The sequence below is a fragment of the Lineus longissimus genome, chromosome 12 (genome assembly GCF_910592395.1).
Source record: "Lineus longissimus chromosome 12, tnLinLong1.2, whole genome shotgun sequence".
Taxonomy (NCBI): Eukaryota; Metazoa; Nemertea; class Pilidiophora; order Heteronemertea; family Lineidae; genus Lineus; species Lineus longissimus.
Genome location: NC_088319.1, coordinates 1847104 through 1907598, shown reverse-complemented (window position 1 = coordinate 1907598; position 60495 = coordinate 1847104). Strand labels below are relative to the sequence as shown.

Sequence of the window (60495 nt, the reverse complement as noted above, 5' to 3'; positions counted from 1 at the left end):
TAGTATTGGTCCCAAATTGGTTATTTTCAATCAATTTGACAGCTTTTAATAATCAGGACACCTCTCTATTAGGGACAACAATTGTCAGTCCCGAGGGTGACCTTATTAGAGAGGTTCTACTATATATCACCTGGATGAACACAACAATGTTTTGTTGAAATCTTTTCTATCTTCATTAAAAAAAAAACAATTTCCCACTATTCCAAGATTTCCAAATTACTTTAGACTAGATGACTTCAAAAAATAGCTGTTGGCAAGGAAATTTCCGACTATTCTTGAATTTTCAAGTTGTTTGCCGCAATAGACCTACTCGGTCTACGATCCAGAACTGGAATATGTAATTGATATCAGTTCCCGCATTATCCGATGGCCTCGGTTGGCATATCTGCTGCAGGCAGGACACCCTCAATTTAGCCATAGACTATTTCCGGGATGGAGAGGCATCCGTGATTGACTGGATAGCAATACAAAAGAAACAACCCCAAGCATGTTGTCTGTTGGAATACTAACTAACTACTAGCTCATGCTGACCACATGGGCTCCATCCACCCATTTGTGAAAGATTAAAAATCATAGATATTATAAACCAATGGGGCTATGCTAACTAATCTAAGTGGACATTTGGGATGTATTATCAATTAGGTATATGTACTAATTACTTCAAACTCTACAATGAACTAACTTAACTAATGGTGAAAATGCCCTAGCCATAGCAACCACTACACCAACGCCTAACTGACACATGCATACTCGTGCAGGGTATACAGAATGTACATCAAGGAAGTAGGTCATGTCCTGGATTTTTAACTCTGATTTGCAAAATGAGCACCAACAAAGTAGATTTCAGTTTAAGATGACTATATTTTGATACGTTAGGACAATATGTAACCATGGGTATCATACATCAACTGTCTTGAACTCTAAGCCTCACAGAACATGGCACCCAACATGTGTCTCTCAATATGTTTGACCCCATCTATCATGGCTTGTGGTTTGTACTGGCCGAAAGTAGTTCCAGCAAAATAGTTGCATTTTCATCAGAATTTGCTGTAGCTGGGCCAGGAAATGTGCCAGGATACCAATATTTTGAACAATGATGATAACCTCTTCAGTTTAAGATTATAGCCGTCAAGGACATGACCCATTCCACGACAAGCTAAAAGTCTTTGAATTTCAAGATGGCCACTATTCCAAAATTTCCAAATTACTTTTGACTAGGTGACTTAAAAAAATAGCTGTTGGCAAGGGAATTTCCGAATATTCTCAAGTTGAATTTTAAAGTTGTTCGTCGAGATCTTCCAGTGGCTGCCTCTCCCAAAGTGCCCCGGACAACATGACACATGCCCTATATAACCAAGCCATAAAAAAATCGATATCTTATCAGATGCAACCGATTACATGTCTTGATATGCTTGATATGTCACCAGCCCTATATAAAATAAGGCATAACTGTGAACATTCATCTCGCCAGGTCACCCTGGAGAATGAATTCCCCAGGCACCTGGCCTTCCGACTAAAGCAAGCACACTCCCCCCCCCCCCCCCCCCCCCCCCCACCCCGATTTCATGTCTTGATATGCTTGATATGTCATCAGCCCTATAAATAAGGCGTAACTGTGAACATTCATCTCTCATCTTTTCTTCCTAATAAACGCATGAAATGTCACATACTCTACATGATAAAATATCAAAGTGTTGCTAAATTGTTTTTTTGTGTTTGAATTGGTTATTTGTTTTGCAAAGTTAATTGTTGCAAAGTTAAGTAGCGGCAATGAATGGAAGAGCCATCGTTCACGTGACCAGGACCTTTGCGCGATCAATTTTTAGTATTCATGAGCGAACACGAATGTAGTGCCCAATTAAATCAATTATACCGGGGTATATAGACTTTTCTATGTAATATAATTGATTGTAATATTCTGAACTAATGTATGATGCTTCTCAGCTATGAAACTGTCTGTAATTTTGATGATACCGTAATAAAAACTAAAATAAATTATCGTTTCTGGAAAAATCCTAATGCATGAGCAGACGATGCTAGCGCTATTGCATGTACATGATGACTGATGTAGGCCTATGATGACGTTGCGGAACAGTTTTTGGAACATAGTAAACACAGCCAAATCTACTCCCCATTATGAATTGGGAAGAAAATTTACAATCCCCGACCGGAAGTGTCGCCAAACAGACATTGTCTGTCCTGGAAGAGGAGGGCAAAAAGATACCTTGAATTTCCTTGCAATGGTTGTGGACCTGATCTAGGCCTAAAATTAAAGGAAGGCTAATTCCCAAAAAGCATGTGGAAAGCCAAAAAGCATGTGCAAACCCTTCTTGCAGATTCTTCTAATAAAAACGTTTTATTTTAACTCGCACATTAGCAACATTTTTACAACATTTCCAGTTGCAACAAATGTTGCAAAAATGTTGCGTAGTGTGTACAGAGCAAAACGCGTCTTACAACATGTTGTAAAATTGTTGTAAAAATGTTGCAAATTAAATGCAATGCAATTCTTTGTTGCATGTTGTAAAAATGTTGCAAACTCTTCAGCCAATCAGAAATAGGATTTGCGTCATGTGATCTACCTGAGGTCATGTGACTTGAACAAGAAGCAGTTATAGCAACTCTCAAGTGAGTGTCTTGCTTCGTAGGGTGATGAAACCTTTTCTAGAAGTTTCATCCATTCGCAGGAAGTTTTTGTATGACGGGTTGTCAGTCAGCCGCAACTCCTTTAACAGGCAGTGGTATGCCCCATGATCCACCCTCATTTTGATCCAGGGCCTGGTCCATATTCTCTTTGGTTATTTCGCCGCCTCTTCCGTCTCTCAACAATGACAGCTAAAATTGCTGCAGAAGCACTCAAAACACATCTTCTCTCCTTGGAATCATCTATTTTCCCTCCAAAATACCTATTTCCCTTTGTTCCCACTAAAAAGTTTGCAACAATTTACCAACATGTTGTAAAAATGTTGCTAATTTGTTGCAATTTTGTTGCTAGTGTACACAGGGCCTTGAAGTGCTTGTTGCAAAATTGTTGTAAAAATGTTGGTAAAATGTTGCTAATATTTTACTAGTGTAAGCAGGGTGTACACTAGTAAAATATTAGCAACATTTTACTAGTGTAAGCAGGGTGTACACTAGTAAAATATTAGCAACATTTTACCAACATTTTACCAACATTTTTACAACAATTTTGCAACAAGCACTTCAAGGCCCTGTGTACACTAGCAACAAAATTGCAACAAATTAGCAAGGAAGAGGCGGCGAAATAACCAAAGAGAATATGGACCAGGCCCTGGATCAAAATGAGGGTGGATCATGGGGCATATCACTGCCTGTTAAAGGAGTTGCGGCTGACTGACAAGCCGTCATACAAAAACTTCCTGCGAATGGATGAAACTTCTAGAAAAGGTTTCACCACCCTACGAAGCAAGACACTCACTTGAGAGTTGCTATACCAGCTTCTTGTTCAAGTCACATGACCTCAGGTAGATCACGTGACGCAAATCCTATTTCTGATTGGCTGAAGAGTTTGCAACATTTTTACAACATGTTGTAAGACGCGTTTTGCTCTATACACACTACGCAACATTTTTGCAACATTTGTTGCAACTGGAAATGTTGTACAAATGTTGCTAATATTTTACTAGTGTACACAGGCCTTTATGGTTACGTATACACTGTATGTAAAGTGTAAACAAAATGCATAAATCCATCATGTCCATCGAATCTGAAAAAAATTGTGCAGACCCGCGGAGAAAGGAAATATGTCAAACCATAAACGATGAATACGTGTTGTGATTAAACTCTTTGAAATACACGACTTGTATTAAAGTTTATGGTTTCTGAATATGAACGCGGTGATGATTTATTCAAATTGCTACATGAAGATAATTTAATGTCGGCATAATAGGCTATATATGTACACCATGCTTAGTATGTATGATGTCAAATGTGTCAAGAGAATGAAAAAATGAGATGATCATAATCTAAAATGTTTATCACACGACTATAACAAAACTAGTGTTATCTTAGGATTTGAATTTGCATTCCTATAAAACAACATGTCAAAAGGTCAGACTCTGCATAATAAGTCACATCGAGGTATGTCTATTGAGGCGATGCATGATCGTACAAGTTTGAACCGAAGTAAATGAAAGGGTGTTTTCGCAACTTGACTCGAAACAGGTTTACGCACGTAGGCGTTTGCTCTGTGTTGTTGTTTTTTGCAGACGCAAAGTGTGTGTACACCTCCGGTCAAAAGTAAATGAATACTTGAAATTTCCATATGATATCTCCTAAGATATACACTACCCACAAAAAGTTTGGGAACACCTACGCCACATGTACAGTGCATTTTTTATTTCGTATGAAAGTATGGTTTGGTTGAGTATCACAGTTTGGTATAGGCTTTTACAAACACCACATTAAAGTGTCCATTTCAAGAAAAGTCTTATCAATTAACACGTATGATATTTACCCCTAACAAACACAAATTCCACACCTCTTGAATGACCGTTGCATAATTACTCGTATTATATACCCATTTTTGTGTACTACATTGGCCTACCCGACACAATGAGACATGTTTACAGTGGATTTGAGTATTCTAATATAGCCATCCAAACTACAGCGCCTATTCACTATAAGAGCTCTATGTCAAAGTAGACAATTTAAATTTGATTGGAAAAAATATCTTGATTCGCGAAAATATTTTGCGGCGAAAATTTTCCGTTCTACAGTACTCTATAGACTCACCGTTCTAGTCATACCGTTTTTGAATATGCACGCCACGATATTATGCGCATTGTCGTTTATGCCATTCAAAATTGTTTGAGTGAATCGAAGATGGACATTGGGTTGGCGATACCAGTTTGTCTAATGGTTGTACCATTGGCCTTTGCATCAATATCTGCAAGGGTTTAAGATAGGCCGATACGGGTTTTATTTTAATGCGATTTATTTTTTTGGAGATCGTCAATAGACCTAACAAAACCACACCATAGGCCTAACCACTAATAAGAAGTTAGGTCACAAGTGATCAGTTGATTCGCAATGCCAACCACTGTTCATCAACTTACCACGTCCTCGCTACAGGCAGCGAAAAGTTTTCGCCAATCAGTGTGAAGGGACCTTGGCCTGATCAATGCATATCATACTGGGGGCGGTCATGCCTCAAGTTAATGAACTGTCCAATGTAATCAATGCACGCCAACTGGTTCTTAAAGCCCCCGGTTGCGGAGGGGGGGGACCCTGGTTATTTGCTTTCAGTGTATGTCTATACTAGACCACAGGCGCAAACACCCTACACTTGCAATATCTCATATAGCTATTGAACAGTTTGTCGTTTACTTCGCTTTGCTGGCAACTGTCCAATTTGGCAAACTAGCCAACAATTTACTTAGTATCGTATCTAGATTACCCCGAAATCTCTTTGCGAAGTAACCATTCATCGACTAAGTACCGGTAGATAGAGATTGTTCGTATAGTTGACGTCAATGATTGAATGAACGGGAAAGAAAGGAAACTGAATTCTTTTATGAATTTTTGACAGACGTGAAGCATATTATCTATTGAATACCACTTCGTATGACGCACGTCCCTTTGGTTTTGTCTTGTTAAAATAGGTCTCGATCCCATCAGTGTTCGGTTTGTTGTGCGGATATGTATTTACTATGAACTCAATGCATGCCAACTGGTTGCTAACTGGGAATGTCCCTGTTTACGGATGGGGGGAGGGGGGGACTGGTTATGCTTTTAGTGTATGAAGGCCACAAACGAAAACACCCTACGCTTGCAATAGCCTATACATATATGAACAGTTTGTCTTTACTTTGACGACTACCATTAACTTTGATTAGTTAACTTCCTACGTCAAACACTGCAGCAGCAATCTGTTTGAGTCTTAAAGGGACAATATAGGCAGCAGCTAGGCAGGCAAGATAAAGTTACACAAAGTCGCCAATACGGGTCTCTCACATCTCACAGTATGTCGAAGTGATTCATCTTTGCACAAGGAATATATTTAGTGCTGAATCTGACATGACGGCCCTCACTGTGTATATAAGTCACCTGAAGATGGCCAAATTAGCCCCTCTGCTCCTGCCTATAGTCCCCCTTTAATGACAAGATGCATTTAATTCAAGAAACATACACAAATAGATCTATCTATGCTAGCAGGTGGAAAATTCAATCATTATTTCACCACAAAGAGCTGCTTCTGTCAGCAGATATGAGACAGCTACCGGGGCGGGCGGGGACTATTTCTTTGCGGGGCCTTGTGGTTCAGCATCTCCAAGGAATTCTATTTTCAGAGTCCAATGGGGGGGGTTGGGGGGCCTTCCCCCAATGTGCTGGCTGAAACCGGTCACTATCAGAGAACGGGGGAGGGGGTTTGGGGGACTCATCCCTCAATGTACTGGCTAAATATGTCAGAAGGACGGGGGTTTGGGGGAGCTCCCCCATGTCAAACAGTTGTGTGAGTTCACTAGAGCTTGCTCTTAACATATTAGTATATGGAATACAAAACAATCACAAAACCTTTCTTTTGCTTTCATTGAAAAGAAATCATTAGATATTTGCAATTGCGGCCCGTCATGAATATAAGTTTATTTTTTGACGTCAACAACGCATTTCAAATGCATTTCATGATGACGTCATCCTCCACAAAAAGGTGGTTTCTGGAACTACTGGCAAATTGCTAATATGTAAATTCAAGGACTTAGTGAGCCCCCCTTTAGGTCGGGGGAGCACCCCCGAACCCCCCTACGATAGCGTAACGTTTTTACCCAGTACAATGGAGGGGACCCCCCCCCCAACCCCCCATGTTGGGACCATCCATAGTTCCTTCCGACACATTTTTGTTTTGGTAATGTAATACATTGTGATTGTCCTTATTCACGGTAAATGGGTTGTCCTCATGCATTCACTTTCGAAACGCATTTTAAAATAGATGTTACGTCCTGTTAATGGGGCACGTCATCATCGCGTACATTTGGGAAAAACTCCCTAACGAGACCGGAGCAGACGGCTGAAAGTAGTTTAATTATTGGCCGCTACGGTACAGAATGAACGTCGCTCGCCCGAATTTTTCACGCAACTATAGCTAAATAGAGCTAGTTCTAGTTTGTGATTCTATTAGATACTTCAGATTTGGGCAGTAGACCAATATAACTTAGTCGTCAGTGTGGTTTTAAGCTGGAAAAACGTATTTGTTTTTCTTAAAGTGCCTTTTTTGGACGGGTGTGTGCGATTGTTTTGTTTTTATGTCACGTGACCTCGACCATGTCGACACAAAATTGAAATAAACCACCCTTTTCTGTCATTATTTAGGACGGATATTTCTCTTATATAATATTAATATAATTGGCCAATTTCTTAGGCATATGATGTAGCGAATTCCCATGAAGATTTTAATTAATTTAAATTTAATTTAAATTAATTTCAACCAATGGGATAGCAACCACCACCGGAAGATCGCGGAGGAATCGGTAAACTCAACGGAGTTAAGTCAGAAAAATACCAAAAAAAATTGTTTGTAGGATATACAATAGCTCTCTTTATTTCTCATCATTCATTTACATTATGTACTCCCGCACACACGTGTATCTTAAGAGCCCCTCCTAAGAGGGGGGCTTATCAATAAACTCAGCTGGGACGAGATTGGCAGTTGGAAGGGTATAAATCGTGGAAGGAACGCACCCGATTTCACGCGGTACTTGCACAGTGATTCCACGGTTTAGTACTGACTATTCCAAGGTTTATCACTGGTTCCAAGGTTTCACTGATTCCAAGCTATAATATGTGAAGTCAAGGACTTAGTGAGCCCCCCTTTAGGTCGGGGGAGCTCCCCCGAACCCCCCTACGAGCATATGTTAAGTGCAAGCTCTAACAACTACAGCTGTTACAATGGGGGGACACCCCCCCCCAAACCCCCCTCCGTCGACATAGGTTTTTACCAGTGCGTTGGGGGGAAGCTCCCCCCAAACCCCCCCCCCCCCGGTGGACAGTCAACTAGCCCTTCTGTGTCATACTGCTGGAGGGGGGGGGGGGGGTGCGATGGGACCATCCATATAGTAATTATAGTTCCTTCCGACACATTTTTGTTTTGGTAATGTAATACATTGTGATTGTCCTTATTCACGGGAATCGGGCGTTTCCAGTGATATACGACACTTAAATGGATTGTCCTCATGCATTCACTTTGGAAACGCATTTTAAAATAGATGTCTGTTAATGGGGCACGTCATCATCGCGTACATTTGGGAAAAACTCCCTAACGAGACCGGAGCAGAAGGCTGAAAGTAGTTTATTTATTGGCCGCTAGGGTACAGAATGTACGTCGCTCACCCGAAATTTTCACGCAACTATAGCTAAATAGAGCTAGTTCTAGTTTGTGATTCATTTTGATACTTCAGATTTGGGCAGTAGACCAATATAACTTAGTCGTCAGTGTGGTTTTAAGCTGGAAAAACGTATTTATTTTTCTTAAAGTGCCTTTTTTGGACGGGTGTGTGCGATTGTTTTGTTTTTATGTCACGTGACCTCGACCATGTCGACACAAAATTGAAATAAACCACCCTTTTCTGTCATTATTTAGGACGGATATTTCTCTAATAAAAATATTAATATAATTGGCCAATTTCTTAGGCATATGATGTAGCGAATTCCCATGAAGATTTAAATTTAATTTAACTTAATTTCAACCAATGGGATAGCAACCACCACCGGAAGATCGCGGAGAAATCGGTAAACTCAACGGAGTTAATTCAGAAAAATACCAAAAAAAATTGTTTGTTGGATATACAATATTTACTCTCTTTATTTCACTTCATTTACATTATATACCTACTCCCGCACACACGTGTATCTTAAGAGCCCCTCCTAAAGGGGGTCTTATCAACTACCAAATCACAGACTAAAACTCTCCAAGGCAAAAATCCCATCGCATGTTTAAACTGGGGAATCCCCACGGAGGTAAATTCATGCTTTCGATATCTGCCCTAGTTTACTGTAGACTACCAGTACCAAGGCTAATACACAGTCCCAATGTCCACTGTGGTAATGAAACGGGCAGGGGCCATGTGCTCACCATATAGATATTTGCTGGTTAGGAATTCATCCCGGTTAAGAAACATGCTACATATTTAGTATATAGGTCAAACCAAAGTCGGTATGACATGTGATGTATCGTTGCTTGGAGTACCTACCATAAAAATATCATCAAAAACAAGTCACTGATAAGCGAGATATTGCACCTTTTACCTTTTAGCTGGGCCAGGAAATGTGCCAGGATACCAATATTTTGAACAATTATGAGAACCTCTTAAGTTTAAGATTATAGCTGTCAAGGACATGACCCATTCCACGACAAGCTAAAAGTCTTTGAATTTCAAGATGGCCACTATTCCAAAATTTCCAAATTATCTACTTACTTTAGACTAGGTGACTTCAAAAAATAGCTGTTGGCAAGGAAATTTCCGTCTATTCTTGAATTTTCAAGTTGTTCGCCGCAATAGACCTACTGATTGTAATTGGGAATATCGTCGAGATCTTCCAGTGGCTGCCTCTCCCAAATCGCCCCTGACAACATGACACATGCCCTATATAGCCAGGCCATAAAAAAACGATATTTTATGAGATTCAACGGAGTTCGTGTTTGGATATGCTTGATATATGTCATCAGCCCTATAAATAAGGCATAACTGTGAACATTCATCTATCCAGGTCACCCTGGAGAATAAAATCCCCAGGCACCCAGCCTTCCGACTAAGCAAGCACACTGCACCCCCCCCCCCCCCACCCCGATTTCATGTCTTGATATGCTTGATATGTCATCAGCCCTATAAATAAGGCATAACTGTGAACATTCATCTATCCAGGTCACCCTGGAGAATAAAATCCCCAGGCACCCAGCCTTCCGACTAAGCAAGCACACTGCACCCCCCCCCCCCCCCCCCACCCCGATTTCATGTCTTGATATGCTAGATATGTCATCAGCCCTATAAATAAGGCATAACTGTGAACATTCATCTATCCAAGTCACCCTGGAGAATAAAATCCCCAGGCACCCAGCCTTCCGACTAAGCAAGCACACTGCACCCCCCCCCCCCCCCCCCCCACCCCGATTTCATGTCTTGATATGCTAGATATGTCATCAGCCCTATAAATAAGGCGTAACTGTGAACATTCATCTATCCAGGTCACCCTGGAGAATAAAATCCCCAGGCACCCAGCCTTTCGACTAAAGCAAGCACACTGCCCCCCCCCCCCCCCCCCCGATCGTGCTCGTTGAGGCCTGGGAGAACAGCTGCCTCACAAGAAAAACATCCAAAATGTGCGCTCGTTGGTAAATTTTCTAAAATAACTTGTGCCCATCTAGTAACATGGACAATATGCACTAAATTTTGAGGTAAATTAACCGGCAGATTAATCTGTGGTGCACGCATCAAATATTAGCGGACACCTCTCTATTAAGGACACTAGTATTGGTCCCAAATTGGTTATTTTCATTCAATTTGACAGCTTTAATCAGGACACCTCTCTATTAAGGACAACAATTGTCAATCCCGAGGCTGTCATTATTAGAGAGGTTCTACTGTATATCACAAAAAAAAATTCCTAGGAGAAGCAAGCTCGGCAAACTGGAAGGCCTGAAAAGATGCTTGGCAATTTGGGGAATTGATTCTCCAGGGTGCAGGTGTATGAAAGTTTTTCAATTTCATTACTTTCAAGAGCCTTCAGGCTCCCCTGAACCCCTGGTCACACAATCTTTTCAGAAGGTTGTTTCCCTCTCTAGATGGCATTGAATTTTCTTGAAAACAAGGTATCAGAGAACAATCTTTTTAAGCTTTACAAAAGTTTAATCTGGTGAGCACAATGGCCCATGGCCATTTTATCTGTTCATAGTTTGTTTTGTGTTGCAGGTTTGGTGCAGCATTGCAACCAAGGAGACCTACCATTTACAGTTAGTCAGTGATGCACACACGCCAGCTCAGTATAGGTAAGTCAGGCCCAGTTATTCTCTCAGGCAAAGTTAGTCAGTCCAGCACTGTTAATGGTAAGTTATGCACAGTTGGCAAGCAGCCACAGTTAGTCAGTCAGGCTTTATAGTGAATCAGCCAAGTTTTCTTTTGTGCCATTGAGCCGAGAAGAATAATATTATTCAATAGATTCAAAACTGGTGAAACTGGCCTGAAACTGTTCCCCCCAAATCCACTGCAAATGACATGCATAACATTACTCGAGGTGAGCACATGGTCCCTGGACCATTTCATTTGTTTTTGGCAATGTGTCTGCTGGCATATGATAAGTAATGGTTGAAAACCTAATCCGACAACACCTTTTCCTTGGAAAAAATCTAACATACTTTCGTTTTTTTTCAGGGTGATTGGTTCGCTCTCCAATTCTAAAGAATTCGCACAACACTATAGCTGTCCGTCAGGAACCCCCATGAATCCTGTGAAAAAATGTGAGGTGTGGTGAGGTGGCGAGATACACTTGTATTCTACTTATGGTAAAGATGTAAAAAGGGGAAAGTGGAAAGAGGGAAGAGGGAAGTGGAAAATGGAAAAATATTGATATCTGAGGAAAGGCCAGGTGGTGATTTTCAGCAACGGGTAGCAGATGATCAATGATCGATTTTAAAACAAGCCTGACAAGTCAGCCTCTTGTAGCTACTTTTACTGCCAGTACCTTGGGTACAAAGCTTGAGCCTGCATAGTAGGCATTAGGGTTTTAAGAGTCGAGGGGGATCAATGAAGGTTTATCTACCTGGGGGGGGGCAAGGACTCTTGTGGTTTGGCTCCCGCTGTTCAATGTTTCTTGGTTGTCATTGGGACGACGTAATGCCATGTATTCCGCCATACATAATGACGTCATTAGAAATTTGGGTCCGTAGTACATGCCTCATGACACTTAGGATTGAAATATTGGTTCATTGTTGTGAAGTTAAAACTTCATCTCCTTTGCGGAGCAGGAGGAGGTGCTTTGCGGCAGACGTCATCAGCCCTTGGTGGTCAAATAGAAAAGTCAGAATTTGAGGACAGGTAGCCTGACAACTCGGCAAGAAAAATCTCAAGCTGAGTACTGCACTTAGGGTGTAAGGTGTTAGAAATGAGTATACCAAGGGATGGGGTCAGTGAAGGCCTATAAATCTTCACTACATATGGGGGAGGGGATAGCTAGTGGCAGCATGGTCATGTCAGCTGCTCATTACATTGGATGACTTGACTCAAATATGGTATGGGTGTGCAAGGTATAAGTGGTTTTAACAGCTCATGTTTTATTTGAACCCAGCTAGTAATTTTGTGCTAGGTTTCAGGGGTTTGGTCTTCAAAAACAAACAAATTCAAATTCACTATTGCAATGAAACTGTATGTCAATACCTGCAGCCTTTATCAAACCAAGGGATTATGAGTTTTACCCGCAGATGAGCTATTCTTTTATTGCTCATCGCAGCGATAATTGTCAGGTCAGAGTGACATAATTTGCACAGTGCTTTATAGAACCTGTGTGTATTCTAATTTGTCGGTATGATTCTGCATGTTGTCTGTTTGATGATTGTTAATGCCATTGGTGTACAATGTATTTACTAGTGGCACAGGAAATAAGAAATAAACAGTGCCGCTGAACAGTAACCAGACGTACAGAAAGATAAAAAATTTACCTGTCAAAGATATTTATTACAGTGTACACAACATCACAGTCGAAATTTTGTCCTCAATTCAATGCGTACTTTCATAACTGAAAAAGCCCAATTTTTGCCTGCATATTATTTCAGGGGATTTTGAGATTAAACTCGATTTGTGAGAAAAAAATGGCAAATATTTATTTTTTATTCGAAAAATAGAAAACCAAAATAGGAACAGTCCGAATTTTTTTTAACATTTTGAAGTTTACAGTATTGATGTACACTCACATGAATGACTAAAAAAGAGAAAGTACATGTACTTGGTATCAGGAAAAAGATATTCAGGTTACTGTTTTGATTCAGAAGGTCTGTGCAGGTCGATGGGGGTAGATCGCTGTGGTTTTGCCATAAAGTAGTCCACGTTAATTTTGAAGAGTTAATATGAGTTGAAATAAATCTGCCAGGAAGGAACTTTGTCCTTTGTATAATTGGTCAAACCAATTTTGTTAATTGGATAGCGGATGAGGATGAAGTTTTATCTTTGTCAGTGGAAGGAAAAAATGAAAGTAAACCTCACATGACTATATTACAAGAGGTCCATGTATTGTGAATTAACCGTGTCAGCACACTTGATTCCATCCGGATTTCTTCGTTTCTCTGTTTCTCTGTTTATTAATACCCCTTGTCTCGGACAATATTAGGCCATTTCCCTGGATGCATACTTACTTCCTCAATTGGGAAACATGCCTTAGGAGAAGTCGTGTTGTAGAGGATGACATGATTCTTGTCGACAGTGAAAAATTTCCAATTATGGTATCTAGGTCATTCTACAGACGATATATTGATACTTATTCTTATAACTCGAAAAAGACTAGTGTTTTTATGCAAATTTCATTTTTATTTGTGTCGACATGTGACTTTTGGTGCTAGTCAGTGGGTGTATCAAAAAAAAGTATTTTCAACTTTGGGGAAAAAGGTTTGTAGGTGAGCCCGCTATCCAAGTTACTAAATTTGTGTTGCCTTATATTAGATATATGAAATGTACATACAATTGTAGAAGTGGTTTGTACATATAGTGGAGTTATGAGAGTCACTGCTTGAACAGCACTAATGATGAATGCAAAGTTCTTGTGAAGAGGGAACTACAAATATGTACAGTAGCACCTCTCTATTAAGGACACCCTCGGGACTGACAAGTGCAGTCCTTAATAGAGAGGTGTCCTGATTAAAGTCAAACAGAATGGAAACACAAAATTTGGGACCAAAACTAGTGTCCTTAATAGAGAGGGTGTCCTTAATAGAGAGGTTCCACTGTACATCCAAATATGTGTTCAAAATGTTGGTAGAATGATTGTGCTCATTTTGTGATGCACACAACAACTGCCCTCTCACAGGAACTCTGTAAGCTACATAAGTGGCGATCGACATTATTGCACGCTTCTCCTCCTGTCAGAGTTATGAAGTATGGTTTCAAGAGTAAATATATAGATATATATAAATCTCATTTGAAATCAACTGCAGTCAAGAATGCTTTAGTGACAACCTGGTTTGTATCTCGTCAACATTAATGTCTGAGGTGGGGTATAGAGGTCAGTAGTGACACCAGTAGGGCAGCCACTTTGGATGTTGGCCCCTTCTGACATCGCCCAAGAAGTGCGCCACCTATAAAGAATGTCTCCGCTGATGCTGCCACTTTTCGATACCTCCATTTTGGCTCCAATGACGAGGCATGCCGGGCGCATGACATCAATTTGACGTCCTGAATGGCATATATTCCTGTGGTGACGTCATCAGCATGCCATCACTAGAACTGTAGCTGTATATTCATTCAATGTGTGGTCACAATATATTTCATGTACATCATTGATAGCGTTGATTATACTCAAGATTTTAGAAAGTTATTGTTTCTTGAATGTTCTATATTTTGATATGTGTATATTACTCAAGTTTCATATTCTTGAAAATCTCTCAACTTTTGTTCCTGACCGTAGTTAATGTTCAAGTTTTTAGCGATTAAGATTCGAGGGATAGTTCCTTCGAGTTAGGGCGGTATTAGAATTCTAATGATTGATTGATTGATTGATTTTAATCATCAAAGTTGCAGTATATCTCGTGTTCATTATTGGCCCAATTTTTTCACCTAAAACTTGACAGTTAGAAGTGGAGTGCAAACTAGATTTGACCATTGTTATATTTGCATTCAAGATAGTCCAAAAGCTCGTGGTGAAAAGCCAGAAATTTAGAAATATGTATCAACAAAGAAAACGGTTTTTGAGACCAAGACGCTATAGGACATCATCTATAGAGGGCAGCTCTGTGTTGCATCAGAAACTGTACACAAACATTACACCAACTGTCAGTGTACACTTTTGGAAGTATCACCTGTAGCACTGCCTATACAGGAACTATGTGACAAATGCCTTTAATAGTGATGGCCAAGAATGATTTGTGGGTAATCATCCAAGAAATTTATGACTCAAACCATACGTGTAGCGTGAAATTACTCTAGTTTCGCACGCCCAACGTCCACTGTGGTAAGCCAGTGTATGTGTACATTTTGGGGGCCCACGACGGGAGTGAGTTTCATTAGGCCTATACACTTGATTGACTAGCAGCAATATGAGCGTGAAAATAAGGCCTATAAATTACCCCATTACGGGCCTAGAAATGTGCACTATGTAAAGAGCTGGCCGGACGTTAGAAGTGAACAATTAGAGTAATTTGAAGGAAAAAAAATTCTTTTTAGAATTTCTGTGAAATATCTAGCTTTTACCCTTAACTTTGTTAACTAGTTAAATAGTTTGTGATGATAAACTGGACGTTACTCAGCTGTTGCCATGGAAACGGCCTGTATCTCAGAATATGTATTTTTCATACAGAATCTTAGTGAAATGTGATAAGACTTGTAAATATAAATGATTGTTGTAATAAAATGGATGTATTTACATATAAAAGGCACCTTTTCATTATTTTTACATGTGCAGATTGTCTCATGTTAAATGCTATTGTCCATCTGTCGGTTCCTGCCTTGGGTTTTACAGCTACAAGGTGTTACGAAAAACTTTGTCTACTTTTACATTTTGATACATTTGTTGAGAAATAATTTTCAAAATTTTCTCAATCACTTTTCAAAAATGTTTGTTCTGGATGAATATGAAAGAAGCAAAACAATTGTCACCCTCTCATAAACTACATTCTTAAACACCTGGGTTACAATGTGGTAGTGTTTATATGCACTGGGCCTCTTTGCTGCCGCCTAAAGTGGTGTTACCGCTTGGGTTAGTGCAAAATATGGAAACCATCAAAAAGCAGTTAAAAATCTGATTTCGTCGTTTAGTTATAGGTGTTTTAGAAGAGATATTGATACCTCGCTGTCAGTCTAGGTTGTCTCGCCAAGTACCCTGAGGGTGGATCAGCCACTCCAGCCAAAACCTCTAAGAGACATCTTGATTTTGGCCAACATTTTATCCCCACCATAATTGGTCAGCAAACCAAACCTCCCAGTTGGTATCAATTCTTTAAACTCATAGTGACTTTAGCATATCCTCTCACATCCCCCTCTAGCACATTCTTGGGCACGAATACATGACAGAGATGATGCATCCTCGAGGCAATTTAACTTCATAGTGTGGGTGCCGCTTGTGAAATACTGATCTGTCTACTGCCTTCTCCTAGCACCATTGATTTATCCTGTCCATCCCAGTCAGTATCTTTCTGTCAGTAGCCATCAAGATTAAATTCTAGAGGCCATACTTGGTATCCCGACAGACTACGACTCCGCCCACGTTTATACATCTTGACCCTCGATGCATTGACATTGCTAAGCTTTACAGACAATGCGCGTATTTCTTCAATGGTATAGGCAGAGGTAACAATGGTAACACCACTGGAATTTCAGTATGGATGTAGGTAACGGAGGCAGTACCTCTGGAAGTTCAGTATGGGCGGAGGCAATACCTCTGGAAGTTCAGTATGGGCGGAGGCAGTACCTCTGGAAGTTCAGTATGGGCGGAGGCAATACCTCTGGAAGTTCAGTATGGGCGGAGGCAGTACCTCTGGAAGTTCAGTATGGGCGGAGGCAGTACCTCTGGAAGTTCAGTATGGGCGGAGGCAATACCTCTCGAAGTTCAGTATGGGTGGAGGTAACGGAGACAATACCACTGGAAGTTCAGTATGGGCGGAGGCAAAACCACTGGAAGTTCAGTATATCATTTAAAGGGACAACTTAGGCATGAGATATGTTTCGTAGAAAAATGGCTTCCTGCAGGACCGTGACTCTTTGAAAAGCATAATTGCAACTAGAGTTTTGATATTTGCTTTTAGCAAATTTGAGTCCAGCACCAGGGTGCAGATATTGGGGTTTAGATACTGAGAGGAGAAATAGAGGGTTTTGCAGAAATGCGGCAAATGTTTTGCCACGTAACTGTAGTGAGTTAACCTGGAATCGGGGAAAAACCTGAACATTCTCATTCCTGTAATGAAGGTTTGCGATCTCAATTGACATGCAAGAAGGGTTTGCACATGCTTTGTTTTGGCTTTCCACATGCTTTTTGGGAATTAGCCTTCCTTGAAGTTTAGGCCTAGATCAGGTCCACAACCATTGCAAGAAAATTCAAGGTATCTTTTTGCCCTCCTCTTCTAGGACAGACAATGTCTGTTTGGCGACACTTCCGGTCGGGGATTGTAAATTTTCTTCCCAATTCATAATGGGGAGTAGATTTGGCTGTATTTATTATGTTCCAAAAACTGTTCCGCAACGTCTTTCCCCCTTGTCCGTCATTAAAGGCATTCAAGTGTGTTGGTCAACCATGACTATCTCCTTTGTCCCTCCACCATAAGGCCTAGTTTCCCCTTATGACATCACTATTTCGGACACTCAACGCCCCATTTCTGGAAAGGTGTATAGGATTTTTCCAGAAACGATAATTTCTTTTAGTTTTTATTACGGTATCATCAAAATTACAGACAGTTTCATAGCTGAGAAGCATCATACATTAGTTCAGAATATTTACAATCAATGATATTACATAGCAAATTCTATATACCCCGGTATAATTGATTTAATTGGGCACTACGTTCGTGTTCGCTCATGAATACTAAAAAAATGATCGCGCAAAGATCCTGGTCACGTGAACGATGGCTCTTCCATTCATTGCCGCTACTTAACTTTGCAACAATTAACTTTGCAAAACAAAAAACAATTTAGCAACACTTTGATATTTTATCATGTAGAACATGTGACATTTCATGCGTTTATTAGGAAGAAAATACAAAAAGGGAATGTAATTAATACGGTACCTAAAGGAACATGAGGAAGTGATGACAAAGCTACAACAGCGCTGAATGCCACGTGGCTTTGTTTACAATCAGTACGGGCAAGTTTTGAGATCTAAAATGCAGCAAAAACATCGAAGAGGTTTAGAAATTTTTAATGAATTTACAACTCAGACCTAGATATACCTATGATAGACATGTGAGCGAAGCGAGGAGTCATGGTATTTATTTAGTAGTTAGGCCAATACCGTCAATACAAAAGTCAAAATAGGTCAAACACAACAGCGTCGTCTGACGGTGGCCAGTGGTACCAGGCTATTAGGCCAATCTCGCGTCCCAATTGAAAAATTTGTGAGAATAATGATAATAATCTTTCCTATAGTGAAATCAGTACATCCAGCACCCAAGAAGGGTGCTGGACGTAATAAATACTAGAACAGAATGTAACTTAACATTGACGGGTCGTGTTCAAAACATGCAAAAGTTATTATTAGAGATAAGCCTGAGGATGTTACAGGTGGTGGCACATAGTGGCGAGTGAGCGCACCATCCTCCTGGCCACCTAAATCCGGTGCCCAAGTTGTCCCTTTAAAATGGACTCGTCCCGTCTTCTGGTTGTGACTTTGTCCTCATAAGACTGATTTGAGATGAATCGATAGTCGAACACCATGGGTTTCTCCCAGCTACTCTGCCCGATGTGGAGGAGAAAATGATCGAAGCAAACTATGATGATCTTGGTTTGGATGGTTTTACAGTGCTTTCCAAGATCAAATATCAAATTCATGTTAACTGGGACATATAGCTCTATAAATAATATTGGACGATTTGTAATGATGTGGGAGGTATCCAGATACCTTGGAGGAAATCCACGCTGTCCCCGAGTGTCGCAATCTCTGTTGCTTAAAGATGTGAACCAGCAGGGAGTCTGACCCACGACCTCCGAGGTGACGGGCACTGATGTAACTCACAATCATATTGGCCTTCAGACAACTCTGCCAGTCTGGACGGCGTGTTGAGAACAGGGAAAGCATTGATATGCTTCATGGCGCATTGAATCAGGCTGTGAAATGAAGCAACGTCTCGTCTCTCTCCCACGCCCACAGGGACTGCCCTGGTTTTTGGCAGACATCCAGATCCTTAACCAGAAGTACATGTAGATTGAAATTACACTGCATTTCAGGAGGATTCCGCGGTGACGTCACATCACGTGATCACATCCCATATTACTGACCGCTATGGCCAATCAGATTCAGTCTACTGACAGCACTAGCACTGAACATATTTGCACGTCCCACTGTCTGGTGGGCTCCTGTACAAAAAAACACCAATAGACATGAAATATTGCAATACCTAGTATGAATTCTTCCTGTGTAAAATAAAATTTACAGAGCAGATTAACTTCCACGAATAAAAAAGACTTGGAAGCCCGACCATTATCATGAAATATTCATGTATTCATGAAGTATGAACTCATTTCTGTCCCATACAACACTAAGTACAGTCAATTTCTCCTTAAATCATCACCGAAACCGCGATATCCGCAGGAATATTTCGTTCTAGTGTCCGAAAATGCATGATCTTACAGCACAGGGGCGCTAACTCGACAAATAGAGGGGATCTATGGGGATCTATGCGAGTTTTAGGCTCTACAGGTCTCGAACCTGTAAAATCTGTAACCACGCCTCCAAATCCCATTATGGCATTTATGGTAATGAAGAGATTGCCCCATATTTGGGAGACTGTTTTTGAAACCATCGCTAATTTTGGAAGATCGGTGCCCGGCTATTTGGTTTAAAAAAACCCTATTTTTCCCCATCAAAACAGCACTTTCCATTATTCAAATGATAACTTATTCATAGCAGAAAAGTACTAATAAATCTGATTTGATGCGAAATATCTAACTTTATTTGATGACTTGATTTTCCCTTGGCCGTGGATCGGGTTTGTTTACAATCTGCAGCGCCATCTTGGAAAAACCGTGACGTCACCGCGGAATCCTTGGTGTGCATTGAAGTGCACGGCAAGATAGTTACATTAAATGCCAATAGGGGTCTCTAGCATCTTGCACCACGTCGAAGCCAGTTACGCTTCACAAAGAATATATTTAGGGCTGAATCTAGCATGACCTACTGTCATTACCGTGTATATTAGTCATATGAAGATGGCCAATTTAACCCCCTGCTCCATGATGATAAACAAATTGCTCTGATGACGACTGACGCAAGGGAAAGGCATTGTATTGCTCGGACGGAATTCACTTTAAAGGGGGACTATAGGCAGGAGCAGAGAAGCTAATTTGGCCATCTTCAGGTGACTAATATACACAATAAGGGCCTTGGGTTATGTCAGATATAGCACTTAATATATTCCCCGTACAAGAATGAATCATTTCAACGTACTGTGAGATGTGAGAGACCCCAATTGGCGACTTTGTGTAACTTTATCCTCTCTGCCTAGCTGCTGCCTATATTGTCCCTTTAAGGTCCTGCGGTAAGAAAAGAAAAAAGTCGACAAATATATTTATATTGTTTTTATTACATATATATGTTTCATATAAACACAAGAGCTGGTATAAACTTATCAACCATAAATGCGGTTTGTCATACAAAACATACAAATTGATATGAAATCATGGATCATCTCAGATGATTTTGATAAAAGGGTTTTTAAAATGAACCAAAATAAAGAAAATGCCAATTCTCGAGTGGTTTTACCTTAAGTTTAGAAATTTTTGAGAGAAATTTTAGTTTTTCAATTTATTTTTTTGTCGGGTTATTTGATCTAACCCTCTCACCTGCAAGAACTGGTATTCCCCTTTAATCTTATTGAAGACAAAACCCCAAAAAGTTCCGACCAGCTGCTGAAAAGTGCCAGATTTTCATGCCTCTTAAAACCTTTAGCACTCCAAACATGCGTCGATGCCGGCAGCTTTTCCTTCAAACACCTATGATTTAGTAGTGACATCTGATGTGAACGTGCTGAACCAAAACATCATTCTACTTGAGCCAATGTTCGGAGCCAAACATCTGCTCAGTCATTGAGTTATCCATCACTACAAATTTCATGTTGAAATTGCTCATTTTTTGCTTAGAGTAACCGGACTTAAGTCTTGTTACTCAAAGTTTTTAGGCAATTTTCTGGAGGAACAGATGGAAAAAAAATCAAAACACTAGAGTGCTAACGGGTTAAGGAGAGTTAATATGTCCACACCTTAGTTCGTGTTTCACAATGCAAATCTCATGCCAAAGTTGTCCCTTTAACACCAGTCGCATTATGAAAAAGCATGTTAGTTGTCGGAAAACATCGTTGTCAAATTAAGCCCAGCAGAGTGTCACAGGGTTCACTTTGGTACCTGCACCATACTCCGTCTTTCCCGCACTGATTACTGATGAGAAAATACCTTTTCGAAACCGTTTTCAAGGCAACCATCACCCGGCGAGCCAAACGCGCAAACACACTATATGTCGCCACCTATGGGGACACATGCGCAACCCAGTTTGCCCACCAAATCTGACGCCAAATTGCGTCATCGAAGGGAACGTCTCTCCACGAAGGGCGACGCCACGGGTCAACCCACGGATGACGCAGCGACTTTAGGATAATGCAACTGTTGTATTTGCACAGGTTACAAACGTAATAAGTCCTGAATTTGCCTTCTAACGTCCGGATCCTTTATTCTAACACTGCTTCACAAAATTATACACACCAAAGTCATAATTGATAAAATAGTTCGTCGGGATGACGATTCGTGCACGTGATTATAAAATACTCGGGAGACTGGAATAACTCTCTATCGCTCTCTTCTCTCTCTCTCTCTCTCTCTCTCTCTCTGCCGAGAGCGTGCGGATAGCTGTTTTGTATTCACGCGCAGCTTTGTCTGCACCAATCAGGGGGCAACGTTGATGCGTCTCCATCCAATGAGGAGCCGCATCAATGCTGACGTAATTGATCACGCTGGGGAGAATGGAGGATTAAAAGTAGACCGTGGGAATTTTCACAGGTATCTTATCTGATACCCAATTCCAATAATCTCGCACACTTAATTCCAAGAATTACACATTACAGTGCTACTCATAAGAAAGGTTTTACAATTACTATACAACATCCCGCGGAACTGGTAAAATATTTTACGAAGTTAAAATATTTTTTTTTTTTAAAAACAATTAGAGGAATATGACTTTGGCTTAACACATAGTATTGTTGAATGGGGTACAATCAATGATAATAAGGCTTTAAACGAGGTGTTCATGCAGCGAATGAACTTAAATTACATCATATGGTTCGGGGTTCCCAACAGTGTTCAGCCAGCGGCCGAACTTAGTTACAATATATGTATTTTGTTCCACTTACTAATGAATGACCACTTCATTCATGACAAAGTATGAGCATAAGGTTACAATATAATTATACATTGAATCATTAATCTCATGCTAAACAGCATGTTAAAATATGCAATGATACAATGAAGTGTCAAAACCTCTGCTGGGAATATTGCTAAACTGACTGGACCGGTCGACAAGGCATCTGAAAACTGTGGAAAATAAAGTTTAACTCGAAGAACTTCTGGATGACACGCGTATTTACAAAACCTCAACGAAAAAAAATGTTGTTGTCACAAAAGTATCCAAATTGCTTAAATCATACACTATTGTGTGAGCTGTCTCGAAACAGCAATTGCCACAAGCACTGCTTGGAGACAGAAACCCATCACGAAAATAAATCAGTCCCAAGACTGATGAGAGTTGGCTTTGCTAACATGTAGCCGTACAAACATCCAATAAAATAGAGTATTGATAATAAAATACTCAAACTGGAAAACTGTTCAATAGACAGATTACTGTTGCACAAAGCTTCATTGAAGACAAGTAGAAAAAAATATCACATCTATAGCTAATAGATGTTTCTACAATTATCCAACTAACAACTCACTAGCTTTTATAAAAATAGCAATGAGGGTGAAATAATTATTCTCGTAAAGATTTGTTTTGATAAGCAATATAGCAACGTCTTGTTGTAAACACCAAATGACATCATTACCATAACAACGACAACAAGAAACCACTTGAGATGTTTTAAATACAAACCATATTCTCAATAAATTGTCGTCTAATCACTTTTCTCTTGGCTTTTCGCCAAAATATGTGACTTATCATGAATGGTCTTATCTTTGAACATTTTTAACGGGTTGGGACACCCTGTACATCTTATATCCTTGGCACTTAACACAAACTGGACAATGCTGACAACATGTGGTTCAAATTGAGGTGACCACCAATAGCTAAACTGTTTCTGCCCAAAAGGCACAGAGAGCAAGAGTTCTAGGCATCCATTTTTGAAACGCGCCCGTTTCAAAGTGGTGTAATCAAACTCTGAGGGAGATTGCCAAGTGAGCCGAGACAAATCATCCTGTTGCTTAGTGGACAACACAGAGGGAGCAATCATGCCATGGTTACCCTCGGCATGAGACAAATGAATATTGAAATCACAAAGTTCAGCCTGTGAGGCATAGATGTCGCCTCTATAGGTGGTGGATTCATGAGCGGAACCTGTCTCATCAGTGAAATCCAAAGCATAAGCAGCATGCACAGCTTTCTCATCCTGTGCCTTGTCTGCCTTATGAAGCAAGTTTTGCAACTGCTGGAGATGGGCTACATTTTTCTGACCTGTGGCCCTCAAAAATGCTGGTTTCAACCTTGCAAAATTGAAGATATCAGGAATGATGTTTCCCTTCAAATCTGCTATAATATAGTGTGTCCTATCCAAAACCTGGTGTATAACAAATGGGCCAACCCAAAGAGTCTTAAACTTTCTTGTGTTGGCCGTCATCCCTGTAGTGTTGGGTTTATGTAGATAAACCAACTGACCTTCAGCATAGATGGGAGATTTCTGAAGTTTGTTAGCAATCTTGGCATTTTGAGACAGTTGCTGGTGCTCTTGGAGCTGCAGCATACATTTGGACACATTCTGAAATTTCTGTCGCAGATGTTGGACATACTCAGCATGTGACCGTGAGAGACCTAGACATGGTTTGAAATTCAAAGTGGACAAATCAGCTGGTTCACGCAAGAAGAGCAAATAGAAAGGAGAGTAACCTCCCAAGTGAGCACTTGAAAATGAATTGTATGTGTACACTGCTGTGGACACGAATTGAGTCCAAGAAACACCATACTCAAGGAGATTTGCTTTGATGAGGTCGGCAATGGATTTGATTTGCCGTTCAGCCATAAGACTACCATGGTTTTCTACAGAGACAAGCTTCTGTTGAATGCCAAGTGTCGCACACAGTAATTCAACAAGATGACCGGTGAGAGATGCTGCTGCATCTGACACAATTACAGATGGGACGCCAAACAGAGTAATCACCTTCTGGAGAAGGGCTTCACAAACAGTGGGGGCGTCAATTGTCTTTAGCGGGACGGCCACAACAAACCTGGTCATGGCACATGTCACCACTAGCATATGACGGTAACCTGATGGAGATGTGGGCATGGATTTGAAATCCATACTAATGGTCTGGAATGGTTCAAAACTGGCTGGAATGCGTTCATGAAATGTCCGCATAGTATCAGACTTTCCCTTAAGTTGTTGACACCTATCACATGATTGAATATACGAGACAATGCGTTGGAACATAGATGGAAAATAGAAATTTTTCCTAATGGTGAGATAAGTTCTGGTACATCCTCCGTGTCCCAGAAGCAAACCTGAGCCATGATGTTGGCCTATGATGGTATCTATATACTTTTCCGGAACTGCTAATTGAAAACAGAAATTCTCAGAATTGGTGGGAAAGAAAATCCTGAACAGAATGCCATTGAAAGTCAGATACTGCTCAGATTTGATGCTAACGACCCTAGCAGCTTTCTTATCTGCTGGCAAGATATCATGGACTAAGTAATCATATATGGGTTTAAAATACGGAGATGTCTGTTGTGCGGTACTAAGCTGTTGTGCCTCAATAGGGAGATTGTAATCCCGAATCACCTTGCGTCTGATGATCTTCAATACCTTATTCAGAGATGCCTGATCAGGGACATGCTTGGTATGCATGCTATCAATCCTTGGAACCAATGGTGTGGGTCTAACCAGGAGATCTAAAATATCATCTGAATACTCTTCAACGACAGAAGATGGAGGAAGAGCGGAATCAATGAGCCTAGGTTCATCAGCAACCTTGGTTGATGATTGAGATTTGTCATTCTGTTGGAGAACAAATGGAATCACTGACACTGGTGGTGCCACTGTTGATGTAACAATGGGCACACGTGGAGCTTTTGGAAGTATAGATACTGGTGGCACATTGTTTTGAATGCCATTAACAAGAGGAGTGTGTGTAGGTGCAACAGACACTGTCTGCTGACAAGGAACATGTGTTCGTGGTTTGGGAATTGGTTTTGGCCTATGCAGAAGAGGCACAGGAATGTTCATTTTCTTTGCATATGACCTGGTAACAATCTTTTCAGGAAGTGGCAGTGTATAAAATGCATGCTCCTGAACAGGGGTTGAAAGAGACTCTAATTCATAAATAACAGGTGATTGTGCCTGGAACGCGATTGGCATAATCCTATCTAACTCAGTATCATCATCTAGAGGAGCACGTGACAAGAAATCAGCTAACACAAGCTCTTTGCCTGGCATGTACGACAACTGAAAACTATAGGGAGACAGTCGCTCAAGCAGCTTTTGCAACCTAGTGGTCGGTGGCTGCTTCTTTGACTTTACAATCTGAACCAAAGAAGAATGATCAACAAAAGCCTGGAAAATTTGTTGCAGATGTACAGTATGCTCTTTCTTATCTTTACTGAAGATGAGAATGTCATCATGTACTGCACAGCAAAAGAGATTAGAGTTGGGAATATTAGAAAGGATATCATTGATTTTCTGAGAGAAAATGGACGGAGAAATGGACAAACCCATTGGAAGTCTACGATAGTAAAAAGTTCGACCACCGTTGTAGGCAGATATGCCGGTGTAGGCCTGTGCCCTACGAGACAAAGGTAGACAATGAAAAGCACTTTTCAAATCTATGACACTCAAGACTTTACAATTTGACTGACCGATTCTAGCTAAGATGGTTTTCAAAGGAGTGAAATCTTGATTTGCACAATGAACTCGACTATTTAAAAACCGAAAATCTGTTACAACGCGCTTCTCAGTAGAATCCTTCTTCTTGACAAGCAAAATTGGACTGGAATATGATGTATGTCCTTGATGCAAAATGCCCAACTTGACTAATTTATCAAGTTCCTTATCAATGAGAGGTTTGTTTTCCTCAGCGACCGGATATGGTCGGATATAGAAAGGGGTTTCATCCTTGAGATGGATGTCCACCTCAAAATTGGGACAAGTCCCAACCTCACCTCGAAGACTAAATGCTGGAGCATGGTTTTCCAAAATATCATACACACTGGCCTGTTCTGGCGTAGACAGAATACTATGGTCTAATTTAACATCTCGCCTTAAAATGTCCCTAGCTGACAAATGCGAGTCTTGATCATCAACAGGTGGTTGTGACGGAGCACAGGGTTGATTTTGCTTGAGGCAGCTTGGAGACAAACTTTGAGTTACATGAATAAAATCATCCAAGTTGGTGAAGACAATAGGCTTGTCAGACCGAATATTGACGGGTTTACGAGAATGGTTATAAATACGAATAGGAGCTAAACCGTGTTTTAATTTGACCATCATGGTTGAAGGACAAAACCTAGACAAATGAGACGATGAATTCAATATGAGTGCCGAGTTTTTCATGTGATGGGGCAATTTGCCTTTAACATGAATGACCCTAACCTGACCTGGTCTAATGACAGTATTGACAGTAGGACGTAACCAAGCCTTCTTTGACCTGACCTTGAACGAATTTGTAATGAAATCCAAAGAACCTTTGAGTTCCTTCATGGTAGATGTACCCAAAAGAATATCAGGACCAATGAAATTTTCAGCTATGACACTGTATACATTGAAATGGTTCCCTTGAATAGTAAGTTTAGGCTTAATGGCCTGTTTTGCAAACAAAAATTCTCCATTACCAATACGAAATTTGATTGGTTTAATATCAACCTTGGGCAATTTGGACAAATAGGGGGAGTCCCTTACAGTTTCCAAACCAATCAGAGTCTCAGTGGCTCCTGAATCAAATAAAATGACCAAACCTTGGCCTGTGGGTAAATAACCTTTGGCATAATTCCTAGAAGTGAGCTGAATGTCAGCAGAGGATTCACCAAGATATTCAGAATGTGGATTATACGATGAAGACAAATGATCACTAGAATGTTGATCACCAGAATGCTGAGCAGAAAATAGAGTCGGAGAGGCATCTAAGTGGCAGTTAGTGCTTCTCCTATCTAAAAATTTTGCTGTTGTGGTCCAGAGTACTGATCAAACCTAGACCTGTTATCTGGCTTATAGGATTGGAACGGGTAGGGTTGAGGACATCGAGTGTCCTGACGAAACTGTTGACCATTATCTGATGGCTGATAATGGGACGGAGAAAAGGGTGGCGCTGGAGGCCTTACGGGCATGAAAGTAGGGTTCATCCCACGACTGACCATGTTCTGGTAAGTATAACAGTTTCTCCACACATGATTGGGTTTGTGGCAGAAATAACAGACAATGTTGGAGGTGGCACGACGGGGAGAGTTACCAGAACGAGAAATACCATAGGAACCCTGAGAACGACGACTGTCCCTACATGGGGATCTACTGGATACACGATGACTATAACGATAACGGTCTCTAGCCGGACTACGACTAGGACGTCTAGACTGATGACTCACAGGAGATGGCGAACTTGAACGGTAGTTCGAGCTATATGTACGAGCACCAGTATCAGAGTTGGACTGTGGTTGACTAAAATGAACCTGAGGTTGAGTCCTGACCTCTATAGACAAATCTTGCACTTCTGTGCGAAGAGCAGCAAGTTGCTCAGTAAGCCTGTCAACTGCGCAAGCACTACTGTTAGTGGATGCACTAGCAGTGGCCACATGGACCTGATCAGTGATAAATGATACCTGCTTATTAGCAGTAGTTGGCCTGTCTGGCTCAGAAAAATCTAAATATTGTTGAGCACGTTCAACGAGAACTGCCACGTCTGCATCTGCAGGGGCAGCCATGATGACTGCTGCCTGACAATTGGTAGGCAAAACCTGTAAGAATTTGTCCCGAACCTGGACCTCATTATAATGAATACGCTGGGCTGCTAAGCGTATCTTATTGAGAGTCATTTCGGCTGAATCGCCTGGGGTATGGGAAAGAGAATGAAAATGCTTGACATTGGCAAAATTTGAATGGGTTGGACTGAACCGCTGCATAAACTGTGCTCTGAGATTAGCGATAGTGGGGAAAACTTTTCCCTCTGCCCACAGACGTGCTTTGCCACGAAGTCTAGCCTTGAACAATGTTATGATATGAATCATCTCTGCAGCATTTGCTGGCTCGTGGAGATTGTGGAAGTGAAGGTAGTCCATAAACGATAAGATATGTGCATGACAAATGTCATGGTCGATCACTTCACCATCAAACAAAGGAGGTAGAAAATCGGTGCCCCTGAAAGCAGGTGGTGCTGGATCTGCTGGCCCTTCCATTATTACTGTAAAGGGGTAAAAGTTAGTTATGAAGGAATAAAAAGTCAGGTATTTGGGAAGCAAAAGTTAATTTCTTCTGAAAAGGAAATGCAACATTAAAGGTTGGGTTGGTCCGTTGTCTATCTTGCTGTAACAGGGCAAAGCTAAACAAAGTTCATATTATAGATATACAGTTGTCAAAATCCTCGGGGTCCGGTTCCAGTCAGTTTGCAATAACGAGTGAATATTTAAGATTAAATGCATTAAATGCTATGAATCGACTGATATTGCAAAGTATTGTACTATACTCTGCCAAAATTGAAATGATGCACAAAAATATTGTCCTATTACTAATTAGTTTATAAAATGTCTTTCAAAACAGTTAATATAAATGACTATCAAAAAGTTTACAAATGTCTCTCAAAAGTTTATAAAATGTCTTTCAAAAAAGTTGATAAAATGTCTCTTTTAAAACTGCAACGCTGGATCAGCTGGAGCCTGGAACGGTATCGGATCTCGAGTAGACATCAGGGCGAATTGAAGAGTATTCTGGCTGCTGGGCACATCATCCGTGAACGTTATAGCACATGTCATGATGTAGAAGTTGAATGGTTCGGTACACACAGAGATAGACGTGTACTATGCGTACTGACGAAGACGGTGTCCGTCAATCGATTAAAAAATGCTGCGCTCACACTCACAGTGATTCATGGCGATCACAGTGACAGAAATAACAAAAGTGACGATATATAAATATAATGAAATTCGCACTTACGTCACGAACAGTTTAGAAAAAATTCACGATTTTATAAATATTATATTGACAAACGAACGTCACTATTCTGCCTCCCGATGAAATGAACGAGTTAGAAATCACGTAGGTGTACACGTAATGTACATAATGGACTGCAGTAGCACTAGCACGTGGCGTGAAAAACGGAGTCCTCGGTTAATAGAATCTGCTCCAAGACTGAAACGCATCCGGACTCACTGTCACGAATTGAAGGTCCTGGGAAGGTCGCCATGTTGTATTTGCACAGGTTACAAACGTAATAAGTCCTGAATTTGCCTTCTAACGTCCGGATCCTTTATTCTAACACTGCTTCACAAAATTATACACACCAAAGTCATAATTGATAAAATAGTTCGTCGGGATGACGATTCGTGCACGTGATTATAAAATACTCGGGAGACTGGAATAACTCTCTATCGCTCTCTTCTCTCTCTCTCTCTCTCTCTCTCTCTCTGCCGAGAGCGTGCGGATAGCTGTTTTGTATTCACGCGCAGCTTTGTCTGCACCAATCAGGGGGCAACGTTGATGCGTCTCCATCCAATGAGGAGCCGCATCAATGCTGACGTAATTGATCACGCTGGGGAGAATGGAGGATTAAAAGTAGACCGTGGGAATTTTCACAGGTATCTTATCTGATACCCAATTCCAATAATCTCGCACACTTAATTCCAAGAATTACACATTACAGTGCTACTCATAAGAAAGGTTTTACAATTACTATACAACACAACGGTATTGACACTGATTGACGCAAGTTCAATCACAACGGTCTAATCCGCGTACGGGACAAGTCAGCCCTCTTTACGTTTCACACAATGGAGATGTCACACTTGGAACATATGAAATAGGCCAAACATCACAATAAAGGCTTGGTGTGACAACCGATTGCAACAGTGCAGAGGTTCCTGGGTATCAATTTCTATTACAAAATATCTCAGAAATAACCATGTGATTTTTACTGCTTTTTGACCACTTCCATATTTTTTCGCTAACCCAAGCACTTATCATGGTTACCATAACCGCTGCCACAAAAATGAGGCACAGTGCTTTATACTATTAATTATACTCCGTAAACAATGTTATGCAGCAACCAAGGTAATTTTGTGTATAAAACTGAAGCTCTAATCCAGGGGGTAGGTTATAAAACGAAAGTATGAAATATTGGCTTTTCATTATTCTTGGTCACAATCATGTATGTACGGACAATCATTTTAGAACTGTGAACGGGTTTTGCGTGCTCTTCGGTCAGTGGATAATACTGTTATGACTGACGTCACCGCCTTGTTGGAGAGACGCCGAAAGTCCCTTGTGATGTTACCCGCGGTTGTGGAGACGGGCCCTTTGTTGACATTGTTTGGTTGTCAAGTAGGAATATGGGCAGGGTTGGTTTTGGCGCTAAAATGACACTGGAGCGTCATTTAGGGTCAGGATATTGTTTGGCCGGGTTTTACGCTACCAAATGAAACGGTTTCGGTGTAGCGGTGACCTCATCAGTGATGCTATTTGACTAGAACTGAGTGTAGTAGGACGGTGTGCCTGCTGGGCCCTTTAAGAATCGCTTCTGGGTGAGTCCAGTTTCCTCTTTGTGGTGAGAGGGAGCTGTAGTGCGTCTGTGAGACCGGACTAAGAGGGGGTTGTAGTTGTTTGGCTTAATTACAGAAGCGCTGATCAGAGCCTTCATGAACTAAGGACACACCAATTTCCTGCAATCCATCACTCTGTAAATAATAATAATGACCATTTATTAAACTCCAGGGGGACACCCACCCCGAAAGTGAACACTGAGTATGTTATCAATTTGTCCGACATAACTCTTACCGCAGCTCAGACCTCTCTTCTGAGCAAAGGTCTGAATTTTTGCCCCACACCAGGCGAACCCGATTTCGGAGAACTTTTCAAGGACTTGGATAAATTCCATGTCAGTCTCAGACGCATGCAGGGCATTTGTTTATGAAAGTGACGCTGACTCAGACCCAACCCCCACCAGGCCCAACGATCTTGAACGCAAATTAAAATTGCCCTCAAAATGGAACCCCCTGGTCCCCCAGATCTTGAGGCTTTTATCAGGACGAATGAATACCACTTCGATCGCATCCCTCTATACTCACCTGCCTCGCACAACCTCACCGGGGCAGAAAGAGAAGCATTGATCCAACTCAAGGACATGCCTCAGGTCGTTATAAAACCCGCAGACAAAGGATCTGCCGTATTAATCATGAACAGAAGTGATTACATCAAGGAAGCGGAACGTCAACTGTCAAATCGGACACACTACCGTCCGACCCTCGATAGCATGACCCAAACCCACGCGGACAATGTCACATCCTTTCTTAAGGACATGCTGCAAACGGGTGAAATCACTCAAAAAAAATGTATGATGATGTCGCCCAAACGGAACCCAAAACTCCCGAGTTCTATTTACAGCCAAAAATAAATAAAGGGACACTGCCACCACCAGGTAGGCCCATTATGTCTGCTGATGATTGCCCCACAGAACGCATCTCCCAATTAGCGGACCATTTTCTACAACCATTGGTTCAGAACACACGTTCATACATCAAGGACACAACCCATTTTCAACAGTCCATGACAGCCCAGGGACAAATCCCACCTGGCATCCTGCTGGTCACTTTAGATGTCACATCCCTCTATACCAACATACCCACATGGGAGGGTAAAAGAGCTGTGGCACGCCATCTAAGAAACAGGGGCGCCCAAATAGGCCCTACTAACCAGTTCATCATCAAACTTTTGGACTTAGTTTTATCACAAAATAACTTCCAGTTCAACAACCAGAACTATACATGCAAGTTTCAGACACAGCCATGGGGACCAAAGTGGCACCCTCATTCGCAAATCTCTTCATGGCCGATTTTGAAGAGCGGCATGTATAAACTAACCCCACGAAACCACTCTTTTGGGGCAGATTCATTGACGACATCTTCGCGATCGCTCTCTTCCCACAAACCATAGAGGAGGTTGAACAATTTGTGACGTCACTAAACTCGGCACATCCAACCATCAAATTCACCGCCGAAATCTCAGAGACCAGCGTCACGTTTCTTGACACTCAGATTCACGTCGCTACTGACGGTTAGATACACACAGATCTGAACACCAAACCCACCGATGCTCACAACTACCTGTTGTACTCATCAGCCCATATAATGTCATGCAAAAATTGCATACCCTATGGACAATTCCTAAGAATTCGGAGAATATGTTCGAACCGGGAGGACTTCGAGAAACATGCACCCGAGATAGCACAGCATTTCGTCCGCAGAGGCTTCCCCAAGCTATTGATAGAGAAAACCATGGTAAAAGCACACAGGCAAGATCGCAACACATTACAAAACCCAATCGCCACCCAAGGGGCGCCTGATGATGAAGAAAAAAACCCATTTTTCTTTGTCACAACCTTCAACCCGGTGTAACATCTGTGGTTGTTCCCCATGTGTCAGTGTTTCCAAACAATAGGCAGCTAGAGAGACCACGACTTTTCAATAGGGGGGATACACAGAAAAACTTGTCAATCTATTTTTGAGCGTTCCCAAACAATGAGGGGAAACACTCACACACGGGAAACACTCACATATATTACACCGGCAATGACTTAACCAGCCGTCAACCTTAAAGAAAACAGGGACATCCTAGCTAGACACAAAACTACTGTTCACCTGTATGAGACACCAATCATACATGGCTTCAGAAGATCAAAAAACCTCAGAGACAACCTAGTCCGAGCCAGATTAGGCCATCTTCGCGCAGTTACCAACAGCACTACTGCCTCCAAACCTCGGTGGAATTGTCTTTCCCCGAGGACATGCAGATACTGCCCCCGTCTGGACACGTCTGGTCAAATCACCAGCCATACCACAGGCAAATCATACAACACAAAGACAAAAATATGTTGTAAAAGCAATAATGTGATTTATTGCATCGAATGCCGTCAATGTCACATACAATACGTCGGCGAAACCAAACGATCTTTACTAGAACGTTTTCAAAATCACTTCTACAGTTTTACCAAAAACATTGCAACGGATGTCATAGGACATCATTTCAACCTCCCAGATCATCATGGCCTCCAGGACTTCTCAATCTATGTCCTAGAATTTATGCACATCGCCCCAGATGGTACAGTCGCCAAGGCCTAAAGACTATCCAGAGAGTCTTCCTGGATCCATCGTCTGCGCACCATGTCGCCGCTGGGACTTAACATTATGGACAACACGTCCTGGTAACCTCCCTCATACTCCTCTGACGTTTCCATCATTGGTACAGAGAGACAACAGTACGGTGTCCAATTCAATTCTGTCACACTTACCAACAATTAAGCAGCTTGTCCGTACAAAACTCTTCGAGCTTGGCTCCATTCCATCGAATCCAATGCAATTTGATCGAAAAATCACCGAACGCCAAGAACAACCAAAGTGATGTGCTTCGTAGTTTTGACCAACCACGATAAAAAGAGTCGCATGTCGCTCCGAGCTTGACAGGTTGAGATGGACTGGTTGTTCATTTCACTGTTGTCTCCCTTTTGTGAATCTGACGACATCAATTTCTTCTGTTATTTCCTGGTGTCATTTTAGGCTCATCTTCTGTGCGACATGCGACTCATTTTGTCGTGGTGTGTCACCTTTTCTCTGCTGACTAATGCTAAGTGTGGTCGAGGTGATAAGAATGGCTCCTGAAACGCCCATGAAGCCTCAGTGCGTATGGCTGCGTCATCACTCTTAGCACCAGCTAAAACCCTGCGGGAAGTTCTGTTAATAGTCGTGCCATGCTTTTCACGATCTGCACTTAAAAGTGCAGATGGTAGGTTTGCTCCGGTAGCTGTGACTATTTCATGATTTGATAGCAGGTGCTGATTCGTGTCTCTTCTTTCGTAAATCAAACCAACCTTCTTCGCTTCAGATAAATGGTCAGCAGACGGTTGGTGAAAATATAGCCGACAACGGAGGGTTAAAGGCTGCTTATAGTGTAAGTATCAGGTAGGAGGGGCTGCGGTATTGGCACAGGTCTCTGACCACAGCGGTCATTAGGACCCTGGTTTGATGCGAGGGGCTGCGGTATTGGCACAGGTCTCTGACCACAGCGGTCATTGGGACCCTGGTTTGATGCGAGGGGCTGCGGTATTGGCGCAGGTCTCCGACCACAGCTGTCATTAAGACCCTGGTTTGATGTGAGGGGCTGCAGTATTGGCACAGGTCTCTGACCACAGCGGTCATTAGGACCCTGGTTTGATGTGAGGGGCCGGGGTATTGGCACAGGTCTCTGACCACAGCGGTCATTAGGACCCTGGTTTGATGTGAGGGGCTATGATATTGGCACAGGTCTCTGACCACAGCGGTCATTAGGACCCTGGTTTGATGTGAGGGGCCGGGGTATTGGCACAGGTCTCTGACCACAGTGGTCATTAGGACCCTGGTTTGATGCGAGGTGCCACGGTATTGGCACAGGTCTCTGACCACAGCGGTCATTAGGACCCTGGTCCGATGGGTATAAATGGTTACTGGCGGTAGCCTGTCTGGCAAAGATCCCTGTGTTGCCAGTTGTAGTCAATTTGGGGAGTTGTTGCTGCTCCACCGAGGGGTAGAAATGGTCATTGATTGGAAGTGCTCGGGTTGTAGCCTGTTTGGCAAAGATCCCTGTTTTGCCAGTTGTAGCCAATTTGGGGAGTTGTTGCTGCTCCACCGAGGGGTAGAAATGGTCATTGATTGGAAGTGCTCGGGTTGTAGCCTGTCTGGCAAAGATCCCTGTGTTGCCAGTTGTAGCCAATTTGGGGAGTTGTTGCTGCTCCACCGAGGGGTAGAAATGGTCATTGAATGGAAGTGCTCGGGTTGTAGCCTGTTTGGCAAAGATCCCTGTTTTGCCAGTTGTAGCCAATTTGGGGAGTTGTTGCTGCTCCACCGAGGGGTAGAAATGGTCATTGATTGGAAGTGCTCGGGTTGTAGCCTGTCTGGCAAAGATCCCTGTGTTGCCAGTTGTAGCCAATTTGGGGAGTTGTTGCTGCTCCACCGAGGGGTAGAAATGGTCATTGAATGGAAGTGCTCAGGTTGTAGCCTGTCTGGCAAAGATCCCTGTGTTGCCAGTTGTAGCCAATTTGGGGAGTTGTTGCTGCTCCACCGAGGGGTACAAATGGTCATTGATTGGAAGTGCTCGGGTTGTAGCCTGTCTGGCAAAGATCCCACGCCAAACATGAGGCCATAAAGGCATTCCTCCGTGGCTGGCTTGTCAAGCCGTGCCATAGTACACTCCTGAGGAAGAGATGAAAAGGGGCTGAAAATTCACGTAAAAATATCTAATGAAGGGGGACCAGGAAGATCTCTAAAATATGTAAATAAGGTTCAGGTAGAGAATTCAATTTATTATTGATCTACAACATCCAAGTTAAAGTCAAAGTCTTACAACAAGTAGAAGATGATGAAATACAAATATTTAGATAACATACACAAGTTTTATCATGGTTTACTATACTATTCAGAAGTAAATGTCCGTGTCCTTTTGATCCGCTGTGCAAAAGATACTGGACCGATTTCTTCAGAGTTCAGTTTTTCTTAAATCAAATTTTATTGCCCAACATTACCGTAAACCCAGAAATATTTGTCAACCTTTTATTTCGCAAGTTCGTGAAATTGCAATTTTGTATATTTATGAAATAGCATTATAACACCCAATACCAGTTGTGGACCTCCCTAAGCACACACCACTCTATTAACTACAACTTCTCTATTAAGGACAGTAGTTTTAGTCCCAAATTGATCGTTTCCATTCAATTTGAGCTCTCTTATCAAGACACCTCTCTATTAAGTACAACACTTGTCACACCGAATGGTGTCCTTAATAGAGAGGTTCTACTAAACAACACAGACAACAGGTTTATGAATGGACTATACACAATCCCACCCACCAAGACCAGAACGTGGTAATACCAAATTACCGGTCTTACAACGACTCTGAGTTACCAGGGTAATTTAGACTCAGTAATTAGATTTTCGTTTTTGCAGCCAAAACTCTTTCTACATAAAAGGCATTCAAATATTTCTGCCTTGATAGTGTCTTCAACTTATCAAGGAGCCTTATACATATACGAAGAATACTCGGTAGAAAGAGGACGAATTTTCTGTACGTTTTTATCCATACTCGATCTGTGATAAGTCCCAGATCTCAACCTCCCTAATATGAACTGTGTACAACTTGTCCAACATATCGCCCTATCTCAGGTTTGTAGCTACGAGGGGGGAGGTGCAAAAAGCCTCATGAAGTCACCAAAATGTGTTTTTGACCATGATTTTGGCCCATAAATTTCAAGCAGTGTCATATTTCACACCCAAAAACACTTCTACTCCCCCCCCGCCAAACCAAAATGCTAGCTCCGCCCCTGAATACTCAAACAATAGAACTGAAGTTGAAACATACTCAACATGAAATAGAAAATATACTAAGTTTGGCGGACAAGTACATGAGAATATGGTCCCAGTTTGAGAAGTTCTTTTTTACAAGTTAAATGGTTTAGGAATTTATACCAATGGTGTCTCACCTAAATTATTGGCCAAAACCAATTTGGCAGATGAGATTTTGGGCAAAATCGCTTCTCCACGAGCAGTGTTTGGTGAGAGACAACCATTTCTATCAGTGAGGTATCCATTTCTATTATAAAACACACCAATTTACGCAAAAAAATGAGATTTTGACTGCTTTTCACCGCTTCCATATTTTGCACCAACGCAGGCCGCGGTTGCCTGATCATAACTGCTGCCGTCAAAATGAGGCACTGAGTGCGTTATACACTGTAAACTGTGGTTCATTGTAACCAAGGTGTTTTAGAATTATCATTGATCAACATCCCAGTTAAAGTGCTTCAAACCTAAAGCATTTAACGAATATATAAAGAGAATCCTGAATTCATTTTGACCAATAAGAAATAGTATTATACAACCTAGGTCAAGCCTATACAACCTAGGTCAAGCCTATACAACCTAGGTCAAGCCGAAAAACTAGATTAACCTATATGTAGATGTGTAATAATCAAAAATCCGAAAAAATACTTATTGGTTTGAAAAACTGGAAGCTATTTCATAATCCACTAAACTAAAAACCATGAAAGTTTTTATCTCTTTCATGAATTTTTGCCAATCATGAAAAAAGAGACGTGAATATTAGGGGTAATTGACCTCTGAAGCCTTTTCTATGCCTCAACATGCTTAATTCTGTTCCTTAATGTCATAAATTAATGCCTGATACACCCAAATGTGTCATTTTCATGTGGCGACAAAAAAAAGAGACATACTTCAAATGCCCACTGAATTTTTGACTAATTTCGATGGCTTGCCACAACAAAATGTCCCCAAAGGCTTAATAGTGAAAAAAACATGTCCCCAAAAAAGGTTAAAAAATTACAAGGTGTATTAAGGGTGTCAATGTAATTGAAAGGCCTGGGAGAGAGATCCAGCGTGTTCATTTTCTCAGCCTCGTGATATTTGACATGCGCCCTAACTCGGAAATGTTTTGTTTTTCAGGCTTATCAGGACTGGCGTAAAGTTCACGGGTCAGAGCACCCCCTGCCTGGGATAAATATGACCGACTATCAGTTATTTTATCTTGGGTTTGCTCAGGTATGTTTCATTTTGTTCTTCTACAGTACAATTGATGTGTGATACCGAGATAAGGTATGTTTGATATCCAGATAACCTCCTATGAAATTCAAATTTTGTACACATAATCCCCTCGGTCAGATGACCTTTGACACTTAATTTCAGTTCAATCTGATCCTTAATTAGCCACCAGAGGGCCAAAACTTAAAAAATAAAAAGTGCAGCAAATCTTCAATTAATGACAGTATTATCATCATAGGCACCTCTCATACAAGTTTTTCATTTGACCTAATGTTCGAGGTCAAAGAGATTAAATGGCATGAGTTTGCTATTTGGCTTCAAAAACTTCATAAATTCAATATGCATTCATCATCACAGAGAGGAAAACTAATTATGTTTGTTCCCAGTCTGGAGTCCAAAATCTGAATTTAGATAATAACATTAGATTCACAAAGAAATCTAGTACATGTAACTACTACATTTGTATTACAACACAAATTCACCTGGGGACAGAAATTCAAAAATAGCCCAACACAAACATGTTTTTGAGTGGCTGATCCAACATCTCAATAACACATGAAACAAGCTCATTAAAACAAATTATAAAAAATTGTTTAAATGTTATTCTTAACTAAGCTGTGCTAAATGATTGTCGGAAGCTAATTAAGTAACATTGTGAAACGAGAATGATCAAGATACATTAAAATACATAAAAAAATAGATAGTTGCGCGAACTATCAAAAATGTCTGATTTCCATAACTGCTCTTATAGTCCCAGTGTTTGAGCTATGGTCATCCGATTTTCTCTGTAATATGTACAAAGGATAGTAAATATAGTATAAATGTGTCTGCAATATTTAATAGGTACCAGCTCTGATACTATTTGCACAATTCCATATTTACATGTAGCTGTGGGCTCATTTTCATTGACCCACTCCAATCTGTCAGCTGAGCACCTTAGATTTGACCAAATATTCAAGGTCACAACAGTCAAATGATATTTGGCAAATCAGCCAGTATAAACTATGATAAAATAATCACGTTGAGTTCTTATATCGCGCTTTTCAATGTTTCCCTGTTCAAAGCACTTTTGGGGTACCATATGATTACCTGGTCTCCACAGAAATCAATCACGGATTTCAAGGAGCAACCAGAAGACTCTCACTTGAACTCGACCAGTAGGGGAACCAAACAGTGACTTAGCTGGGAGTCAAACCCACAACCTCTCGATCCAGAGACCGACTCTCTTCCACTGTGCTGCTTCTGCCCCATACCCATATATAGTATGTTTCTTTAGCAGAATGGTTATAACTTGTCTGCGAAAGATTGATCCGATGCTCACACACGGCCGTAGCCATTTCATTTGAGTTACTTACACATGAGCTAAATAAACTCAATCAGTCAATGAGAACCGAATTCATAACAGTTATCATTGATGACGAAGCCTGTGGTTGTTAACCATTGGTTACATTAGGAACCTCAGTTTTGATTCCGTCTGCAGCGCGCTACCAGAGACCCACAATGCTTGAATAGACACAATATATTGCAGAACCACGCATTTGAGGAGACATAAGGACTTTTTGCTGCAAGCATATAGACTTAAGTGCATTTATCATTTATTCAGCTTTGAAAGGTTCATGGCTATGTCTCCAGAAGAAAGGGTTAAACAACACCGAGAAAGAAACTGGTGTGATGTAACCGAATGTCATTACCTGGGAAGCTTTGAAAGCAGGATTGGATTCAGTGTTGGTTTCTCGCTCCGATGAATTCGAAGTGAATCCCTCTTAAGAGTCTTAATCCATTCATCCAGTTCCTGATCGTACTCTGCTCTTTGTCTCGTTAGTCCCTGAGCCTCTTCTCTTGAGTCTCTCTCCCGTTGTTCAGCTGAGACATCCCTCTCGTACAGACGCCTGACAAACCTTGCCATGATCCTGGTCACCTGGAGGCTGTCTTCTGTACTCAGCTTGGACCCAGCTAACACATTGACCTTATTATCCATGGGCATTGGTAGATTATCTCTCTCGAGACACTTTTCTAAATGTTCATACACCATCAGGACCATTTTCCCGAGGGACATGTCTGACTTCAGGAACAGTCCAACCAGATGCAAGAATGCAGATTTCAATCTGTAGCTGGTTACTAACTCACTGACCGACTTAATATTGACATTATTGTTTTTTATTTTGTAGCCACATACCATATCACCCTTGTTGATCTTAATTTTGAAGCCACACACCTCTGCCTTTCTCACACATTTTGCTGTGATGAAGACATCCTTCACCCGTTTATCCAAAGCTTTGAGGTAATCCACCTCTATTGTTGGGTAGGAGATTCGCCCAAGCTGATTAAGTTCGTCAGGTTTAATGTTTTGTGCTACCGTGCTGGTCCTGTATGGAATTTTAGGAACTATGTACTTTTTTGGTTGTTTCCAGTCTTTTCTCTTAAAAATCATCGATGCCCGATCCAAGTATTTCTCTCTCATGTCAACCTCAATGGCAGGCACCAAGTCTATTGATATTGGCAAGTCGGTAAACATTTCATCACTGTACAGCCAGATCCATGTCGTGCAGGTTTTACGATCAGGATGTCTCTGTGGTGGCGATAACATACAGAAGCTGCGATCACCATCACTTCGTGTGGCCTTTTTGTTTGATACGCAATCACTCCAATATTCCATGAGTCTGCTCCACATCCACATCCCATATGACCCAATGACAGGTGCCACAGATTCATCTCTGAAATAAGAATTCTTCATATTTTGATATCCTTCACGTTCGTAATAATCTTCACGAAGAATTTCTCCCAACTTCACCAAAAAATCAAATTCATCAGGCATGCCATGCTTTGATGCCTCAAATGAACTTCCAACCCCAAAAACCTCCACTAGCGTGATCTGTGGTAGTACCTCTTTTATAACTTGTTGCACCTTTTCTTTAACATATTTAACAAATTTTACATTATCGTGTCCTGTGATTGTCATTACAGACCCAATGTATGGTTGTTCTGAAATTTTGCACAAGTCAGGAATATTTGTAATATCAGAGCATTCTCCGGCAGTATGATCATCACTTTCGGTGTTACCAAGCTCAATTGCAGTAACTCCTGATGTCCAGCCTCGAAGGTATTTTGATGTCAAACTGCCTTCTTCACACTGATGCAAGTAGTCAGTCGGTGTCTTGTTTCGATAGTCCCTTGCATCCTTCCTAGGATCACTGTATTTCTCCATCAACAGGGCCACTACGTCCTCATTTCGATAGATCACAGCATAATGGAGACAGTTCCTGCCATCAACATCAGCCTGATATGGATCTAACCTATATTTTTCAATGAAAAATCCTATAAGATTGCAGTGTCCATTGATTGCAGCATGGTGCAAAACTGACTTCCGTGCTAAGTCTAATTCATGAACATCACAACCAGCTTCTAGAAGTTCATGTATTGTCTCTTCATTCCCAATCTCTACGGCGTAGTGGAGTGAACTCTTTCCAAAGTGATCTTTGTGATTAACCTCGACTCCATCACATGTTGTTAAATGTTGAATGTATTCATGGCAGCCGAGTTGTCCGGCAACATGGAGTAAGGTCCTCCCGTAATTGCCACAAGCACGGTAGACTGATGAATTGCGGCACATAATCTTCAGCATACCAATATCGGTTTCCAGTAATAAAGAGTGTAATATCAAGAGTGCACCAGGGTCAGCTAAATCAGTTTTGTTCATTAGTTCATTTATGATTTGTATGTATCTACCTTCTACTGCCAGATGAATAGGTATCACACCACGGTTGTTCTTAAGATTCACATTAGCCCCCTTTAGTATGAGTCCCACAACTACTTGTAAATCCCCTCTTCTAGTTGCTTGATGCAAGGGTGTGACATTGTTAGTGGTCTTGGCATCAACATCAGCCCCAGCATCTATCAATATCTTGACAGTATCAGAATGACCTCCCCGTGCTGATGCAAGCAAGGGTGTGACATTGTTAGTGTCCTTGGCATCAACATCAGCCCCAGAATCTATCAATATCTTGACAGTATCAGAATGACCTCCCGATGCTGATACAAGCAAGGGTGTGTTCTTAAAAGTGTCCTTGGCATGAACATCAGCCCCAGCATCTATCAATATCTTGACAGTATCAGAATGACCTCCCCGTGCTGATGCAAGCAAGGGTGTGTCATTCTTAGTGTCCTTGGCATCAACATCAGCCCCAGCATCTATCAATATCTTGGCAGTATCAGAATGACCTCCCCATGCTGATTTATGCAAGGGTGTGTCATTGTTAGTGTCCTTGGCATTAACATCAGCCCCAGCATCTATCAATATCTTGACAGTATCAGAATGACCTCCCAATGCTGATTTATGCAAGGGTGTGACATTGTTAGTGCTCTTGGCATCAACATCAGCCCCAGCATCTATCAATATCTTGACAGTATCAGAATGACCTTCCGATGCTGAATAATACAAGGGTGTGACATTGTTAATGCCCTTTGCATCAACATCAGCCCCAGCATCTATCAATATCTTGACAGTATCAGAATCACCTCCCAATGCTGAATAATGCAAGGGTGTGTCATTGTTAGTGTTCTTGGCATTAACATCAGCCCCAGCATCTATCAATATCTTGACAGTATCAGAATCACCACCCAATGCTGAATAATGCAAGGGTGTGACATTGTTAGTGTTCTTGGCATTAACATCAGCCCCAGCATCTATCAATATCTTGACAGTATCAGAATGACCTCCCCGTGCTGATGCAAGCAAGGGTGTGTCATTGTTAGTGTTCTTGGCATCAACATCAGCCCCAGCATCTATCAATATCTTGACAGTATCAGAATGACCTCCCCGTGCTGATGCAAGCAAGGGTGTGTCATTGTTAGTGTTCTTGGCATCAACATCAGCCCCAGCATCTATCAATATCTTGGCAGTATCAGAATGACCTTCCGATGCTGAATAATGCAAGGGTGTGTCATTGTCAGTGCTCTTGGCATCAACATCAGCCCCAGCAGCTATCAATATCTTGCCAGTATCAGAATGACCTCCCAATGCTGAATAATGCAAGGGTGTGACATTGTTAGTGCTCTTGGCATTAACATCAGCCCCAGCATCTATCAATATCTTGACAGTATCAGAATGACCTTCCGATGCTGAATAATGCAAGGGTGTGTCATTGTCAGTGTCCATGGCATTAACATCAGCCCCAGCATCTATCAATATCTTGACAGTATCAGAATGACCTCCCAATGCTGATGCAAACAAGGGTGTGTCATTGTCAGTGGTCTTGGCATCAACATCAGCCCCAGCATCTATCAATATCTTGACAGTATCAGAATGACCTCCCCGTGCTGATGCAAGCAAGGGTATGTCATTGTTAGTGCCCTTTGCATCAACATCAGCCCCAGCATCTATCAATATCTTGACAGTATCAGAATGACCTCCCCGTGCTGATGCAAGCAAGGGTGTATCATTGTTAGTGCTCTTGGCATTAACATCAGTCCCAGCATCTATCAATATCTTGACAGTATCAGAATGACCTCCCCGTGCTGATACAAGCAAGGGTGTGTCATTGTTAGTGCCCTTTGCATCAACATCAGCCCCAGCATCTATCAATATCTTGACAGTATCAGAATGACCTCCCCGTGCTGATGCAAGCAAGGGTGTGTCATTGTTAGTGCCCTTTGCATCAACATCAGCCCCAGCATCTATCAATATCTTGACAGTATCAGAATGACCTCCCCATGCTGATACAAACAAGGGTGTGTCATTGTCAGTGTTCTTGGCATCAACATCAGCCCCAGCATCTATCAATATCTTGACAGTATCAGAATGACCTCCCAATGCTGATGCAAGCAAGGCAGTGACATTGTTAGTGCCCTTTGCATCAACATCAGCCCCAGCATCTATCAATATCTTGACAGTATCAGAATGACCTCCCCGTGCTGATACAAGCAAGGGTGTGTCATTGTCAGTGTTCTTGGCATCAACATCAGCCCCAGCATCTATCAATATCTTGCCAGTATCAGAATGACCTCCCAATGCTGATGCAAGCAAGGGTGTGACATTGTTAGTGCCCTTTGCATCAACATCAGCCCCAGCATCTATCAATATCTTGACAGTATCAGAATGACCTCCCAATGCTGATGCAAGCAAGGGTGTGACATTGTTAGTGCCCTTTGCATCAACATCAGCCCCAGCATCTATCAATATCTTGACAGTATCAGAATGACCTCCCCGTGCTGATACAAGCAAGGGTGTGTCATTGTAAGTGTTCTTGGCATTAACATCAGCCCCAGCATCTATCAATATCTTGACAGTATCAGAATGACCTACCGATGCTGAATAATGCAAGGGTGTGTCATTGTTAGTGGTCTTGGCATTAACATCTGCCCCAGCATCTATCAATATCTTGACAGTATCAGAATGACCTCCCGATGCTGATGCAAGCAAGGGTGTGACATTGTTAATGTCCTTGGCATCAACATCAGCCCCAGCATCTATCAATATCTTTACAGTATCAGAATGACCTCCAGATGCTGATGCAAGCAAGAGTATATCATTGTTAATGTCCTTGGCATTAACATCAGCCCCAGCATCTATCAATATCTTGACAGTATCTGGACGACCTTTCTCTGCTAATTCAAGAAAGGCTCTATTAACAGTCTCCAAATCAATTTTAACTCCATCTCCAGTTACCACAGCTTTATGTTTCCTGTGACCCTGTCCTGTTCCAGTTCCATCGACTTTGGCGTCATGACCCTCCTGCTTGTCTGCTCCAAGTCCACTCTGTCCTCGTTGATTTTCTTCCATGTTCGAAGCAAGCTTGTCGTTTCTATTCTCGAGTTTGCGCTTTCTGGAACCAGCTTCACTGTCTCCTGGGCTTTTCTTTTCATCTGCATGCCGTTTTAACCTGCAAGATGATGATATACTGCAAAGTTCCCAGCCGAAGATTGATGAAAGATTTGGCAATAAATGACCACGGGGGGGGGGGGGGTAAAACTATGAAAAGAATAAGAGGGTCATTTATTCAAGGTTTCGGTTCAAAACTCTCAATATATCTGTAGGTTGTATTGTCAGTTTCCTCCTGTGCACAAATTATAACCGACATTATGAACTATATTCATTTGCTGGCGAAATCAATTATCTTAACCGGTTTGATCTTAATTCAAGTGCAGAAAGTTTCTCTGAACAAAATAAATCAATGAAATTGTTGAAATGCGACATAAGAAACAAAGACACTGCACACTCCTCAGTGTTCTTCCCCACCATTAATAATTTCATAATTTTTAATAATTTCACTTTTGAAGCAAAAGGAATTCCCAAACTTTTACATCAACGTGGGAAAATCTACTTAAAGGCCATAACTCCAGGTATTTTGCCATTTTCTGCTGAAGACGATTTCAAAAGTGTACCTTACACTTTATACAATACAGAAAACCCAATGCAATTAGCTCCATCCATTTTGAAGATATAGCCATTTATGTGTTTGACAACTTGATTACCTAATCAGGCCAGCAACTGGCTTGTTAGAGCCAGGCGGCGGGTTCAGCAAAAGTTGTGATGTAGATCAGGCTATTGCCCTACTTGGGAGGACAAATATCAATGAATGCTCTTAAAATTGATATATGAAGTCTGTTTTTCATTGACATTCGATATACCCTATAATAAGGTAAGGTAATACAGACAAATTTATACCATTATAGTAAGAAATCAAACATCAGTCTGATCTATGTCAGTAAACTTGCCGCCTGACTTCACTTAGATACCTAACCAAGGCTGTTACATAACATGTAAACAAAACAGTTTTGCTTTATCTCTGGACTGGGTGCTTCAATTTTGATCAAACTTGATTTAATGCGGAGCTTTAAGTCTACTCTTTGAGGATCTGTACATGTCATGCAATCATAAAAGCAGGAGTCGTGGCCTTTAAGGATAGCAGTTTCGAGAGGAAATTAATGGGCTAAATTCACTCGTACCCATATTAGATTTGGCTTTAAAGGGACAATATAGGCAGCAGCTAGGTAGGCAAGATAGGGGTCTCTCACATCTCACAGAAATGATTCACGCTTGTACGAGGAATATATTTAGTGCTGAATCTGACATGACCCAGGACCATTACTGTGTATATTTAATAGTCACCTGAAGATGACCAAATTACCCCCTCTGCTCCTGCCTATAGTCCCCCTTTAACATTATCACTAAACGTTGTCTGTACAGTACCAATGCTTACAGTAATACCTGGACTACTTACAGCTTTGCCTAAACACGCCCTTTAAGATATTTTGACCCAAAACAACAACTTGAAACTTGATCAAGTTGGCACCAGGTGAAACGAAAAAAAAAAACCTACTTCTGGTATCCATAAACTCCTATAATATCGACAAAACATTGGACAAATTGCGGCCAAATGGAGCTGATATCAGTATTTTTTGTTTTCAGTTTGTTTTATCTTATTAAAACCAGCATTTCTGATCGTTCAAAGGCCATTAACATATTTCATCACTAAGGCACCCCAGCAGGTTCAATAAGGTGTCGTTTATTCAAAAGCCCAGAAAGCTAACTCCAGAATTGTAATTCAATATTCGAAAATCAAGATTTGAAATACCAAATTATAAATTCCTAGTTTGATCACATCATCATGTCTCACCCTTCAGATCAAAGCGGACCAGTCAGGTCATGTTTTCAAAAACTGATATTAGTGATAAAAAGTTATTGTGACAAAAGGATTTTTATATATTCAAGTCGGGGGGGGGGGGGTCACTTAACCAATCTGGATAGACACATATGTGTCATGGTTTTGGCAGAGTGTGTTTATCCCTGTGATCATGTCAGACCATTGAACCTCTGTCACATGGTGTCACAGACATGACAGACTTGAGATTGTGTAAAAATTGCCACGAGTTCTAACTGCGATATTAGACAGTCTGGTCTGCTGCATTAAAGGAACCCTGTAGCGCAACGCTTATAAAAATGAGGAGTTTTGAACGGCCCAGTTAAAACCTAAGGCTGGAATAAGCTTCCGTTCATAAATATCAGCAGTTTCAAGTTCCCCTCTGCTAGTTGTTTATGTGAGCTGGACATCAGGGTAACGTTGTATAACGTTGCATAACATTACTGACTCCAGTCAATGAAGTGCAAAAGAGGTAATCACTAATTTAGTTATTTTTACTATGTTCAGCTAGTTTTAATACAGACTTAAGTCACGACTGGATCTCTTTAAGGGCTCTCTTGCAAGGCAATGCTGTCAACTGACCAACCTCAACCCAATATGGTCACCAGACTGCGATTGCAAATTTAGGGAATATTAAGCCTCACGAAGGATACAGACAAAAACATGTAATAACCTTTGACTATCCATTTGAGCTCCATCATATATGGGGGAGTTTCGGTCCACATTGGCACATATCTTGATGGGTGTGATACATAATTGGGTTGTCTGTCTTTTATTTGCTTTGTGAAGTGGTTTTTGCTGTGATCTTACCACAATACTTCAAGGGTAAAATAAGTGCTCACTGTCAACAAGGTTATGAATCAACCTGTGAAAACGTGACAGTGACAAATATGAACGCTGAGAAAAATAACAAAGTCATCATAGTTGCACTTTGTGCCTTCAATGTCAAAGAGATGACCTTTAAGGACAAAGGCACTGTCTGTGGTTATTGCCAAATCAGTTGTCTCTGCAGATTGTGTTAATGAGATACTTGACATCTGTGGCCAGGTTTGGGCATGATCCGGAGATAATAAATAATTGACTATCAGGTGGTGGGGAAGGGGGGGGCCCTCTTGAACTTTTACATTCTTAGTGGAAACAGCACCTTTCAAATTTGATTTCACTTACTTACTCAGTACTTACTTACTTATAGATGTTAATATTCTACCATCTAATAAAAGTGGTGACTAAATAATGATGAAACTGATATTTGACCATTTGGCAACGTTCTTGTCCAAATTTATGCGCGGAAATATGGACAACTGCTCAGTTGTATGAAGAATGCAGACACGTTGCTGTTGGATGGGTATTTGCAAGCGTCGTGTTTGATTCCCTTAACGCACCACAAGAGATAAACATGATTAAGTCGTTTGCTATGATTTGTTTATAGCTTCATGAAATCTATACAATAAAAGGAGAAAGTGGTGAGGTTTGTCCGGAGTGTTCTCGAAATTGGGAGGGAAGAGGTTGTTTTTCGTAGTAGGAAGTCATCTATGGTTATATGTGGAATGTTGTTTTAATTATATGTAAACTTGGAATTGCTTGGAAGACGAATTTGACCAGGAAATCCGAGCCAAGATGTATACATCAATACATTGAATTTCGTCAGTGGTATTGGGGACTTCCAAAATTGGCATGCATTACAGGAAACAAATCCCCTCAATAACCCGTCCACAGAACGGGTACTATGCTAGTACTCAATATGAACAACAATACGAAGTATTCAAAATACTGCCGTCATATGCATTGTGATATTTCAAATACGTACACTTGTGATAAGATGATTTAATCTGTAAAATACTGTCATTATTTGCCTTTACTGAAATAGTTCTTATGATTGCTCAAATCAAATTGGGTCATGGGGTTGTATACATTAATGCAAATTATAAATGATAGCAAGTTGTAAAACACAGTTAAGCTGAGAATGGCATGAACAAGGTGAAGAAAGTAATGACTTCCTCCTCAAACTGACCTCGAGGAATAAAATTAGTAGCTGAATGAATAAGTAACTACACCTTTTTCAACAACATTACGAACATTAGAATTGTTTATTGTTGTCAAAGACTATATACTTCTTATAGAGACTCTGTTTTTGTTAAGCGCCTTTGAACGGCCCAATATAGGACTGATAAGGGCGCTATATAAATGTGATACATAGATAGATAGATAGATAGAACTACTGCTTGTCAAAATGAAATTCTAAATTCCCAGAAAAAAATCAATTGTTCTACTAAAAGCGCTAAATAAAAGAGCAGAGGTGTTTAGAACAAATTGAAATTGTTTCTTTTTCTGCTGAAGAGGGTCAAGAATATAAAGGGAACAATTGAACAAAGAAGTATAGAAACACTTGAAGTGGGACAAAATTACTCGGGAATGGGGGGTTAACTGCCAAATATTGCCAAAGGTTCAGTGGGATAATTTCTTGACCTAATGCTTGAGGCATTTAACTCGGAAAAACCCAGACTTAAAAAATCAGACTTGGGCAACGATTAAGCGTGTGTTTGATAGGAAAAGGAGCCCGAAATTAATGCGTGCGTTATTTGAATCCCTTGTCAGGTCAAAATTGGAATATAATTCCGTTTCTTGGGATCATATCACGAGGGAAAACTTGGTCAAGCTAGAAAGGGTTCAACGCAGAGCCACAAGGCATATGTTAGGTGGAGAACTAAGTTACAAAGAGAGGCTCTCTGTTATGTCTATGTTACCTTTGTCTTACAGGCGGGAGATGGCTGACCTCAATTTTGTGCACAATTGCTTTATCGGTAAAATCGATTTGGACACTTCAAAATATATATCTTTTAGAGAAAGGAGGGGTGACCCACTTCTTATACGTGGTGCTAGATGTAGAACGGAGACATATTGCCGGTCGTTTTTTAATCGTGTGGAGGGCACGTGGAATGCCCTGCCTATGAGTGTGCCTTTTATGAAAGCCAGCTGATGGAGCGTTTTGACCCGGACAACGCGTGCTCATGGGTTGGGCGTTGCAGGTGTCCTTTTTGCCGCTATTAAAAGAATGCTTTTACATGTTTTATTAAAATTATTATACTCTTTTAGGGGTCCCGTGAATGGGTCTTAATTGACCCTTTGGCGCTCCCTTTTGGGCACCTAGTTTTACTGTTATTTCGACCATATGTTTTATTTGTATTTTCATCACTGTTGTTTTACTATGTATATAATTTTATGTTGGTTCTCAATAAAGTTGTTGAAATTGAAATTGAAATTGAAATTGGAAAAACCCAGACCAGTTATCTATATCCCAAAGACAGGCCATTATCAATTTACAAAATGAAATTGTCCAGGGACCATGTGCTCACCTCAGGTAATGTTAGTGGGTGTATTCTGCAGTGGATATGGGGAAACAGTTTTGGTCATTAAAGTCAATTTTGCAATCATAGAGGAAGTGGTGTGGTAGTGCAGCTTTTATGGAGAATTTAAAGATTTTATTGAATTTTCAAGATTGCCACCTAACGGCCATATCCACATATTGTTCATGAGATTCAGGGTTATTGTAGAGTGTACATGAACATGTCACATGGAAATTAGTTGACATCTTTTCAACAGTTAAAGAGTTATAGGACTTGGTTGAATTTTCAAGATGGCAGCCTGGAGACTATATTTTTCATCAGATTTAACTGAAAATTGAGGATATTGTAAAGACAAGATACACAATCACCTGAAGTTTGGTTGCAATCCGAATATGAGTTTCAGAGAAATAGGACTTTGTTTAATTTTCAAGATGGCCTCCTGGCGGCCATATTGGTTATCATATTGACTGAAATTCAAAGATGCTGTAGAGAGTACATACATATAAAATTACATGACATTTACTTCCAATCCGATCATTAGTTTCAGAGTAAAAGGACATTGTTAAATTTTCAAGATGGCTGCCTGGTGGCCATATTTGATGTCCGAGCGGGACAAATTTTTGGGGTAGAATAGAGGGTTACTAGATACATATCCACACATGTTTAAAACCTTCTAGCTCAAATAGAAATGAAACATGCCACCAAACGGTGATTAAGCGAATTTTTATCTCTACGACCTTGAAAAGTAGGTCAAATCGAAAACCTGTACAATATGTGACGTATCCTTGCTAGCAGTACCTACAAAAATATTTCAATTCTTAGAACCTTTGGAGTATGGGATTAAGATCAGTGTTTTGGGGAGGGGGGGGGGCTTAAAAGTGTGAAAAGAAAAAGAGGGTCATTTATTCAAGGTTACTGTTCAAAACTCTCAATATATCTGCGGGTTGTATTGGCAGTTTTCTACTGTGCACAGGTTATAACTGACATTATGAACCATATTCATTTGCTGGCGAAATCAATTATCTTAACCGGGTTTGATTTTCACAAATTAATCAATGAAATTGTTGAAATGCGACATAAGAAACAAAGACACTGCACACTCCTCAGTGTTCTTCCCCACATTAATAATTTCATAATATGATTGCACTTTTGAAGCAAAAGGAATTCCCAAACTTTTACATCAACATGGGAAAATCAACTTAAGGACAGCAGTTTCAAGAGAAAATCATTTGGCTAAATTCACTTGTACCCATATTAGATTTGGCTTTAAAGGGACAATATAGGCAGCAGCTAGGTAGGCAAGATAAAGTTACATTAAGTCGCCAATAGAGGTCTCTCTAATCTCACAGAAATGATTCGCGCTTGTACGAGGAATACATTTAGTGCTGAATCTGACATGACCCAGGACCATTACTGTGTATATTTAATAGTCACCTGAAAATGACCAAATTAGCCCCTCTGCTCCTGCCTATCGTCCCCCTTTAACGTTATCACTAAACGTTGTCTGTACAGTACCTGGGCTACTTACAGCTTTGCCTAAACACTCCCTTTAAGATATTTTGACCCAAAACAACAACTTGAAACTTGATCAAGTTGGTACCAGGTGACACGAAAAAAACAACCTACTTCTGGTATCGCATGAATTCCTATAATATCGATAAAAAATTGGACCAATTTTTTGTTTTCAATTTGTTTTATCTTATATCTGCATTTATGATCGTGCAAAGGCCAGTGACATATTTCCAGACTTAGGTACCCCAGCAGGTTCAATAAGGTGTCGTTTATACTAAAGCCTAGAAAGCATACTCCAGATTTGTAGTTCGAGATTCAAAATCAAGATTTGAAATAACAAACTTCAAAATTCCTGGTTTGATCACATCACCATGTCTTACCCTTCAGATCAATGCAGACCAGTCAGATCATGTTTCGAAAAACTGATAAAAAATTATTGTGACAAAAGGTTATTTTCATATATTCAAGTCTAGTCTGAAACACTTGAAGTGGGGAAAAATTACTCAAAGAAGTATAGAAACACTTGAAGTGGGACAGAATTACTCGGTAATGGGGGGTTAACTGCCAAATATTGCCAAAGGTTCAGTGGGATAATTTCTTGACCTAATGCTTGAGGCATTTAACTCGGAAAAACCCAGACCACTTATCTATATCCCAAAGACAGGCCATAATCAATTTACAAAATGAAATTGTCCAGGGACCATGTGCTCACCTCAGGTAATGTTAGTGGGTGTATTCTGCAGTGGATATGGGGAAACAGTTTTGGTCATTAAAGTCAATTTTGCAATCATAGAGGAAGTGGTGTGGTAGTGCAGCTTTTATGGAGAATTTAAAAATTTTATCGAATTTTCAAGATTGCCACCTAACGGCCATATTCACATATTGTTCATGAGATTCAGGGTTATTGTAGAGTGTACATGAACATGTCACATGGAAATTAACTGACATCTGTTGAACAGTTAAAGAGTAATAGGACTTGGTTGAATTTTCAAGATGGCAGCCTGGAGGCCATATTCACATATTGTTCATGAGATTCAGGGTTATTGTAGAGTGTACATGAACATGTCACATGGAAATTAGTTGACATCTGTTCAACAGTTAAAGAGTAATAGGACTTGGTTGAATTTTCAAGATGGCAGCCTGGAGGCCATATTTGTCTTCAGATTTAACTGAAAATTGACGATATTGTAAAGAGAACTAAGATACACATTCACCTGAAATTTGGTTGCAATCCGAATATGAGTTTTAGAGAAATAGGACTTTGTTTAATTTTCAAGATGGCCTCCTGGCGGCCATATTGGTTATCATATTGACTGAAATTCAGGGATGCTGTAGAGAGTACATACATATAAAATTACATGAAATTTGGTTCCAATCAGATCATTAGTTTCAGAGTAGAAGGACATTGTTTACTTTTCAAGATGGCTGCCTGGTGGCCATATTTGATGTCGAGACAAGACCACTAATGAATATTCATAGGTTGGAGGGTCGAGGCCTATTAATTAGACGAGTGCATGTTTTTAACTCTCAAGTACATATTTGGAGAGGCATTGAAAAAATATTTGTTGTGGTAAGTCTACAGATATAAAGAAATTATTTGATGAAAAAATTAATTTCGAATTTTGCTAATTTGGTAATAGGGGGCGTGCTTTGAGATTTTTCTGCCAGTTGGCTGAAAAGAGTGGAAATATCAATGTCGGTCTAATTTGTCGATTATCAAAAAATTTCTGTGGTCAACTACCAGTTTATTTTTCACCATTTACTTGCCCCACTGTCCTGAATATCATATCAAAATTTCAAATTCACAACCATATACGCAGTATTTGATGCGTCGCGGTCAAACATTGACAATTATCTGCTGAAAGGCTTAAAAAATCAATTGTGGTCTTGTCTCTGTCCGAGCATGACAAATTTTAGATGGTAGATTTACAAATATACATATTGCGATTTGTGATCTGGTATATTTTATTATACAAAATGAAAAATATACCTGGTAAAGTATTTACTCAACTGGTCCTTTAAAAATGGAAAGTAATCTGTGAGATATCAGTGAATTTTGATTTTGACAAAGCACTTTATAACTTGATTTTAAGAACTATTGGGCTCATTGGTTGATGGGTAATTTTTTAAACTGGTTCTTTCGAAATGGAAAAATATCCCTAGTATATAAGTACATTATTTATTTTGAGAAAGCATTCAACTCGATTGGTGGGGAATTTTTCCAATTAGTCGTTTAGAAATGGAAAACAAATCTGTGAGATGTCTGTAATCATTTATTTTGAGAAACTATTTGGCTTGGTTGATTGGTAATTTTTGCAACTGGTCCTTTAGAAATGGCAAAATATCCCTAGTATATACATGTAGTACAATTTTTATTTTGAGAAGGCATTTAACTTGATCGTTGGGGAATTTTTGCAACTCAGCCGATAGAAATTAAGAAATATCCAAGAGATATTAGTTGATATTGATTTTGGAAGAGTATCTAACTGAATTGGTTGGGAATTTTTGCAACTGGTCCTTTAGAAATGGCAAAAAATCTGTGAGATATTTGTAAACTTTGACTATGACAAAGCAGTTAACTTGATTTTGAGACCTATTTGGCTTGGTTGATTGGTAATTTCTGCAACTCGTCCTTTAGAAGTGGAAAAATATCCCTAGTTTATCAGTACAATTTTTATTTTGAGGAAGCATTTAACTCGATTGGTTGGGAATTTTTCCAATCGATCCTTTAGAAATGGTAAGAAATCAGTGATATTGATTTTGAGAAACTATTTGGCTCGTTAGGTTGGTTATTTGTGCAACTTGTCCTTGAAAAAAGGGATATTTGTTTTTCCTTGAGAAAAGTGATTAAAACGTTTTATTAGGCGTGAGTGGTGGTGTGTAGCGAGAGTTGCACGACACCCTGGCTGATGGAATTTTGGGGGGGGGGGCTACAAACCCTAGTGCAAGGGCCGGGGTCATGTGCTTAGCATCGTGGTCACAACAGTTGAGCATCAACCTTGTGATCAGGCGGCAGTCCCGTCTTCGATACCTGGCCGGAGCCATTTTGTAACTCTCAACTGACCTGAAAAGTCCTTGTGTGCGCTAGATTGTGGCTGCCCTTGGTTCTCCAGAAAGGTCTCTGGACAGGCTAGATGATAATGTGTGCGATTTTAGAGCAGTTTCATACAGTAAACAGTACAGTGACAAGCAATATATAAAACTCTCTATCAAAAACTCACTATTCTCATGTCTTGGTGTTGAGCAGTTTTTTCAGTCCAATGCCTGTTGAAGTACAATCCATGAGGTCATTACGAGTGAGTACGTGCGAGGGTCCTCATGGGAACTGCATAGATGACCTGGCAGGGTTGAGCTCGACTCAGCTCAAACTTACTGAAAAATGAAGAAAAAAATTATTTATTGAGTAGCATGGAACCTCAGAAAACTGTAGAACTTAAATATTTCACAGCATTAATTTTTGGCGAATGAAGCATGATAGAAATAACTAGGCTGCAGAGTTGCAAGTAGGGGATACAGCTCAAACTGCTGACTGGTCCTTGTGACTGCTGGAATCCCTAGTGATGGTACACTAGAGAAAGGCCCCGGTCATGTGCTTACCTCCTCTCTTCTTGTGGTGTTGAGCAGATTTTCAGTCCTGCAGTGCCTGTTGATTCAGAGCCACGATGTCTTAATGAGTAAGTGTGCGTTAGGGTCCTCTCAAGGAGTGTTAGTCTAAGTGTCGATGATCTGGCAGATTGAGAAAAAATTGTGTATTGAGTTGCCTGATGAATAATAATGGAACCTCAGACAACTGTAGAACTTAAATATTTTCACAGCGTTAATTTTTGGCGAATGGAGCATGATAGAATACCTAGGCTCAGCAACACAAGAGTGGCAAGTTTTGGATGCAGCTTAAAGTGCTGACTGGTCCCTGTGACTGCTGGATTCCCTAGTGATGGTACACTAGTGCAAGGCCCCGGGTCATGTGCTTACCTCCTCTCTTCTTGTGGTGTTGAGCAGATTTTCAGTCCTGCAGTGCCTGTTGATTCAGAGCCATGAGGTCTTTATGAGTAAGTGTGCGTTAGGGTCCTCTCAAGGAATGTTAGCCTAAGTGTGGATGATCTGGCAGATTGAGAAAAAATTGTGTATTGAGTTGCGTGATGAATAATAATGAAACCTCACACAACTGTAGAACTTAAATATTTTCACAGCATTAATTTTTGGCGAATGGAGCATGATAGAATACCTAGGCTCAGCAACACAAGAGTGACAAATTTTGGATGCAGCTTAAAGTGATGACTGGTCCCTGTGACTGCTGGAATCCCTAGTGGTGGTACACTAGTGCAAGGCCCCGGGTCATGTGCTTACCTCCTCTCTTCTTATGGTGTTGACCAGATTTTCAGTCCTGCAGTGCCTGTTGATTCAGAGCCACGAGGTCTTAATGAGTAAGTGTGCGTTAGGGTCCTCTCAAGGAGTGTTAGCCTGAGTGTGGATGATCTGGCGGGTTGAGAAAAAAATTGTGTATTGAGTTGCGTGATGAATAATAATGGAACCTCACACAACTGTAGAACTTAAATATTTCCACAGCATTGCTTTTTGGCGAATGGAGCATGATAGAATACCTAGGCTCAGCAACACAAGAGTGGCAAATTTTGGATGCAGCTTAAAGTGATGACTGGTCCCTGTGACTGCTGGAATCCCTAGTGGTGGTACACTAGTGCAAGGCCCCGGGTCATGTGCTTACCTCCTCTCTTCTTATGGTGTTGAGCAGATTTTCAGTCCTGCAGTGCCTGTTGATTCAGAGCCACGATGTCTTCATGAGTAAGTGTGCGTGAGGGTCCTCTCAAGGAGTGTTAGCCTAAGTGTGGATGATCTGGCGGGTTGAGAAAAAAATTGTGTATTGAGTTGCGTGATAAATAATAATGGAACCTCACACAACTGTAGAACTTAAATATTTCCATAGCATTGCTTTTTGGCGAATGGAGAATGATAGAATACCTTGGCTCAGCAACACAAGAGCGGCAAATTTTGGATGCAGCTTAAAGTGATGACTGGTCCCTGTGACTGCTGGAACCCCTAGCGGTGGTACACTAGTACAAGGCCCCGGGTCATGTGCTTTCCTCCTCCTTTCTTATGGTGTTGAGCAGATTTTCAGTCCTGCAGTGCCTGTTGATTCAGAGCCATGAGGTCTTTATGAGTGAGTGTGCGTGAGGGTCCTCTCAAGGAGTGTTAGCCTGAATGTCGATGATCTGGCGGGTTGAGCATGACTGAACTCAAACTTGCTGAAAAATAAAGAAAAATTTCGTAAACATACACAATGTAAACCATGATGAAAACCTCTTAAGTTTAAGATTATGGCCGTCAAGGACATGACCCATTCCACGACAAGCTAAAAGTCTTTGAATTTCAAGATGGCCACTATAAATAGTTCCAAAATTTCCAAATTATCTACTTACTTTAGACTAGGTGACTCCAAAAAGTAGCTGTTGGCAAGGAAAGTTCCGAATATTCTTTAATTTTCAAGTTGTTCGCTGTAATAGACATACTGATTGTAATTGGGAATATCGTCGAGATCTTCCAGTGGCTGCCTCTCCCAAAGTGCCCCTGACAACATGACACATGCCCTATATAGCCAAGCCATTAAAAAAATCGATATTTTATCAGATTCAACCAAGTTCATGTTTGGATATGCTTGATATGTCATCAGCCCAAATTAGGCATAACTGTGAAGATTTATCTATCCAGGTGTATGAAAGTTTTTGACTTGTTAGCTCTGGTTTATAAGGAAACTTACTCTCACAAGCGTTCTGCTTTCACTGAACCTCTGGTCACACGATCTTCTCGGGAAGTTGTTTTCCTCTCTAGAAGGCATTGAATTTTCTTGAAAAGTCCTGGCCTGTATCCCCCTTAAAGTGGAGAAAAGATTGTCCAAAGAAATCAAGGAAGAAGTCATTTGAAGGAGAAGCTTATTTGCTGTTCTACATGGTTTAAGTGGTCTCTTAACACCTATAGAAATAGTGACATTGCTCAGGAAAGTCATCTAGTCATTTTTCAAAAAAAACCTTTTCCACTTTTCCCTTTTTCTCCCTTTCCCCAAATCAACAAGGTATCAGAGAACAATCTGTTTAAACTTTACACAAGTTTAATCTGGTGAACACAATGGCCCATGGTCATTTCATCTGTTCATGGTTTGTTTTGTGTTGCAGGTTTGGTGCAGCATTGCGACCAAGGAGACCTACCATTTACAGTTAGTCAGTGATGCACACACACCAGCTCAGTATAGGTAAGTCAGGCCCAGTTATTCTCTCAGGCACAGTTAGTCAGTCCAGCACTGTTAGTAAGTTATGCGCAGTTGGCAAGCAGCAACAGTTAGTCAGTCAGGCTTTATAGTGAGTCAGCCAGGTTTAGGTAGTCAGTCAGGCACAGTTAGTCAGTCTGGCATCATTAGTCAGTCATGCTCAGTTAGTCAATCAGGCTCAGTTTATAGCATGATTAGTCAGTCAGGCTTAGTGAGTCAGTCAGGTTTAGATAGTCAGTCAGCCAGTCCGGAAAAGTAATAGTCAGTCATGCTCAGTTAGTCAGTCAGGCACAGTTAGTCAGTCTGCCACAGTTAAGCAGTCTAGCACAGTTAGCATGGTTGGTCAGTCAGGCACACCAAGCCAGTTAGGCTCATTTATCAGTCAGGCAAAGTCAGTTGGTCAGGCACTCCAAGCCAGTCAGGCGCAGTAAGTCAGTCAGGCACTCCAAGCCAGTCAGGCGCAGTAAGTCAGTCTGGCACTCCAAGCCAGTCAGGCGCAGTAAGTCAGTCTGGCACACCAAACCAGTCAGGCACTCCAAGCCAGTCAGGCGCAGTAAGTCAGTCAGGCACTCCAAGCCAGTCAAGTGCAGTAAGTCAGTCTGGCACACCAAACCAATCAGGCACTCCAAGCCAGTCAGGCACAATAAATCAGTAAATCTTATCAATATCCCTAATTTTCAGTCAAATCCCATGACAAATATGGCCGCCAGGCCGCCATCTTGGATATCCTATTACTCCTTAACTGTTGAACAGATGTCAACCAATTTCCATGTAACATGTACATTCTTCAATAGCCCTGAAATTCAGTCAACTTTATAACAAAAATGCTATACTTAGATGGTACCGGTAGTTTTCTTTTGTGCCATTGAGCCGAGAAGAATAATATCATTCAATAGATTCAAAACTGGTGAAACTGGCCTGAAACTGTTCCCCCCAAATCCACTGCAAATGACATGCATAACATTACTCGAGATGAGCACATGGTCCCTGTACCATTTCATTTGTTTTTGGCAATGTGTCTGCTGGCATATGATAAGTAATGGTTGAAAACCTAATCCGACAACACCTTTTCCTTGGAAAAAATCTAACATACTTTCGTTTTTTTTCAGGGTGATTGGTTCGCTCTCCAATTCTAAAGAATTCGCACAACACTATAGCTGTCCGTCAGGCACCCCCATGAATCCTGTGAAAAAATGTGAGGTGTGGTGAGGTGGCGAGATACACTTGTATTATACTTGCGGTAAAGATGTAAAAAGGGGAAAGTGGAAAGAGGGAAGAGGGAAGTTGAAAATGGAAAAATATTGATATCTGAGGAAAGGCCAGGTGGTGATTTTCAGCAACGGGTAGCAGATGATCAATGATCGATTTTAAAACAAGCCTGACAAGTCAGCCTCTTGTAGCTACGTTTACTGCCAGTACCTTGGGTACAAAGCTTGAAACTGCATTGTAGGCATTAGGGTTTTAAGAGTCGAGGGGATCAATGAAGGTTTATCTACCTGGGGGGGGGGGGGGGGGCAAGGACTCTTGTGGTTTGGCTCCCGCTGTTCAACCACTTCTTAGATGTTTCTTGGTTGTCATTGGGATGACGTAATGCCATGTATTCCGCCATACATCATGACGTCATTAGAAATTTGGGTCCGTAGTACATGCCTCATGTCACTTAGGATTGAAATATTGGTTCATTGTTGTGAAGTTAAAACTTCATCTCCTTTGCGGAGCAGGAGGAGGTGCTTTGCGGCAGACGTCATCAGCCCTTGGTGGTCAAATAGAAAAGTCAGAATTTGAGGACAGATAGCCTGACAACTCGGCAAGAAAAATCTCAAGCTGAGTACTGCACGTAGGGTGTAAGGTGTTAGAAATGAGTATACCAAGGGATGGGGTCAGTGAAGGCCTATAAATCTTCACTACATATGGGGGAGGGGGATAGCTATTGGCAGCATGGTCATGTCAGCTGCTCATTACATTGGATGACTTGACTCGAATATGCTATGGGCGTGCAAGGTATAAGTGGTTTTAACAGCTCATGTTTTATTTGAACCCAGCTAGTAATTTTGTGCTAGGTTTCAGGGGTTTGGTCTTCGAAAACGAACAAATTCAAATTCACTATTGCAATGAAACTGTATGTCAATACCTGCAGCCTTTATCAAACCAAGGGATTATGAGTTTTCCCCGCAGATGAGCTATTATTTTATTGCTCATCACAGCGATAATTGTCAGGTCAGAGTGACATAATTCGCACAGTGCTTTATAGAGCCTGTGTGTATTCTAATTTGTCGGTATGATTCTGCATGATGTCTGTTTGATGATTGTTAATGCCATTGGTGTACAATGTATTTACTAGTGGCACAGGAAATAAGAAATAAACAGTGCCGCTGAACAGTAACCAGACGTACAGAAAGATAAAAAATTTACCTGTCAAAGATATTTATTACAGTGTACACAACATCACAGTCGAAATTTTGTCTTCAATTCAATGCGTACTTTCATAACTGAAAAAGCCCAATTTTTGCCTGCATATTATTTCAGGGGATTTTGAGATTAAACTCGATTTGTGAGAAAAAAATGGCAAATATTTATTTTTTATTCGAAAAATAGAAAACCAAAGTAGGAACAGTGTGAATTTTTTGGAACATTTTGAAGTTTACAGTATTGATGTACACTCACATGAATGACTAAAAAAGAGAAAGTACATGTACTTGGTATCAGGAAAAAGATATTCAGGTTACTGTTTTGATTCAGAAGGTCTGTGCAGGTCGATGGGGGTAGATCGCTGTGGTTTTGCCATAAAGTAGTCTATGTTAATTTTGAAGAGTTGATATGAGTTGAAATAAATCTGCCAGGAAGGAAC

At 40.9% G+C, this 60495-nt stretch overlaps 2 protein-coding genes and 1 long non-coding RNA gene across 3 annotated transcripts; 1 reads left to right on the top strand and 2 right to left on the bottom strand.

Annotated features, from left to right (window-relative positions):
- Nucleotides 1-31283: 31283 nt before the first annotated feature.
- Nucleotides 31284-59152, top strand: LOC135497182 (endothelin-converting enzyme 1-like). The gene is made up of 4 exons (XM_064786929.1): nucleotides 31284-31463; nucleotides 34175-34240; nucleotides 57556-57632; nucleotides 58757-59152. Exons 1-4 carry the CDS (start codon nucleotides 31284-31286, stop codon nucleotides 58854-58856), a joined length of 423 nt encoding a protein of 140 aa, XP_064642999.1. The 3' UTR covers nucleotides 58857-59152.
- Nucleotides 35620-55059, bottom strand: LOC135497163 (serine/threonine-protein phosphatase 6 regulatory ankyrin repeat subunit A-like). Its single transcript, XM_064786909.1, has 4 exons — nucleotides 54968-55059; nucleotides 54592-54742; nucleotides 43040-44753; nucleotides 35620-42781 (listed from the first exon to the last, which is right to left on the bottom strand). The coding sequence occupies exons 3-4, from the start codon at nucleotides 44651-44653 to the stop codon at nucleotides 39563-39565; spliced, it is 4833 nt and encodes a 1610-aa protein (XP_064642979.1). The 5' UTR covers nucleotides 44654-44753; nucleotides 54592-54742; nucleotides 54968-55059; the 3' UTR covers nucleotides 35620-39562.
- Nucleotides 55071-55801, bottom strand: LOC135497095 (uncharacterized). The gene is made up of 3 exons (XR_010448766.1): nucleotides 55718-55801; nucleotides 55343-55471; nucleotides 55071-55096 (listed from the first exon to the last, which is right to left on the bottom strand). It is a non-coding gene; the product is annotated as an uncharacterized LOC135497095 (long non-coding RNA).
- Nucleotides 59153-60495: the final 1343 nt, after the last annotated feature.

Excerpts from the sequence above, each read along its gene's own strand:
- LOC135497163 (XM_064786909.1), bottom strand. The coding sequence starts at position 44,653 with ATGGAAGAAAATCAACGAGGACAGAGTGGACTTGGAGCAGACAAGCAG. Across the intron at positions 42,782-43,039 it reads TGATAGATGCTGGGGCTGAT|TCTGATACTGCCAAGATATT; the intron begins GTTAATGCCATG and ends TCGGAAGGTCAT.
- LOC135497182 (XM_064786929.1), top strand. The coding sequence starts at position 31,284 with ATGGAACCCCCTGGTCCCCCAGATCTTGAGGCTTTTATCAGGACGAAT. Across the intron at positions 31,464-34,174 it reads CCGCAGACAAAGGATCTGCC|ATAAATGGTCAGCAGACGGT; the intron begins GTATTAATCATG and ends TCTTCGCTTCAG. Across the intron at positions 34,241-57,555 it reads GGTTAAAGGCTGCTTATAGT|GTTTGGTGCAGCATTGCGAC; the intron begins GTAAGTATCAGG and ends TTTGTGTTGCAG.